This window comes from Trichomycterus rosablanca, chromosome 16 (genome assembly GCF_030014385.1).
Source record: "Trichomycterus rosablanca isolate fTriRos1 chromosome 16, fTriRos1.hap1, whole genome shotgun sequence".
NCBI classification, from domain to species: domain Eukaryota; kingdom Metazoa; phylum Chordata; class Actinopteri; order Siluriformes; family Trichomycteridae; genus Trichomycterus; species Trichomycterus rosablanca.
In genome coordinates this window covers 28,676,869-28,734,608 of record NC_086003.1, presented here as the reverse complement: position 1 = coordinate 28,734,608, position 57,740 = coordinate 28,676,869, and the positions used below count along the sequence as shown (strand labels likewise).

Below are 57,740 nucleotides of genomic sequence, written 5' to 3'. Positions count from 1 at the left end.
GCAGGACCCAAGCCCGGATAGAAATAGGAGGGTTGCGTTAGGAAGTCTGGTATAAGGACCAGATTCAGTGTGGCGATGCCTAAATAAAATATACATATTTTCTATACTATTTTAACTATTTTAAGTGCTGTATAATAACAAGTTTTAATTGGAGCCTAATAGAGATGCTGAGGGAACCTGAAGAGAACAGGTACAGTCCAAAAGTCTGCAGGGTGCTGGATTTAAAGCACCTCTGCAAAGATGAGTGAAGCTAAAAATCACATAGTGGGTAGAGCTGTGGGTTACCAACTGGAAGATTGTGGGTTCGAATCCCTGCTCATCCATGCAGCCACTGTTGGGCCCTTGATCAAAGGCCTTAACCCTTCAGGGGTGTTGTACAATGACTGACCCTGCGCTCTGACCCCAGCTTCCAAACAGTACACGTGCAAAATAACAGACTTCCTTGTATCCTAGATTATCCTTCATCATATTAAAAAACTGGAGGGACAGGAATGATATTTGTGTTGTATAACTTTGATATTATAAACGCTTAATAATATAAACGTTCAGCAGTAGGGTGCGATTATTTAAAAGCGAGTGTCGTCCATAAAGAACGGCGTATTGAGATGAATCGTACATACAGTACAGATGCTGTGGCACGTCTTCTTACAGAAGGCACTGGAACAGCTGAAAAGACCCCCCTGTGCGGTCAAGGTCCCTCCCCGAGGCTCCTGCACGCTCTTATATCAATCAGCACATCCATGACAGCAGGCCTCATCTCAGCCACATGTGTCTCCATCCTTTGGTCTCTAAACCACTAGAAGGACACCCAGTCCGCCCTACAGGGGGCCTTTGTGATGTTGCCGGATGATGACGGGGGATCTACGACGTCCCCCGAGGCCGCGGAGCTGAAAAGGAGCCGGCTTGTGCCGGGCACAGGGCCGTCCTTTTTTTTCCTTCCTCTTCCTCTCCTCCCCCGAAAGCTCCGGATTCATTATGCGCGGCAGCAGATGGAGCAGGGGTTCGAGGCCCAGTCGCCGGGCAGACTGGCGAGTCGAGGGTTCGTGGTTGGGCCTGTGTGTCGCTGCTTTGTTCCGCATGCGCTCGCCGGATCGCTTCGCTTTTGTAAGTCGGGAGCAGATCTGGATGAGAGCCAGAGGTCACCGGGATGGGCGTAGAGTTCAGCTGCTCCTAAAACGTGGCAGATGATTCAAATAATGAAATGTAAATTGCTAGAATTATAGAAACAGCACATTAAAAAGATTTAATATGGTAGATATGCTAATAAGGGGTGCAGTAGAAGTTTACTGATGGGGTAGAGCGTGCCCCAACTGTCCCCAAAATAACCACAGAATCACCTCAGCAAAATAAATTCTACTGTGAGCATCATGAAGCTGAAATTAATGACAGAACAGAAATACTAATGCTCAACAATGTATGTTCTAACCTGAGGTGTAAAGAACACAAAGTTTGGACCCCTGAGCAATGTAAAAATGACAGAATAAAAGTCAACATATTTAGTTATGATCTGGACTCAGAGTTTCCTGACCACTGGACCTTTTTTCTCTTCAGTATTATGTTGTTTTAAGGGTTAAGAGTCTTGCTCAGGGGTCCAACAGTGGCATTCTGTTTATTGGTCCAGTACTTTAACCACTGAGCTACCTCTGCTTGTGCATCAAGCTTTGTAGGTCACTCGGCACAACACTGACATTCTCTTATACTCTTATACACTTCACTGTCCCTGCTGGACTAAAAATAGTCCACCAACCAAAAATATCCAGCCAACAGCGCCCCATGGACAGCGTCCTGTGACCACTGAAGATGACCGACTCAAACAGCAGCAATAGATGAGCGATCGTCTCTGACTGTCTAATAGAGTGGACAGTGAGTGGACACGGTATTTAAAAACTCCAGCAGCGCTGCTGTGTCTGATCCACTCATACCAGCACAACACACACTAACACACCAGCACCATGTCAGTGTGCCTAAATGCCTAAATAATACCTGCTCTGTGGTGGTCCTGCGGGGGTCCTGACCATTGAAGGACAGCATGAAAGGGGGCTAACAAAGCATGTAGAGAAACAGATGGACTACAGTCAGTAATTGTAGAACTACAAAGTGCTTCTCTATGGTAAGTGGAGCTGATAAAATGGACAGTGAGTGTAGAAACAAGGAGGTGGTTTTAATGTCATGGCTGATCAGTTTAGGTTACTACTGTTCTAATTATTTATAATGCATCATTTTAAAGAACTCAGTATTTAAAAAATCCATATTTATTATTAATTACATCAACTAGAATTACAAGTAAAAAAGCACAGACGATCTGTTTTGCACTTTTTTTCTTCAGGAGCAGACATTCGGGGCCACGGGGGATTTGCTGCTCATCTAGCAGATGCTACTTTCCCAGCCAATCACGCGCTGTTTCTGTGTGAGCCTTCGGTCAAAGCCCTTCAGTCATGAATGGCTAATCAGGAACCGCGTTCTTATGCCCCAGATCTCATGAATTATAAGTGTAGTTAGCATTAGTTAGCAGAGCCATAGCTGCCGTGATTAGTTATTATCTTTCACAACAGTGTTTTTAAATGTCGGACAACGACGTGACGGACACTAGTTTGATCTTGCCTCATCTCACTGTATGTGAAGAGTTTGGTATGTTCTCACCATGTTTTGGATTCCTCCCATGTCCCGGAAAATGTCAGTAGGTAGTTTGGCTGTGTAAAATAAGTTCAGGCGCTCTTTAAATGAAAGCTAACACATCTAGTGAGCAGATACAGCGAGCAGTCTGCAGTTTGGAATCCATTCCTTTGTTTATTATGTAGCCTAGTTAACAAGCACACTAGCTAGAGCTGCTAATGAACAAGCTCACATCAGTTCCAGGTACAAACGAGTAAGATTTCAATATGATCGTTTCAACTTGCAACGGTAAATTCTTAATAATGTGTTTGATGAAAGCTAAACAGGCTAATAAATGTTCCAGAAGCATGATTTCATGTTGGCACACAGCTAGCAGGCTGACTACTTTAGCCTAAGCTTGGTTTTGTTGCTGTTGAAAGGCTCTAAAGTTTCTGGTAACTGTTATCACATGTATATAGTTTAACCATGTTTGCAGACATACTAGCTTGCTGCTAATAACCCAGCTTACACTTATAAACAACACTGAAAGTTTCATAAACATCACAGGTCGGCTAATTAGCCTGGGCTTGATTACACAAGGATAAAAAATGGATAGAAGTGTTATGTTCTAATAAATATTATGTTTTAATAAATATACATAATATTCATCATGCTCACTCATTGTCTCAAATTGGATTCAGTTGGATCTGCGGCATTTTCGTCATGTGATCGGCTTTTACGCTAAGACGGAGTAATTAGCCTTAGCGTGCTTTAGTCTGTGGCAGAAAGCTTCACATTTTCAGGATACTTTTCATGCTCTAATAATTTAAACCCACCTCCCAGCGTTAGTCAAGCCTACAAATGTAGAAAATGCTTCTTCCTCAGTGTGATGATTAATTAGCTCTGAAAAAATCCCATTTTACAATCACTGGTAACAAATATGAGCAAAAATACCAGTCTATAAACTGGATCAGACAAACTAAAAGAGTTAACTGTGTAAACGTCTCACTTACTGTCCCCAAACATTCGGAAACGGCACAAACTGAGTGATGTGAGTCTAAATGATCCGGGCTGTTGTCCTGTCCTGCTACTGTTGTTTCCAGGATGGGTTCTGAGCTCCTCCATGACCTCTGTTGCATTGTTCTACACCACAACCACTTCGAGTCTCACATTCACATTGTAACTACATCTTCTGTTTATTTTACCCAGAGGTGGTTCTGACGGAAACCTGTTCACCCACCCGAGGTTGAAGACCGCAAGTCAAGAGTGCCGTGCCAACAATGCCGCTCCTGCTAGATGTGACGGTTAATGGCCAGAAATTCATTCGAATTATTCTCCAGATCACACAAAGAGGATGGAGGTTCCTGCTGGGTCTGGTTCCTCTTAAGGTTTCTTCTTGTAATTTTAAGGGAGTTTTTCTTGCCACTGTCGCCCTCGGCTGCTCAACAGGAGGTTTTTTGGGTCTCTCGGCCCTGGATTCTGTAAAGTTGCTTTGAGACAATGTCTATTGTAAAAAGTGCTATACAAATACATTTGACTTGACTTTGTTCCTCTATAATACAAGCTAACTTGTACAGTTCGAGTTTCATATTATACTTGTCTTGGTCAAAATTAAACTTTTTAGGCTGATATATGTTAAATGGCTGGACTCTGAAGGTATACAGTGTATCACAAAAGTGAGTACACCCCTCACATTTCTGCAAATATTTCATTATATCTTTTCATGGGACAACACTATAGACATGAAACTTGGATATAACTTAGAGTAGTCAGTGTACAGCTTGTATAGCAGTGCAGATTTACTGTCTTCTGAAAATAACTCAACACACAGCCATTAATGTCTAAATAGCTGGCAACATAAGTGAGTACACCCCACAGTGAACATGTCCAAATTGTGCCCAAATGTGTCGTTGTCCCTCCCTGGTGTCATGTGTCAAGGTCCCAGGTGTAAATGGGGAGCAGGGCTGTTAAATTTGGTGTTTTGGGTACAATTCTCTCATACTGGCCACTGGATATTCAACATGGCACCTCATGGCAAAGAACTCTCTGAGGATGTGAGAAATAGAATTGTTGCTCTCCACAAAGATGGCCTGGGCTATAAGAAGATTGCTAACACCCTGAAACTGAGCTACAGCATGGTGGCCAAGGTCATACAGCGGTTTTCCAGGACAGGTTCCACTCGGAACAGGCTTCGCCAGGGTCGACCAAAGAAGTCGAGTCCACGTGTTCGGCGTCATATCCAGAGGTTGGCTTTAAAAAATAGACACATGAGTGCTGCCAGCATTGCTGCAGAGGTTGAAGACGTGGGAGGTCAGCCTGTCAGTGCTCAGACCATACGCCGCACACTGCATCAACTCGGTCTGCATGGTCGTCATCCCAGAAGGAAGCTGACGCACAAGAAAGCCCGCAAACAGTTTGCTGAAGACAAGCAGTCCAAGAACATGGATTACTGGAATGCCCTGTGGTCTGACGAGACCAAGATAAACTTGTTTGGCTCAGATGGTGTCCAGCATGTGTGGCGGCGCCCTGGTGAGAAGTACCAAGACAACTGTATCTTGCCTACAGTCAAGCATGGTGGTGGTAGCATCATGGTCTTGGGCTGCATGAGTGTTGCTGGCACTGGGGAGCTGCGGTTCATTGAGGGAAACATGAATTCCAACATGTACTGTGACATTCTGAAACAGAGCATGATCCCCTTCCTTCGAAAACTGGGCCTCATGGCAGTTTTCCAACAGGATAACGACCCCAAACACAACCTCCAAGATGACAACTGCCTTGCTGAGGAAGCTGAAGGTAAAGGTGATGGACTAAACCCAATTGAGCACCTGTGGCGCATCCTCAAGTGGAAGGTGGAGGAGTTCAAGGTGTCTAACATCCACCAGCTCCGTGATGTCATCATGGAGGAGTGGAAGAGGATTCCAGTAGCAACCTGTGCAGCTCTGGTGAATTCCATGCCCAGGAGGGTTAAGGCAGTGCTGGATAATAATGGTGGTCACACAAAATATTGACACTTTGGGCACAATTTGGACATGTTCACTGTGGGGTGTACTCACTTATGTTGCAGCTATTTAGACATTAATGGCTGTGTGTTGAGTTATTTTCAGAAGACAGTAAATCTACACTGCTATACAAGCTGTACACTGACTACTCTAAGTTATATCCAAGTTTCATTTCTATAGTGTTGTCCCATGAAAAGATAAAATAAAATATTTGCAGAAATGTGAGGGGTGTACTCACTTTTGTGATACACTGTATATATGTATATACTGTATATATACAGTATATATATACTGTATATACACACACACACCCAATACACTGATGTAAAAATTATAAACACAAACTACACTCATTAGCTTTGTGATTTTAGGGTCTGTCAGTGTTTCTATCAGTTGTTGATACAGCAGGAACCCCCTATACCCTCCCTCCCCCAATTCATGGCTACAGCCTTGAAGAATCAATACTTATTTTAAACTCAATATTTTGGTTGCATCCCAGACTGAATACACTGTATAGTATGTGGATTGGAACAGAGCCTCAAAACGGAGCCCTGGCGACCTGTCCAGAGTGTTTCCTGCCCTTGAAATTGATGAATCAGACCCACTGCAACCCTGACCAGAATAAAGTGGTGGTAAAAACAAACAATGAATGAATCTCCTATGCAAAAGGATTTAACTAGTTCTAGGTAGGCAGCCATGTATTATGGGATATGTCCAATCTTTTTACAACATATGTAGTATGTACATTCTTCTTGGTTTGCATTTGAATTAAATAATGAACAATTTAATAATAAACAAATAAAACCAAAGTAAAGTTTACTTCATTTTTATTGAGTTTAATTCTACAGCAAAAGGTTTACAATAAACAGAAAGATAAAAAAGTAAAGGAAAGTTTCATTTTTTTTTTTTGCTTTTTCAAAATGCTCAATATTTCTAAAGTGAAACCTTTAGAATTTGCCATGAAATCTTTCTAAAGTTAAACCTTTAGAGAATAAGACAACTCTGGAAAGTGGAAAGCACATTGCCGACGATAAGCTACGTTATGTCGTGCAGCAATCACGTTCTTTCTGAAAAACGTCCTAGATGTCAAGAGTCCGTTTTCCGTCTGAACGCCGCTCTGACGCACTGGTGAAGTCTGCGTTGTAGACAAACACAAACTCGCTTTTATCCTTCCTCTCCAAACCTCATCCGCACAAAGAATGAGGGCCGCTGGGTCGCTCTCGTGGCATGCCTGGCCTCGTTCACATAAAGAAGGAGGACCATCTTGGCATGGACGGGACGAGAAGCGACGAGACCGCGAGGGGCCGCTCGGGCCTGCCTCGCGCTGCCTGGACCGGTTAGCCTCCTCAGGAGCGTCCAGGGATGAAGCATCATCATCATCATCCTTGTTTAAAAGATGCATGGATTTGCTTTAAGGGTTACAGCCAGAAGTGAGACCCGGGGTCAGATCAACGAGCGGGCAGGATGATCTCCGGGAGCCAGTCGTTGGAGCGCCGGCTTTCTTCACAGAACATGTGCAGCTTCTCCAGAGACGGGTCCTCCCAAGAACCATCAGCAGGAGTCTGGAGGAGAAATAAAGAAACACATGAGCAACTTGATGTAGATGGTTTCTAATGCTGCCTAATGTTGGATAAGTCCAGCCTGAGGTTCCTGAGAGATCTTTTAGGGGATCTTGAGATTGTCTGGCTAGCACAAATAGCAAAACTAAAATGGTTCTAAAATATCCATGTTTTAACTACAATCTCCAAAGGTTCTTGGTGCAAATTTTGTCCTTCTTCAACTTTAAATGGTTGCAAAATTAATAACAGCTCCTAAAGGAAGTTCTGTTAAAGTTCTTTGGGTTCTCTCATTAGCAAATTAATCATTTCATAAAGAAACTCCGAAGGTTCAAGTGAAAGGACCTGAAAATGTTTAGGATTGTTTAGGACAGCAGAACCATCATGATCCTGTTGGAAATGCTCATCACCTTGCCCAAAACAAGCCATATTTTATTTTTATCATCCAAAAGAACATCCAAAAAGTTCCAGAAATGTCCTTTAGGAGATCTGTGGATTGTCTAGAACCTTTAAGTGTCACTATAAAGCTAAAAACAAAACGGTTCTTAATCAGTTTTTAATATCAAACGATTTTTGGAGAATTTTGTATCTCCAGTTCACCTCACTTGCACGACTGTGAGAGGAAACCGGAGCTCCTGGTGGAAACCCAGGCAGACACGGGGAGAACATGCAAACTCCACAGAAAGGACCCGGACAGCTCCACCTGGTCACTGTGAAGCGACAGTGCTACCCACCAAGCCATACATAAGTTACACAAATACATAAGTTTATGTTTTAGATAATACACACCGTGATCAGGAGGCAGTGACAGTCCTCATCTTCACTTTTGGCACCGACGATTTCAGCCAGGCGCTGCACATCGTTCACCCTCACGATACTGATATCGTTATCGAAGCAGAAAGCCTGGATCAGGGTGAAGTGGATCTGCAGGGCGATGTCGCACTCGAACTCCTCATCCATCGCCAGCACGCAGAACGACACACTATCCGGGTCCCTGCAAAGCAAAAAACATAACAAAAGTGCATGAGCTCAGTGCAGCAGTGCATGAAATGCATGAACCTACTGAAATCGGTGCACTAATTCAGATCAGATACTCACTCGTTCATTATTTTGGCGCACTCGTACACCCCAACAGTGACACGCCCTTCAACATCAGCACCCTGCACAGCCTCCACCAAAGCTTTGCTTTCATTCACCATGATGCACTGAGTAAAGATCCGAACGGAGCACAGAGAGAGAAACAGGAAAGAGATGTGAGTGCTGCTCGGCACGCGTCGGGCTTTTATAGTCGGAAGCAGGCACGCGTCCTCACCGAGCCTTCTGATTGGCTGCGGCGAGACAAGACGGACAGACGCGTGCCTTTAGATCTGCATGACAAACCTTATAAAAGAATAAATTATAAAAACTCTTTTTCATGCAATTATTTAAAAGAAATAAAGAAAAACATCTTGCAGAAGGGTGCAGGGCCTCCTGCATGGCACGTGTTGCATTTTTTTGCATTCAGTTTTGCGCATTAATGACTTTTAATTTCCGAATGTAGAAGCGTTTTGCAAGCTGTGCACGCATGCATTGGATGAACCCTAAAGAAGAAAAGGAAACGTTCACAGTTTGTTTTAAAGATCTACTTCAATTAAAAGTCAATTAAACATATTTATGTCACATGACAACAATGCAAATGTGTTTTTTCCTCAAATAAAACTTTTTTTCAAGTTGCGCACACATGTGCTTTAGATGATATGAGGACTAAAGAAGAAAAAACTAAAGTCCAACATTTGTTTTAAAATTAAAAGTCAGTTAAATACATTTATATCTCACGACAACAATGCAAAGGTGATTTTCTACGATTTTCTAAGCATGCAGTGGATGATATGAGGACTAAAGAAAAAAAAGAAACGTATAAGATTTGTTTTAAAAGGAAAATATCTAAAAGTCAGTCACATTTATGTCTCATAACAACAATGCAAACGACTAAAAAAGAAAAAGAAAAGTTCAAGATTTTTAAAGGGTCTAAAACTTTAATAGCAAAAAAGTCAGTTAGACATATTTATGTCACATGACAACAATGCAAAGGTGAATTTCCCCCAAATTAAAACATTTTGCTTGTGTTGTGCACACATGAGCTCTGGAGAATATGAAGACTAAAGAAGAAAAAAAGAAATTTGTTTTAAAATTAAAAAATCTAAAACTTGAAAAGAAAAGAAACGCATTTATGTCACATGAAAACAATGCAGAGGATTAAAAAAAGAAAAAGAAACGTTTAAGATTTGTTTTAAAGGGTCTAAAACTTCAAGACTAAACTAGACAACAAGTCAGTTAAACACATTTATGGCACATGACAACAATGCAAAGTGATTTTCTACCAATGATTTTTTTCGCAAGTTGTGCACGCATGTGCATTAAAAGATATGAACACTTAAGATCACTCAAGATTTTTGTAAAGAATAAAAAATTTAAAAGAGAAAGCCAATTAAACACATTTATGTCACATGACAACAATGCCAATGTGTTTTTTCACTAAATGTAAACTTTTTGTTAAAGAAGTCAATGTGCGTAAAGTTTGGAGTGCATCGAAGTAAAACTGATAGATACAGATTCATACACTACAGTATAAACCATCATTTCTCCTCATAAAATATATAAATGTTATATGAACATTGTGCACGCTGTAAGCTTTTAGTTCTTTTATTTATTATTAATAATTACTGTATTTATGTTTCTTGTTAAATAGGTTAACCTTCTTTGCAAAACTAAAATGCGCATTAAAAAATGTGCACATTGGAAATTACCTTTCACCTCCTAAACACAATGTATTATTTATTATTATTTATAATTGTGCACTCTGATAATTTCACTATCTCTTGTTAACTTTTTTTTTTACATAAAATGCTTATTGCATAAATGTGAGAGTTAATCACAGATAGAATTGCAGCTTCACAAAGTTAACTTTTAGTTTAAAAGTGTAACGTTTGAATTCTTTGTAATGATTTATAATTTGTGCAGCCAACACCTTAAAAGCAACACCAGGTCAAACCTCAGCATCCACTTCTGTGAAAGCAAAACAAAGCCAAATAAACGTGCAGCTGTAGCTTTGTGATTTGTGCCACCAGTTAAAGCTGACCAGTGGAAGCTAAGTTTACTGTCCTGACCTCTTGTCCCCCACCCCACCCCATCATGAGCAGATGTGTCCATGGGAGGTCTTCCACTTGTTCTCTAGAGGGATGAAGGGGGGGGGGGGGGGGTCTCCAAATGCCACGCTTACAAAGTGACACTACTTATGGGTATGCAAAACAGCCACGCGTGGTCCTGATATCCACAAAACCAAAACAAGACGAGTTACCGAGTCCTGCAGAGCTGAGGAAGAATCTGGAACTGAAGGTCACACATAATGATCGTCAGCATCTTCTACCTCAATATAAATAAAATTAAGAAACAAAAACTATGTTTCATTTATATTTTACTATAGTCCTTATGTCAATCTACCTTACACAGTAAAGTGAGGTGTACAAATAATCAAAAGCTCCTTCTTTAACATGCCATATTTAGTTTGTACAGCCCGTTCTGTTAATGATGTGCTGGTGCTGGTGCAGAGCAATCATTTCACCTATAGCATTAAATCTGCAAAACATAATAACAATATAATACAATACAGCACATACTGTACATACACATACATTTGCAAAAATATATTTCAAAAAGGAAATTAAAATGCATCACTGTGCAAAGATTATCCCCCCTGTGCAAATATGACCCCCTGCAGGGGTTTGTTTGTTTGTTTATTAGGAATTTAATGTCATGTTTTACACTTTGGTTACATTCATGACAGGAACGGTGGGTACTCATTACACAAGATTCATCAGTTCACAAGTTTAATATCAAACACAGTCAGTCATGGACAATTTTGTATCTCCAGTTCACCTCACTTGCATGTGTTTGGACTGTGGGAGGAAACCCGGAGGAAACCCACTCAGACACGGGGAGAACATGCAAACTCCACACAGAAAAGACCCAGACCGCCCCAACTGGGGATCGAACCCAGGACCTTCTTGCTGTAAGGCAACAGTGCCACCCCCCTGCAGGGGTAATGTGCAAAAATAGTCCCCCACATGTATAATTTACCCTTCTAAAGTGATATCAATTCATTACATGAAACTGTGGTTCCCTAGTGGGTAGAGCTGAGCTGTGGGTTACCAACTGGAATGTTGTGGACTCGCCACTGTTGGGCTCTTGAGCAAGGCCCTTATCCCTTTAGGCTACAGGGGCCTGTGCAATAACCCTGCACCATCCGAAGGACCTGGGATATGTAGAAAGCATTCTATAAAGCATTCTGGCCTGGATTATTATTCATTTGTAAATAAATAATTTTATGCATGAAAGTGACTGAATATTTTCCCCTCAAAATGGAAACAAAAGTCAAACTTTGCAGAAACGTGTAGTACAAAACAAATATGTGTACAGTCAGATATCCACCTTCTGCAAAAAGAGAAGCAAAGCAAGTTTAAAACCGAGTGTTTAAAAGTATTTGCATAATAAACTCACTCTTACATGTAAAACATAAGATGTACAACCTTGCTAATGTAGTGCTAATGTTTTAAAACACTTTTAAAACTTGCATCCTTTTCCAAATAAAAAAAAACTATTATTTTTAGACAACAGCTTGCATGATTGACAGTTGCACAATGATCTGTTTTGCATTGTAGGTTAATGTGCATGTGTACTGATGCAAGTTGCCTAAGTCAGTGAAATAAACCAAAATACTAACTCACCAAAAATCGCCAATGCAAAACCAACCAAGTCAAAGTCATACAAAACTCCTGAGTTTAGCATTAAAGCTATTGAACTGGAATCATGATAGTAGTTTAAGTCATTAATCATTGATCCTCACAGACTGACAGATGAAGCATATGGACGTTAGGACTATCACATGAATATGTATTGACTTGTTTCTTGCAGCCATTAGATTATAATGAAGAGTATTTAACACAGGCTGCTGTACAATCTTACGCTGCCATTGTTTTTAGGTTGTTAGGTTGTATATCTTACGTCTTACATGTAAAAAGTTTCATCTGCCATGCAGCCACTGTTGGACCCTTGAGCAATAACTCTGTGCCCCTGTGCTCCGATCCTAGTTCCAAACAAGCTGGGAAAGATGTATATATAATGTGTTGAGATGTATATATGACAAATGTATAGGCAGTTGTAGCCTAGTGGTTAAGGTACTGGTCCGGTAATTAGAAGGTTGCCGGTTCAAGCCTCACCATAAGTGTGTTCTGTTTTTTGAATCTATAATGCAGGATGGCACAGCAGCAAATTATTGATTCCAGAGAAACCTGACCCACCACAACCCTGACCAGGCGGGGGTGAAACATGAAAATGAAATGAAATGAAAGTGCAAGAGTGAAGAACTGGAGATCTGATGAATATGTGTGAACTAGGCCAGCTGTAGCCTAGTGCTTAAGGTACTGGACCAGTGATCAGAAGGTTGCTGGTTCAAGCCCCACCACTGCCAGGTTGCTGCTGTTGGGTCCTTGAGCAAGGCCCTTAACCCTCAATTGCTCAGACTGTATACTGTAACTGTAATGTAAGTCGCTTTGGATAAAGGCGTCTGCTAATTGCTGAAAATGTAAATGAAATCTACACTGCACAACAAGTGTTACAAACATTTCTGCTCGAGTTGATCAAAAGTTACACACTGCAGCTTAAACTCTTATGATTTTTTACTGTAATTAGGCTCAGTAACGATGATTTTACATTCCTAAATGCAGGCTGCATGCACAGTGGTGCACAGTGGTGCAGAGAGTTGTGATTTGGATCTGAAGTGCAGACTGAGGACAGCAGGCGGCTGCTGGTGCTGTCAGCACAATAGGATTCATGCAGGCATTAAAAGAGGTGGATTTATGAGGCCTAATCTACAGCTGCTGTGTGTGTGTGTGTGTGTGTGTGTGTGTGTGTGTGTGTGTGTGAGGGGAGGGGGTTCGAGGCATTGTTCAGGTTTCGCGGGAACACCTGTCACTCGCGAGCACGCACGCACCGCAAAGCCGGACGCACGAGCTGCAGATGCGACTCGCGAGCCGCTTGCAACACAATACAGCGATCCGGGGCTGCACGCGCCCGTGCTGCAGGGTTCAGTAGTTCAGCCCTGCAGGTTTATGCTCATGCAAATCAGGACGGGTCTGATGGTTCTTTGACTGGGTTTAACTCGAAAACACAACACGAGAAGAGCTCCAGCCGTGCAGCAAAATCAGAGCAATCCTAAAATATTTAGATTAAAACATTTTGATGTCACGTGTTGAGTTTAGTAGGTGGTAAAAGGTGCAATTTGTAGTAGTTTGGCTGTGCAGATAAATACACGTTTCTAAATACAGTACTACACCTGGTGTCACATCACATCAGCATGCAACATGTACAATGACATTAGCACACAGTTTATGGAACGATTCTATAACCAGGGTCTCATGTGCACCGGTGCAAAAAGATCCCCTGTGTACTGAATAAAAAAATAACAACATATTTTATGTTCCCTGCACATATACTGTAGGTTTTGAGCGTTTGATACTATAGATAAACATACAATGTTCACTACACATAGCAAAAATCATGAAGAAATGCATTTCCACAACAGACAAGAGGACAATGTGTGCATGTTGGGTGTTATCCAGCAGCTGTTATGCTCTCTGCTTCACAAGCTATGAGTACAAGTTCTGAACAGGCAACACACACACACATTTTTTATTTTATTTATGCATTGAAGAGCAGCCAGCCCACCTTCTGCAGGGGACTGCTGACATTAAGCAGAGGCAACGCTGACATTAAACCCAGGACTTTAGGACTTTTGTTGCAATGGGACATCTGGTCTATGAGTGACAAAGTGAAATATGATTAAATATCCAAACTGCTCCTGGGGAACATTAAAAGTGTTTTGTATCATGTTGTCATGTTATAAGGGCAGATTGGGGTTTTGTTGACAAATTTGTCTGCATTTGCAAGTAAAAAATTTATTGACGGTGCACTTAAACATATTATCTTTAACATATTATTATTATTTACTTATATTTACGGCTGGACACACAAATGTCCATTTATTACTAATAAAGTACACAATGTCAGGAGTATTAGTGCAGGTCATTAGTAAAAATTCAAGCCTTTTGGTGCATTTCTTTAGGATATATCGAACTGGACTAATATGCATTAACATAAACACACTTCTACATTATTTTTCATATATAATAATGATCCCGACTAGAACTATGTGTATACAGGTTTCGAACTTTAAACACTGTGCTGTATGTTTTATTTTGGGTTGTGTTGGTGTGCTGGATGAACAATGGTGGTGTTGGGTGCTGCAGGGTTGTAAGGGGTGAGTGGGTGTACCCTAGTGAGGCCCCTCCATCTGCTCCTCTTCTACATGGTAACAATAGGCCTGAATCTGTCAGCCTCAATCTGCTGTCTCTGTTCTCTCAAGTAACACGACGTTTCTATCAGCCTTGTTCCATTTTGCACTGGAAATGAGTCCGTGATTCCTCGTCTGATCTGATCTGTCATGCTGGCCTGCACAACTTCTGCAGCCTAATTACAGACGTAGTTCTCGCATTAAAGAAATGAGCAGAGCTTTTATCAGAATTTGCATGCATGGGTCGTGCATTATTACAAGCACTTTGCATGCATTCTGTCTGGGCTTATACTGAAGTTACTGCACAGCGTACAAAGACTTTTTGTATCAGTGACCCAAAGCCATGCAATCAAAAAACAACAACAATATTTTACATTTAGAAATATTTATCGCAAAAGTGCATATACATTATATAAATAAAATGATGTTTATTCTATTTGCATGCATTTTGCAAATTTTATGCCACCTGTGACATGTGAGACAGTAATGCAAGAACATTAAGTAATATGCATGTGCACTTTTTGTGTGCATGCATATAAACAAAATAATTTGCACATGCTCTCATATCCTGTTATTCCTATAGGTGCATATGCTGTTTTTAAGCCCTAAACACTTTACACATATAATCTAGACGTTTGTTGTTCACTTGTGTACATGCATGCATTGTTTGTTTATCTGCAAACTGATCAACACAAGTTGCACGTGATGCAAACGTATCGCGCCCGGATGAAACAGCATGCACATACAGTATAGTGCATAATGTATGCGCATTTATGGTATATGTATATAGACTAGATTTGCAAAACAATTTTGGAAATAGGGTGTGTTGGGGTGTGTTGGACAGTCACGTGATTCTATTGAATGGAGCAGATTGCATGGCAGGGCGTCATGGCACGCGCGGCTCATTTGCATGTGTATGGGTGGCCAATAATGGAAGTTTGTGAATAGACAATAGGGCAGTTTCAGAGTCTACAGATGGCCACACTCCACCTGTCCTTCTGCACGGAGAGGGGGGCAGTTCTATAGAGAGGGGGTCTGTGCAATAATACACACTTTCTTCTCTTTCACTCAGTCATAATACTGTATACATGGAAACTTTTACTGCAAAACTTTTGCACAAAATGTTTTAGAACTGGTGCAATGTCTGGTCTGCACGGAGCTGTGAATCCAAAGCAATACTAACACTGTTCTGACACACTGTGCAATGAAATTCTTACTTTGCTTGTCCTCCAGACGTCAACTATGAGTATATATCTATATATACATCCTTCAAAGCACGATTTAAACTAACAGAATAAAACTTAATAATAGTATCAAAGCTTTAAAATATAAAAACTATAAAACTTTTTATATACAAAGAAAATTGTAAATAAACTAAGGCAGCAAAAAGTAGCAGCAGTCATACTAAAGTGCAATTTTATATGCAGTGTATTAAGGAGGTTTAAGGTTCATGTTAATCCTACTAAAACTAATGTTAAAGTAATAATATCTCGAGTTTATATTTTAACCTTTATATTTTATCATCTGATGCTTAACTGGTGCAGAGTTCAAATTGCATCTTATTTTACAGCGACTTGTCGTTTATATAACCGAAATAGGTTCGTATTTGTTTGTTTATTTATGGGTAATATTCCATTCAAATAAAAAGTGGGCAGGAGAAACTTTTACAAACTATAACTAAGTATCCTGTAATAGTGAGGGAGATGTGTGTGCATAGGAACACATTACATAAGCAATTCAAGATTTCACAATTATATTTAGACACTGTTTGCATTTCAGTAACACAGTTTCTGTACATCTATAATTAAAAAGCTGCACATTTTAGGAAGAAGGTGCAGATTTATATGCATTCCTTGTTCATTTATAGGCTAAAACACACTCAGCTATAGACATCACCCTCATAAACTTTTTTTAGTTTTTGTATTATTGTATTCTTATATATAATATCAGATACTGTATTTTATATATTGTATGTATTTATAACTATAACGATATCTTTATTTATATATTCATACTTACATATCTGTATATCTTTACTGTTTATAAGAATAGATACACTACTGCTTCTATTATTATTAAAGTACCAGATGCACAATTTGCACATAGCCTTTTTGCATACCATATATTGTATACATGCACGTTGTACATTCGCTACACCTTACTTCCTTTATTTGTATTAGTTTCTCTTCTTTTGCTTGTTAAACTAAAAATAAAGTACCTATCTATCTATCTAATCCATGCACACATTTAGTTTAACATGCATTTTGTTATTTACATATATTGCACTGAATTTAATGTGTGCTAAGTTTGGAATCTTGGACATGGGGTTTTAAAGCAACGAAGCAAAACGCATGTGTGTGCAATGCACTTTAATACAACCCATGCAAATCGAGCAGTGCTAAAGCGCTCAAACTGAAACACACTTCATATTTCCATAGCTAAACATTGTGCATGCACCGTTGATGAAAAAAAAGCTCGACCAAAGCAAAGCAAAGCAAGCTGGGACATGAACAAAGAAAGGAAAGCAGAAAGGGGGAGGGGGGGGGCTATTATCGCTATCCATCTCCAAATCAATCTGCCACGAGCCGGGGTGACAATAGAATTAGCATAACAATGCAGCTCGAGCCAATCAGGAGGCGCGGCTGTCACGCGCACGCACGAGCCTGACTGCATAAAAGCCGGCGCGAGACACCAATTCAGCACCAGTCTTGTTCGGACTATCCTGATCTCTGCATCAACCCTCTTCTACCAGCTTTTTGTGGTACTATCACCTCCAGAATCATCATGACTTTTGAGGAAGTTGCCATCCAGATGCCCGCCGAGAGAGCCCCGTGTGCCGGGAGCGCCCTGGAGGAGGTCCTGGTCTCCGCCAAGGAGAACGACTGCCTCACCATGGGCGTCTACGAATCTGCAAAAGTGATGAATCTGTAAGTGTTGGCTGCATTTCTGACTCCTTGCGTGCTTTATTTTTTTTAGGGCTTTATGTTTGTGAAAAGTTTGCATTTGCATTTGATTTCTAAAGTACCTTTATTATTTATTTCCCTCCAGAGATCCAGACAGTGTTTCCTTCTGCGTCCTGGCGATGGATGAAGAGTTCGAGTGTGACATCGCTCTGCAGATCCACTTCACCCTCATCCAGGCTTTCTGCTTCGATAACGACATCAGCATTGTCAGAGTGAACGATATGCAACGCCTGAATGAGCTGGTTGGAGACAAATCCAGCCAGTCCGAAGACCCTCATTGCATTCTGATCACGGTATGTATTAAATAAATGATTCCTGCTCCACAGCCTCCTCCAGTATTCAAGTTCTGCTCATTTTCCTTGCAAAAGTTGCTCATGTATTTCTTTATATCTCCCCCAGACTTCTGCTGATGGTTCTTGGGAGGACCCGTCTCTGGAGAAGCTGCACATGTTCTGTGAAGAAAGCCGGCGCTCCAACGACTGGCTCCCAGAGATCATCCTGCCCGCTCGTTGATCTGACCCCGGGTCTCACTTCTGGCTGTAACCCTTAAAGCAAATCCATTCATCTTTTAAACAAGGATGATGATGATGATGCTTCATCCCTGGATGCTCCTGAGGAGGCTAACCGGTCCAGGCAGCGCGAGGCAGGCCCGAGCGGCCCCTCGCGGTCTCGTCGCTTCTCGTCCCGTCCATGCCAAGATGGTCCTCCTTCTTTATGTGAACGAGGCCAGGCATGCCACGAGAGCGACCCAGCGGCCCTCATTCTTTGTGCGGATGAGGTTTGGAGAGGAAGGATAAAAGCGAGTTTGTGTTTGTCTACAACGCAGACTTCGCCAGTGCGTCAGACACGCAGAGGACGCGGCGGTGCGTCAGAGCGGCGTTCGGACGGAAAACGGACTCTTGACATCTAGGACGTTTTTCAGAAAGAACGTGATTGCTGCACGACATAACGTAGCTTATCGTCGGCAATGTGCTTTCCACTTTCCAGAGTTGTCTTATTCTCTAAAGGTTTAACTTTAGAAAGATTTTATGGCAAATTCTAAAGGTTTCACTTTAGAAATATTAATATGATTAAAAAAACAAAACAAAAATATGACTAACTTTAATGTAACTTCTGTTTTAACTAATGTATTTAAAACTAATAAAAAACATTGAAATGTAAAACATGGTCTGTCTTTAATGCATTTCTCACTATTAGCAGGTAGAAGTTTATTCACAAGAGGGCGCTCTTGGCACTTTTTATGTGCTTGATTTAAATGATTACACAAACCATACACACTTACCACAACCATGCACTGCACATGTTTGGTTGCCAAAACCCTGCAAAACCCTCAAAAAGCAGAAGGTCTGGCTGGTCTAGAAGGCTAGCATGAGGGGTGGCGTGATCTGCGTCAGCTGCTTGTCCCCTGTGGCAGCTCATCTGCATGTGTATTACTCAAACACAATAGCAGCACGCCACTGGGTCAGACTGGGGCCCCTGCTCAAGCGAGCACAAGGGAGCCATTGTTTGGGACGGCAGATGTCAGGGCCGCCACACAACCTCCATCTGCCATGGTGAGCAGATGGGAGGTGAAAGGGAGGCACACAAAAAGGAGGAGGAGGAGGAATAGGGGGAGTGGTGCGCTCCGAACTTTAGTGCTGATGCGTTGTGTGCATCTTGCAGTCACTGCAAGTCAAATAAATAATACAAAGAATATAAAAATATATAATATAAATTGATGGATGGAGTTTGCACAGCAAACCACCAACACCTAAAGATGTTCAGGCATGTAGCAGCACTTGATAAATAATTTGTAGATATTTGGATACACTGTGGATTTACTGTGTTATTCACATGAGAAGAAAAGTGCACCAACTTCTCAAGGGCATAAAATTCATTCTAATATTTAAGGGGGGGGAAGTAAACAGTAAAATGTCTTAAAACTAAAAGCAATTCCTCAGGGGGGCGCCAGAGGTACTGCAGTTTTGAATAGGCAACAGGTTTCAACCAGTAATACCAAAAAATGGCCTGTAGATGACACACTATAGTCATAGTGTCACACCTACTATATGTTTATTAGGATTATAACGTCATGTTTTACACTTTGGTTACATTCATGACAGGAGCGGTAGTTACTCATTACACAAGGTTCATCAGTTCACAAAGTTAATGTCACACACAGTCATGGACAATTTTGTATCTCCAATTCACCTCACTTGCACGTCTTTGGACTGTGGGAGGAAACCGGAGCTCCCGTAGGAAACCCACGTGGACACGGGAAGAACATGCAAACTCCACACAGAAAGGACCCGGACCGCCCCACCTGGGGATCGAACCCAGGACCTTCTTGCTGTGAAGTGACAGTGCTACCCACTTAGCCACCGTGCCGCCCTGTCGTCTATAGTTAACGCGAGTTATTTTAACTCACCCTTATACTATAAAGTATTTAAAATTATATAGTTTTATTTACAATTATTACACTGGAGATGGAGATGGGGGGGAGGGAGCTGTTTTCCCAGGAAAGGGGGGCGTGTTTTTCCAGGATTTCTGTCCCTGCACCTTCTGGTTTATTAACCAGCTTATACACATTGTAGTTTACATTCACATTTTCGGCATATAGCAGACACTTTCATCAAAAGTTGGGCACATATAATTTTCTATATACACCGATCAGCCATAACATTAAAACCACCTCCATGTTCTACCCTCACTGTCCATTTTATCAGCTCCACTTACCATATAGAAGCACTTTGTAGTTCTACAGTTACTGACTGTAGTCCATCTGTTTCTCTGCATGCTTTGTTAGCCTGCTTTCTTGCTGTTCTTCAATGGTCAGGACCACCACAGAGCAGGTATTATTTAGGTGGTGGATGATTCTCAGCACTGCAGTGACACTGACATGGTGGTGGTGTGTTAGTGTGTGTTGTGCTGCTATGAGTGGATCAGACACAGCACCGCTGCTGGAGTTTTTAAACACCTTACTGTCCCTGCTGGCCTGAGAATAGTCCACCAACCAAATATATCCAGCCAACAGCGCCCCTTGGGCAGCGTCCTGTGACCACTGATGAAGGTCTAGAAGATGACCGACTCAAACAGCAGCAATAGATGAGCGATCGTCTCTGACTTTACATCTACAAGGTGGAACAATTAGGTAGGAGTGTCTAATAGAGTGGACAGTGAGTGGACACGGTATTTAAAAACTCTCCACTCATACCAGCACAACACACACTAACACACCACCACCATGTCAGTGTCACGGCAGTGCTGAGAATCATCCACCACCTAAATAATACCTGCTCTGTGGGGGTCCTGACCATTGAAGAACAGCATGAAAGGGGGTTAAAAAGCTTCTATATGGTAAGTGGAGCTGATAAAATGGACAGTGAGTGAAGAAACAAGGAGGTGGTTTTTATGTTATGTCTCAATGCTTTTGTTCATATAGTGTCTACATGTGCGCAGTAACCAGAAAACATTCAAAACTCTCAATGGCCAGAGGCGAGCAGAGCCGAGCTTCAAACCGAGCTCTTTAGGAACCCCGTTGTTGTGTGCCACCTACTCAACCAGGTGTCTCTTTCAGATTTGCATGACGTTCCCGGCGGCGATGATTTATTTAATCGCAGCGACGTTCTGCGTTTGTTTTGCTGAGCGACGCCCGGACCTGTAGGCACACGTAGGTGCAGATGTTCGTTCACCATCGCAGGTGGTTCGAACCGTCATCCATCATTTATAAGCCTGTATTGTGCACACGGACAGATTGTGTGTATTTTAATCCTGTTTATCCAGGCCCGTCACGAGGACCGGGGTGTCGCAGATAGTTCCAAGAAAGCTTGTTTGATCTGGAGGATTTGAGCAAACAGAACACGTGAAGCGACAGACATGATTTATTTGCTTCGTGGCTGTTAACCTGGCTGTGTACACCAGGGTTCCAGTTTATCAGGAACACCTCCGATATAAATCGCTTCGTTAGTATACATTTACTGACTGTAGCCCATCTGTTACTCTGAACAGTGGATGAAACAAAACCCGCCCCCCCTTCCCAATCCATACCCCGTTCATCAAGAACCACCAACATTAAGTTTAGATCTTTCAGCCCACCCAATCCTAACAGGTGTATAACATTTTCTCTTCCAGCATTACTGCAACCCTGTGCACAAATCAAATCCAGGTCCATAACAACCCAGTTTGACAAGTCTGGAATTTACGGAACACTGATTCACCCCCGTCAAACATCTTTGAGATGAATCGGATCGTCGACTGGGACTCAGGACTTCTCGGCCAACATCAGTGCCCGTATTCACAATTGGGCTTTAAACTAAATTGGCACAAATTTCCACAGACGCACTCCAAATCCCCGTGGAAAACCTTACAGAAGAAAAAGGGGCCACTCCATATTATTCATATGATTTGGAATAGGATATCCAAGCTAACTTTATGACAAGTTCTGCCCACTGTGGGTTACGGCTAACTTTATGACAAGTTCTGCCCACTGTGGGTTACGGCTAACTTTATGACAAGTTCTGCCCACTGTGGGTTACGGCTAACTTTATGACAAGTTCTGCCCACTGTGGGTTACGGCTAACTTTATGACAAGTTCTGCCCACTGTGCGTTAAGGCTAACTTTATGACAAGTTCTGCCCACTGTGAGTTAAGGCTAACTTTATGACAAGTTCTGCCCACTGTGAGTTAAGGCTAACTTTATGACAAGTTCCGCCCACTGTGAGTTAAGGCTAACTTTATGACAAGTTCCGCCCACTGTGAGTTACGTCTAACTTTATGACAAGTTCTGCCCACTGTGGGTTAAGGCTAACTTTATGACAAGTTCCGCCCACTGTGAGTTAAGGCTAACTTTATGACAAGTTCTGCCCACTGTGAGTTAAGGCTAACTTTATGACAAGTTCCGCCCACTGTGAGTTAAGGCTAACTTTATGACAAGTTCCGCCCACTGTGAGTTACGTCTAACTTTATGACAAGTTCTGCCCACTGTGGGTTACGTCTAACTTTATGACCAGTTCTCCCCACTGTGGGTTACGTCTAACTTTATGACAAATTCTGCCCACTGTGGGTTACGTCTAACTTTATGACAAATTCTGCCCACTGTGGGTTACGGCTAACTTTATCACAAGTTCTGCCCACTGTGGGTTACGGCTAACTTTATGACAAGTTCTGCCCACTGTGGGTTACGGCTAACTTTATGACAAGTTCCGCCCACTGTGAGTTACGTCTAACTTTATGACAAGTTCTGCCCACTGTGGGTTACGTCTAACTTTATGACCAGTTCTCCCCACTGTGGGTTACGTCTAACTTTATGACAAATTCTGCCCACTGTGGGTTACGTCTAACTTTATGACAAATTCTGCCCACTGTGGGTTACGGCTAACTTTATCACAAGTTCTGCCCACTGTGGGTTACGGCTAACTTTATGACAAGTTCTGCCCACTGTGGGTTACGGCTAACTTTATGACCAGTTCTGCCCACTGTGCGTTAAGGCTAACTTTATGACAAGTTCCGCCCACTGTGAGTTACGTCTAACTTTATGACAAGTTCCGCCCACTGTGGGTTACGTCTAACTTTATGACCAGTTCTCCCCACTGTGGGTTACGTCTAACTTTATGACCAGTTCTCCCCACTGTGGGTTACGTCTAACTTTATGACCAGTTCTGCCCACTGTGGGTTACGTCTAACTTTATGACAAATTCTGCCCACTGTGCGTTAAGGCTAACTTTATGACCAGTTCCGCCCACTGTGGGTTACGTCTAACTTTATGACCAGTTCTGCCCACTGTGGGTTACGTCTAACTTTATGACCAGTTCTGCCCACTGTGGGTTATGGCTCACATTATGACCAGTTCTGCCCACTGTGGGTTACGTCTAACTTTATGACAAGTTCCGCCCACTGTGAGTTACGACTAACTTTATGACAAGTTCCGCCCACTGTGAGTTACGACTAACTTTATGACAAATTCTGCCCACTGTGAGTTACGACTAACTTTATGACAAGTTCTGCCCACTGTGGGTTATACAAACATAAATTACCCACTTTATTAGGAACAGCTGTACGACTGAATGTTCATGTAATCGACCAAATAATTAAATTGACAAGGAAGCTAATAAATAAAGCCTATTTATTTATACAATTTAGAATTGTGCAATTTATTCTACAAATATCAGCTTCATACAAATAGATCCATGATTTAAATGATCATTATAGCAGTAATAACTCATAATATGGTTTATTTTAAGCTATTTTCATAATTTTAGTATGTTTACTATCAAATAATGAAGTATTAGGAGCGATGAACACGAGTTACACTGTTCACAGTTATGTATTTCCACATTCTACATCTTCTTCCAATTTGGTCATATTCAATTCCCTTTTACTCACACGCGCACCAAGAAAGGCCGCAGACTAGAACCTGCCCCCTCCAACCGACAGACCGACAGTTAAACCGACAGACCATAACAAAGAATCAGGGGCTTTTTTCCTGTCCGGCAGCAAAAGTATTTGGACACCTGACCATGAGCTTGTTGGACATCCCATTTCAAAAACGTGATTTTCAGAGAAGGCTTCTCACAAGAGCTTGAAGTATGCCTGTGGGAATTTGTGCCCATTCAGTCTGCATTTCTAGGACTGGGCACTGACGTTGATCGAGAATGACTGTTGACGTTCCGGTTCATTCCAAAGCTGTTCAGTAGGGCTGAGGTTTTCTTCGTGTCTTTACAGAGCTCGCTTTGTGCACAGGCCTTCCCTAAACTGTTCCTGCAACATTGTAAGCATGTAATCAGGGTGTCCCGATACTTTTGTCCATATAGTGTAGTTTGACAGTCTGTAGTAAGCAGTAATAACAATTTAGTTGCTGTATGTATATTTTTGACCCACAATAAACATAAAATTCATAAATTACATTTTCATTCAGTCACAGAAACTGAACAGTTGCAGAAATCCTTGATCTCTCATTAGGAAACGACACACAGTTTGGAGGTGTGGCGTAAGTTCCTGTAGGTGCGCAGACTGTCCCGTTTCGGGTCCTTCACCACCCCGGCGATCATGGGCACGCGTTCAGATCCCCTGTCCCTCTGGATCCGATGCAGCACGATGCGATACATACCAGTGATCGGACTGCGGATTTTCTTACCCTGGTTGTTAAGGATGTGCTCCTCGGTCACGCCCAGCTCCTGCAGGGCGGCTCGCACCTCGTCCCTCTCCGGTCCCGCGCCACCCGTCAGCAGGTTCACCGGGCTGAGCTGAGACAAGGGCAAACCGGGACGCAAAATCTCCACCGGTAGCAACCACTCGCACCCACACATCTGATCCACGGCGCAGCGCTCGGCGGGGTCCAGCCTCAGGATCCCCTGGATGAGGCGCCGGCATGGAGCCGACACCCACGTGGGAAGGACGTACGCCCCCTGTAGGACGCACCGCCGGAGCTTAGGTATGGTGTCGGCACGGAACGGCGCGGTGCCGGCCACCATGAAGAAGAGCAGCACGCCCATAGCCCAGACGTCCACCGGCGGCCCCATGTAGGACCGGTCCTGGAAGAGTTCGGGAGCCGCGTACTGAGGAGAGCCGCAGAACGTCTCCAGCATCTGAGCGTGACTGGCAATGCGGGTGCTGAAACCAAAATCGGCCACTTTGACGCACATGCTGCGGGTGTAGAGGACGTTTTCGGCTTTTAGATCTCGATGGATGATGTTGTTGTCGTGCTGAGAGAAGAGAGGACACAAGGCGTGAACAGATACCTCCCCGTTAATATGGTCTTCATCATTATTATAACCAAGACATGTTTGGTGAATAAAGTTTGCTTATTTGTACAACCTCAAATCAGAAAAAGTTGAGACAGTAAGGAAAATGCATTCTTACTTTTACTTTGACTTTTATCTGATGTCAGACAGGATGAACCTGAGATATTTCATCTTTTATCTGCTCAACTTCATTTCAATTATTAATAAACATCCATTCCTGGATTTCAGGCCTGCAAAACATTCCAAAAAAAGTTGGGACGGGGCCAATTTAGGGCTAGTAATGAGGTGAAAAAACTAAATAATGATGCGATTTTTAACAGGTGATTGTAATCATGGTTTGGTACAAAAGCAGCATCCAGGAAAGGCTGAGAGTCTCTGATGAGTAAAGATGATCAGAGGATCCAGTTTGTCCACAAATGTGTGAGAAAATGATTGAAATGTTTAAAAACAAAGAACCTCAAAGAAAGATTGGAAGGGATTTGCATGTTCTCCCTCTACAGTGCATAATATCATTAAACCGTTCAAGGAATCGGGAGGAATTTCAGTGCGTAAAGGCCGAGGGGGCGAGTTTAATCTGAACGCTCGTGATCTTCCATCCCTCAGACGGCGCCGCATCAAGAACCTCCACTCAACACTAGCTGATATAACCACATGGGTGAGGGATTAGTTTATCAAACATTTATCAAGCTCTACAATACAGAGTTACATGCACTAATGATACTTAAAACTTTACTGTGCAAAAAAGAAGCCTTATGTTAACCATGTCCAGAAGCGGCGTCGACTTCTCAGCATCTAGGATGGACCATCACACAGTGGAAACGTGTATTGTGGTCAGATGAATCAGCATTCCACGTCTTTTTTTTGGAAAATTTGGACGCTGTGTGCTCCGGACCAAAGATGAAAAGAACCATCCAGACTGTGGCTGTGTCAGTGCCCTTGGTACATTAACACGTCTGTGATGCAGCATTAATGCAGAAAAGTACATCGAGATCTTAGAGCAACATGTGCTGCCTTCAAGACGTCGTCTTTTCCAGGGACGTCCAGCATTTTTCAACAAGACGATGCAAAACCACCTGATTTGTGGTTTCTGATTTGAGGTTGTAGTTTTATGCTGGAACTTTAAGACTAACGTGGCTAACAAGTAACGAAAGCTTAATGTTACTCTTAACTATCAAATTACCAAGGGACAAAGCAACACGTAACTGCCAACTGACTATAGTCCAGTATCATGACCTCTGAGCATCGACTGCCCTTTGATCCAGAATAAATGACATTAACTGGACCCACTGGCACATTTTGGAGACCCAACACGACCCCCCTGATCTACTACATTTCTGTAAGCAGGAGTGGAACTAACCATATGCTTTACAGCAGACAGGATCTGTGCGAACACAAGTTTGCTCTCCAGATCCGAGAGTTTTCCCTGCAGGACGATTCGGGTGTGGAGGTCTCCTCCTCCGGCGTACTCCAGAACGAGGTACAAGCGACCGGGCGTCTCGATTACCTCGAAGAGACGCAGCACGTTCGGGTGGTACAAGCTCTCCATGGTGGAGACTTCTCTGGAGAGCATTCTCTGGGTCTGCAGGTCCAGACGCATTTTATCCAGCACTTTGATAGCGACCTTATCTGCAACGAAGATGAATATTTACACTAATCAGCCATAACATTAAAACCACCTCCACTTACCATATAGAAGCACTTTGTAGTTCTACAATTACTGACTGTAGTCCATCTGTTTCTCTGCATGCTTTGTTAGCCCCATTTCACTCTGTTCTTCAATGGTCAGGACCCCCACAGGACCACCACAGGGCAGGTATTATTTAGGTGGTGGATCATTCTCAGCACTGCAGTGACACTGACATGGTGGTGGTGTGTTAGTGTGTGTTGTGCTGGTATGAGTGGATGAGACACAGCAGCGCTGCTGGAGTTTTTAAACCCCTCACTGTCAATGCTGGACTGAGAATAGTCCACCAACTAAAAATATCCAGCCAACAGCGCTCCGTGGGCAGTGTCCTGTGACCACTGATGAAGGTCTAGAAGGTGATCGACTCAAACAGCAGCAATAGATGAGCGATTTTACATCTACAAGGTGGACCGACTAGGTAGGAGTGTCTAATAGAGTGGACAGTGAGTGGACACGGTATTTAAAAACTCCAGCAGCGCTGCTGTGTCTGATCCACTCATACCAGCACAACACACACTAACACACCACCACCATGATCCACCACCTAAATAATACCTGCTCTGTGGTGGTCCTGTGGGGGTCCTGACCATTGAAGGTCAGCATGCAAGGGGGTAACAAAGCATGTAGAGAAACATATGGAGTACAGTCAGTAATTGTAGAACTACAAAGTGATTCTATATGGTAAGTGGAGCTGATAAAATGAACCGTGAGTGTAGAAACAAGGAGATGGTTTTATTGTTATGGCTGATCAGTATATACCAAATTAAGTCCTACTACTAAGTGTTTGGTTATGACCGCAAATAAAAACATCCTTTCCCGCCGTCCGCATGCGTCTTACCTTTGGTGAGGGCATGAAATGCCAGCTTGACTTTGGAAAAGTTGCCACACCCGATCTCACCGCACACTTTGTAGAAGCCCACCCTCCTGCCCACTGTGAGCTCCTTGATGGTCTTCTCATCGTGGCACATTTTCAGAGTTAGTTTCTCCAGAGGCGTGAGGCGTCTCTGTGCATCCTCCTCCTCCTCCCCGCTGTCCGGACTGCAGTCGGAGCTGTCGGTCAGGCTGTACAGGCTGTGCCGCGGCGCCGCGGACACCCGAGCCGTATTTGGGGGCATCTTTTTGGAGGGTTAGGGCTGAAATCACAACACATCATAAATAAATTCATATTATTTTGTGGACACCTGACCTTTGTTAAACCTGTACTTTCACTCCTTTGGGACAGCTTTCCACAAGATTTTGGAGTGTGCCTGTGTGCATTTGTGCCCATTTAGTTAAAAGAGCATGTCACCGATGTTGGACAAGAAGGTTGGGTTTGCAATCAACGTTCCAATTCATCCCAAACATGAGGTGTGGCTTGGATGTGCCTTAAGCAACAAAGCTTATCTGAAGGGACAGTGTAGGTTTGAATCCCAGCACACTATGCATAGTGTTAAATATACACTATATGGACAAAAGTCCTAGGCTACAACTGCCCCAGACATGAAGAAAAGCTCGATTTAAAGTCCTGACCTTAGCCCCACTCAACAGCTCTGGTATGAACTGGAACATCGACTGAGGCTTTTTTTTTTACATGATATCAGCGCCCAGCCACACAAATGCTGTCATCTTTTAATTGAATGGGCACAAATTCCCACAGATATGACATAGGATTCACACAAAGACCACACAGAGGTCGCTCTGTCAGGTGTCCTAATACTTTTGGGCATACAGTGTAGATGTAATTTAGGTCTTACCCGTGTATCCCGCTGCTCAGAAGAAATGAAGACGTCTCTTGAGTTCCAGACTGTCATCACTACCAGCATCATGGTTCTCCACGTCCTTACTGATGTCGTTAGAACCCAGAAGTCCTGCTCATACCGCGGAGGTTCAAAAATGTTTGAACTTTTTGAAATATCTAGCAGAATGTCCTTATTTTGTTGTTTTTTCCTCGGCCCAGACTCTACCTCATTCCTTCACGCTGTACCCGGCTGGGTCAGGATGAACGTGGGATCAGGCTGCCGACATGAATCCTAATCCCTTGGTTTTATTTAGGTGTTTTTAATCCATCCCAGAGTCCAGACTGACATCTTCAGAGCATAAAGGAGAACCTACAGACTCAAACTTAAGCATCATCGAATCGTTTATGCTTCGTACCTGCGTGTTTCGGACGCCGAGACACCATAACTTTATTTATATTTAAATAATCGGAACGGAAAGACTCCAAGCTTCAGAAGCTCGATCTCAGATTTGTACCTGGAGTACGGCGTGGGATCAGATGTTACATAACTGCTAAACATGATTAGTGCAACGAGTTCATCAGATAATCAGATCAGCCTTCGCTTCGTAATCTCTCAGATGAGTCTCGCACAAAATACAAGCAAATGTGCAGATCTAAGAACACGTCTGCGTTCCCGTTTTAGATTTAGTTAGTTGGGAACGGCATGGTGCCACAGTGGGTAGTGTTGGCACCAGAAGGATTCCTTTAAAAAATAAAGGGTACTTGTGATCTGAAAATTGAGGATTCAAGACCACCAAAGTGACACTGAATTTAAAGCATCTATTATTTTCAGTAAATGCGTCAGTTGGTTCTGGAATGTGGTGGGTCATGAACATACACTATATGGCCAAAAGTATTTGAACACCTGACCATGAGCATGTTTTTTTCCTATTTTATTTCTGCATTTTCTCCCAATTTATCTTAGTCAATTTGTCTTCCACTGCTGGTGGATCCCTGATTGCAGTCGAGGTGGGTATATTGCTGCTCACGCCTCCTCCAACCCTTTTTTACCCATGCATTCTGCACAGACGCCTCTCTATCTGTCAATCAGGGTCCTTACACTGCATCTGAAGACCCCACCCACATAGTCCGGCCATCCCGCTCTAGCAGAAACGTGTCTGCTGCAGGCACTGCCGATTATGCCCGCTAGATGGCACCCAGCCGACCGGTGGCAATGCCGAGTTTCAAACCGAGGGGTTCAGAATCTCGGCGCTGGTGTGCTAGCGAAATATCCCACTGCGCCACCTGGGTGTCAACAAATGAGTGTGTTTTAAAAACAAACACTATTACACTCACTCACTTTCTTAAACGCTTATCAAATCTGGGTCGCGTGGAGGTGCTGGAGCCTATCACAGCTTTTCAATGGGCGCAAGGCACACAGTAACACCCTGGACGGGGCGCCAGTCCATCACAGGGCAGACACACACACACACACACACACATACACCTATAGGGCAATTCAGTGTCTCCAATTAACCTGACTGCATGTTTTTTGGACTGTGGGAGGAAACCGGAGCTCCTGGAGGAAACCCACGCAGACATGGGGAGAACATGCAAATTCCACACAGAAAAGACACGGACCGCTCCACCTGGGGATCGAACCCAGGACCCTTTTGCTGTGAGGCGACAGTGCTACCCACTGAGCCACTGTGACGCCTTAATTACAATAGAGGGACCTCTTATTGATCTTTCCAGCTTGAACAGCTGCCACTCTTATGAGAAGGCTTGTCACAAGACTTTTAATGATGTCTGTGGGGATTTGTGCCCATTTAGTCTACTCAGGACTCTGTGCAGTGTCTATAAACTGAGTTTTTGATGTGTCTACATAAAACATATATAATAATTCATTATACCTGGTAGCAATAATGCAGTGTGCAATAATTAGAAGGGGCGTCCCAATACTTTTGTCCACATGGTGTACATTGAAATTGCTGACGTTTGTCTAATCAGAGAACATCTCCATAACTTACATCATGATTAAATAATTCAGGTCAATCATGAAGTGCCTGGATTAAGTGCCCGCACCTTTAAACGTCACTCAGTGAACCAGGTGAAACCAGGACGGGTCTGTTATTAATGCCCGTCATGGATGGACATTTGTCATCATTTTTTACCCTTCAGATGTAAATTCATGCCAAACTATGTTATTATTTTACAGCATTATTAACCGATGCTTTTATCCACAGCACCTTTCAATCGAGGGTTAAGAGCCTCACTTACTGGTCCACCAGCAGGTGGTAAGAGGGCTTGAACCAGCAACCTGATCAGCCATTACATTAAAACCACCTCCTTGTTTCTACACTCACTGTCCATTTTATCAGCTCCACCTACCATATAGAAGCACTTTGTAGTTCTACAATTACTGACTGTAGTCCATCTGTTTCTCTGCATACTTTGTTACCCCCTTTCACCCTGTTCTTCAATGGTCAGGACCCCCACAGAACCACCACAGAGCAGGTATTATTTAGGTGGTGGATCATTCTCAGCACTGCAGTGACACTGACATGGTGGTGGTGTGTTAGTGTGTGTTGTGCTGGTATGAGTGGATCAGACACAGCAGCGCTGCTTGAGTTTTTAAATACCGTGTCCACTCACCGTCCACTCTATTAGACACTCCTACCTAGTCGGTCCACCTTGTAGATGTAAAGTCAGAGACGATCGCTCATCTATTGCTGCTGTTTGAGTCGATCATCTTCTAGACCTTCATCAGTGGTCACAGGACGCTGCCCACGGGGCGCTGTTGGCTGGGTATTTTTGGTTGGTGGACTATTCTCAGTCCAGCAGTGACCGTGAGGTGTTCAAAAACTCCAGCAGCGCTGCTGTGTCTGATCCACTCATACCAGCACAACACACACTGCAGTGCTGAGAATGATCCACCACCTAAATAATACCTGCTCTGTGGGGGTCCTGACCATTGAAGAACAGGGTGAAAGGGGGGTAACAAAGCATGCAGAGAAACAGATAGACTACAGTCAGTAATTGTAGAACTACAAAGTGCTTCTATATGGTAAGTGGAGCTGATAAAATGGACAGTGAGTGTAGAAACAAGGAGGTGGTTTTAATGCTGTGTGGGTGCTGCACAGCTCTGAGGTCCTAAGGGGCTGGGTTCAAATCTCACCTCCGGTCACTATATACGAGAAAATTTGCCAACATAAAGGGGCACCAAAGTGGTAAAAATGCATTTAATGAATCAAATTTAAAAGAAAATAATGCAAACTGACACAAACAGTGGACTTTTTGCCATTGACCTAGAGTGACCCACAGAACAATAACACTGAACACAAGATTTTTTCTGCTGAAATGTATTTTGCAATAACAAAAAATAAATAAAACTAATAAACACAACACTGAACATGTAAAAGAAACCAGTGCACACCATATGGCCAAAAGTATATGGACACCTGACTATGAATTTGATGGACACTGGACTTTGCACTGGAAAAGACGGAAGCATGTGACTTCCTTCATATAATCGATTCACTACACCGGTTAGCAATCGTTGTGGTTTTAACACACAAATTTAATCATTAGAAAGGCTGTCCCAATACTTTTGTCCACATAGTGTGTGATCCCAAATGAATAAACAGTACTTTACATCTTCTTCCTCTTCAGACGGGTCTCGGAGAACCCACGCAGGTTCTGCTGTTCCAGCTCTTTCACCCTCAGACGCAGAGACTCGATCTCTTTATTCTTCTCTTCCTGAAGGAACTGCAACTTCTGAACAGCAGCACACACACACACACACACTGGGTCACTGGGACCTATGACTGGCTCAATGACCACAAATTGTCCAGTTAAAAAATTATTTAAAAAATGAATATTATTTTTTTTCTCGTCTGCTCCTGTATTTAGGTGTCGCCACAGAAGATCTGGTCCTCATACCAGGCTTGGCACAGGTTTTCCTGACGTAACCCTCCTATTTCTATCCGGGCTTGTGACCAGCACTGAAAGCGCACAGACTCCCAGTGGCTAGGCTATGTCCACCATAACCCCTTTCCCAATTAGGTCCATGCAGACGCCCGACCGGACGCTAGCGTGGCTAAGATTTAAACCCTGTATCCCCAGATCTTAACAGTACTGGGGTAGCAAACTTTACCGCTGCGCCACCCGATCACCCAAAAAAGTGAAAATTATTATAAACTTAATAATTATTCCTAGCAGTATTATATTTTTTACTGACAGTTTTAATGAAATAATCATTTTTAACAGTATTTAATGTTTAATCTCCGATTTCCACAGAAACACTGGGTGCAATGCTGATCTGACACACAGTCGATCCTATCTGTATGTAGATGCCCGACCAGCCGATAGCCGAACACAGGGAGAACATGCAAACTCCGCTGGGGAATCAAACCCACGCCCCTCTTGCTACCCAGTATGAACATTATTACAAAAATCTGTGGGTGGAAATATTTAAGGGCTTTAAGTTAAAGAAGTTGTTTGCAAAGACGGGTTGTTTGAGTCCCTTGAATCTGCAACTTACTCTTTTATAGAGGTTCTGAGGAACGGTCCCCGGGCCCCGTGGCTGCTGCTGGGTCATGACTGACATGCTCTGAGCCCTCGCAAGCTTAGCGCTGAACTGCAAAACAACACAATAAACATTTTTATAAAAAACAGCTCAATATAAGGTCCCTCATCAAAAGCTACACTATATGTAGGAACTGCAGCGGCGTGTGTATTGACCGTCTTTGCATTCTGAACTTCTGATTTTAAAAATATCAAAAGCAAAAGCGGCCTCATCGCTTTAATAATTAAATATTTGCTCAGTCATAACTCTCTATCTACCTCCATCTGTAGCTTTATGATCTCACTTTGCTTTTCTTTCTGCTGCTCCTTTATTTTCCTCCTCATCTCCTCCAGCACGTCCTCCTTTCTGTCCAGTGACGCCTGCATTTCAGCATCTTTGCACTCCACTTTGATCCAAAACCCCAAAAATAAAACATCAATCACCATCAAATTGTGATTAATAATAATAATAATGACTTTAATAATTTATTGGTTTATTTATTGATTTATTGGCCAAGTATGTGGATACACACAAGGAATTTGGTTCCGGCTGATGGGTTCTCTCTAGTATAAATCCAGTACAAGAACATTAAACATTAAATGTACAAGAACATTAAACATTAAACACAAAAATATACTAAACTATAAGACTATATACAGGCAATATATAGAAAATGTATGGATGTGTGCAAAAACCACCTTTTTACTAAGCACTTATGCTGACATGTACTTACTTACTAATGCTCTTATAAAAAACACTTTGGTTTTAGCTTAACAGGTTTTAGCAGATTTGTGTTCTTGGACTGTTGTTTACTTAAACTAGAGTAATGAAATGTTGGGATAATGTCGAAAATGTAAATGTAAGTATGTACATATAAGCAGAGGTACACAATATCTGGTAACATACCGATGGCAATATACAGTAATATACAGATAATGTAAGCTAGCAGTGTGTGGAATATTTAAAAAATAACAGTAAAGTGCACAGCATGTAGGATAAGTACTACAATATTTAGTCAGTTGGCAGCAGGTGAATATTGTCATGCTCAAGTCTGTATTGTCAGTCATTTATTTATTTATTTAGGAGGGAGATGAGGCCTGTGGGAAGAAACTGCTCATGAATCTGGAAGTTTTAGTGTGGATGGACCTATAGCGCCTGTCGGAGGGGAGGGGTTGAATTAAGTTATGGCCAGGGTGTGAGGAGTCAGTAAGAAGTTTCTGGAGGGAGGGCAGAGGAGCACCAATGATTTGTGGCTGCTCCAAACCAGACTGTGATGGATGTGCACAGAACTGATTCGATGGCAGCAGTGTACAGTAGAACTGTCTTTGCAGCTCCTCCTGTTGCAGACCCAGCTTTCTCATTTACCGCAGGAATAATCTAGGGCAGACAGTACAATGACATTTTTTGCACATAACCTAACTTGTTTGGAAGCTGGAGTCAGAGTGCAGGGTGCAGGGACTTGCTCAAAGGCCTAACAGTTGCTGCATGCCAGAGCCAAGATTCAAACCCATACCCTTCCGTTTCGATAGCCTAACCACTTGATAATATCTGAGCGCAAAGTTACCAGCTGGTTCTAAAGAGCCAGTTTAGCAAACACAGAAATATCTAGAACTGCCAAACAGGATTGTGGATTTTATTTCTATTTCTTTTTACTGTGCATTGAAATACATAATTTATTTTCTATTATTATAGATAAACCATTTTAATATCAAAATATCAATGTGCCCAATAGACAAATAATGTGATTTGTTACCATAAGTTTTTATAATGAATTAATAAAATATAAAATAAATAACATATTGTTAATAATTAAAGATTTTATAATAATTTTGCCATTTAAAGGCGAAACTGGTTAATGCAGTACATTAAAACTGTAGTAACAGCTCCCTCTAGTGGTGGAACGGTCACATGCCACGCCTGATCCAGATGTACTGACGTGGAAAAAACTGTTTAATTTCTCTAAAATATAAATAATTGTTTTTAGAAAATAAATCTATTGGGGGGGTCGAAAAGCTTTAGAACCTCTGCTCTAAACAAGTGCATCAGAAAACAGAAGGAAGCTTATTAAGGAAGATGATGACCACTGAGCGAGTTTACAAAATGGCCAGGACCGAAAAGGAGCTGCTGAACCACATTAAGTCCTGCTTTAGACGTGTGATGAGGCGCCCACATGACAACATTGAAGGCGGTGTTATGATGGGACTTGTGGAAGGACTCAGAACTCTATGCTGGCCACTCAAGTTCCACCGCACCAAACTTGTCAAAGCCTTGTTGCCACAAGTCAGAAGCATAAAATATACATTAAGTGGGGCTGAAACACCCAAACTTCTCTCTCATCCACATACTTTTGGCCATATAGTGCATCCATGACAACATGTGACAAGCATGGATCAGTTTAATGAAGCTGTCTGGTTCTGCTCACACTCACATTTCCTCTGTGTCTCTTTAGCACAGTCTGCCAGGTCGTTCTTATGCTGTTCCTGCAAGCTTCTCATATCGTTCTGCAGCTTCTGAATGGAAACCTTGGTCTCCTACACACACACGAGGCAATAATCACACAAACAATAACAGATTTCAGACTTTATTATTATTATTACATTATGCATAAACAAGCATCTCACAAGTGAAACTTTTAAGACTTTTTAAATTATATATAATTCTGATTTTAATTCTATTATTTCATTTTCAAGTTGTGGACTTTAAGCTCCCACACAAAGGTGGACAAATCAGCTCTGAAAATACACTTTCTAATATTTTTGTGTCTTTACTATATAATATTCGTAAGTCTAAGACCTCCCAAAATGCTAATGTTTAGTGGCACTCTTGAATAAACCAAGTAATTTAGAATTTTACCAGCACTTTTCTTTAATAAATTCAGTCACAAACCATTTTTAATGTGCATATTTATTACATAGATTGGCTGAAATGGGTTATTGCTAATGTCATTTTAACTTTAAAATGCTAGAACATAAGGTGTTTTAAAGCATTACAGGCAGTCTATGTAACTCTTTACACAGGGCTATATAATTCTTATAGACCAAGACCGTATGATGGGTGTTCAAACCCGGATATACCCCTTAGAGTGTTTTCCAAGGGGGGCCAGAGTAAAGAAACATGGCATATTTTAGTGGGACAAATGAATGTCAACACTTAATATTAACTAGATATACAAAACACAATAAATGAAAGATTAAAAATTAAGATTAAAAATAGGGAAATTATAAAATTGACTTGTGGGCTGGATTTAAGTTAATTTGTAACACATCTAGTTTTTATGGTAGATTTTGTGTGTTAACCTTGTAACTCCTTTAAATTATAAAAGCAAATAATACTTTAGCAGTTCTAGGCAAAATATTGGGGTAAGTATTGCCAGCTTACATCACTAAGCTTTAAACTCACCTCCACTTGTGCTTCGTTTTGCTTCCTCAAGTCAAAAATACCATTTTTAAGTTTCTCATTCTCAACTACATAAAGAGAAAAAGAAATTAAACACATTCAGCAGTTCAAATAGAAAGTATTGCATTCTTTGCATTGCTGATATGAAATTTAAGAAAACAATTTAATTCAGATGAACTTTTTGGTTCCGGATAGTCAGATCACTTACCTCGGAGTTCACACTGTTGCTGTAAGTTTTGCTGAAGGTTTTTTAGTGTCGCCATCAATCCCTCCTTCTCTATAGACACAGGTTTTAAGTTGTTGAAGTTATAACAAGTAAACAATATCAGCATCAGAATCTTTACTTCGCCAGTACCAGATGTACAAGGAATTTCTTTTTGTGCAGGTGTCAACATATATACATCAAATTAAATAGTAGGGACACTCTATATAAACACAGAATAAACAATAGAACATCAACATAAACAGTACAGCATTAGACACTGACAAACTTCAAGTAAAAAATTGTGAGATTAAGATTATTAAATAAATAAGGTGCATATTTGCGTATGTGCATTTACTGATAAAACCATGTTCATTCTGTTAACAATATGATGATGGTTTAAGAGGCAGTTTGTAACTCTATAGTGAACACTGCAACACAGGACAAGCCACTCTTACATGTTACTTTTTCAGCTGTGATAAACAGATGAATGAGTGGAAAGCTGACATGAATGTCCAACAGAAGTGGAATGGTGTATTCCAGTCACACAGAGAGTCACACTATGCTGGAGAAAAAACCCTATCCGACCTTCCCTCCTCAGACACGGCCGAACGTGTCTGCTGGCTCTAACTCAAAGGCTTGAAATCTCTGCAGTGGTACACTGACATATTGGACTGCTGGATCACCTGAGGTCAAGGGACTCTAGTGCTTAAGGGGATCAGCAAGACTCAGTAACCCCCAATCTCTTGGTCTATGTCTGCATGATTGTGCTGCTTCCACATGACATGGTTGAATAAACACATGAATAAGCAGGTGTACCAGTGTTCCCAATATAAAGGCCAGTAAATGAGCCATGATCTGGCAACCATCATCTAGTCTTGCTGCCCACACAAATGATTCACTTCTCACCTTCAGTTAAATGCTTTTCTTTGTTCTGAGAGAATTTTAGAAGTCTGTTGGTCTCGTCCAGTTTTATTTCGAGCATATTGTTCTTCCCCTTTAACTCTGTTATTTTCTTTAAAACACACACACACACATTCGTTACTAGCTAACTCTGCTAACCACATAAGTCTGTATTTAAACGCTACTAGTTCACGGTTTCTTTTAGCTTTTACTTTGAAATAGTTTGGTTATGTACTTGCTCTAGTTGACTAAAACCCTGAATAAGTTTATCGAGGTTCACAGCTGCTGTTTTCTTCATCTTTAAGTGTAAATTCACGCTGTGTCCTGTGTGACTAGACATCAATTCAGTTGGGAATCGATTCTAATGAGTCGGTTCCCCGATTCCACGTGCTTGTGAAGAGAAGTCGACTCTACTGTAAAGTTAAGTACATTAAAATAAATGTATTATTAGAGTAGAGTAAATATAAAATAATAATCATAAAGACAAATAAACTGTCGTATTAAATTAAATTGTAGACAAATAAATTACCTAAAACACTTCCTAATTTGAGATTCTAATTAAAGCAGATTTAATTGCTAAGGCCTATTTGAATCTGACTCATAGAATCAACTTATTGATTTAACACTTGGAATCAGAATCGGATTTGGATTCGACTCCCAAATTCGGGGAATCGAATAAACCCTGGTAAATGAATATTTACATTTACATTCTCAGCATTTAGCAGACGCTTTTATCCAAAGCGACTTACACAATGAGCAGAACACGATGAGCAATTGAGGGTTAAGGGCCTTGCTCAGGGACCCAACAGTGGCGACTTGGTGGTGGCGGGGCTTGAACCAGCAACCTTCTGTTTACTAGTCCAGTACCTTAACCACTGAGCTATCACTGGCTCATAATTTCTTGAATTATTTATTATTGTTTTACACTGTTTAAACATATGACAGTGTCTGTGTGCCATCTAAAGAAGAATTCTTGGGTGGGTGGGTGGGTGTGAGAAAGAGACTTCATAATTCATGCCCACAGTTTAGGAGTAGGGTGTTCGACAAGCTCATGATCAGGTGTCCACATACTTTTGGAGTTGTTGCTTCACAGCACTAAGGGTCAGGGTTCTACTCGCTGGTCAGGCATCCAGGGTTCTTTCTGTGTGGAGTTTGCATGTTCTCCCTGTGTCCGTGTTTCCTTCCACAGTTCCACAGACATGGTTAATTTGAATGACTAAAATGCCTCAAGTGTGTCCCGTGATAGACTGGTGAACTGTCCAGGGTGTTTTCTCCTGTTTGCTCAATGAAACAGACAATAAATTAAAGGATTTTATTATTCCAAAATATGAAGTTTTATTTTATAAAAAATCATAATAGTAATTTATTAAGAAATATCATATTTTATACAAACTAGCTTTGCAATTTGTGTTATGCTAGATAATTGCTTACACAAAAAATACAAGTTAGAAATTGCATTTACATCTCAAATATATTCTGTAGTAACTGATAAACCTACCAGCAACAAAGCAGCAACATGAATATTTAAATTAGTTTACACTCTGTTTAATGACTATAGCTAAGCTGTACTGCTTCAAACGGTGGCGTTAAAGTAAAAAAAGTACATCATGTCAGCCTTGTTATTTCAAAATCTGCTCTTTTTCTGTGACTGATCATTTGAAAGACGCTTAGTGTCCCTGCAGTGGTGAGAATGATCCACCACCTAAATAATACCTGCTCTGTGGGGGTTGACCATTGAAGAACAGGGTGAAAGGGGGTAACAAAGCATGCAGAGAAACAGACGGACTACAGTCAGTAATTGTAGAACTACAAAGTGCTTCTATATAGTAAGTGGAGCTGATAAAATGGACAGTGAGTGTAGAAACAAGGAGGTGGTTTTAATGTTATGGCTGGTTGATGTATTCAAGAAACTCACAATAACTTTATAAAATAAAAGCTTTGTTCCAAATATTAAGTCACAGAAAAAGTTTATGACTTCACCTGAAGACAGTAAACAAAGTTCATTAACATTTTAAACATCTGAGGTCATGAATTTGGAAATTAAACATACAAAAATAAAACCTGAACAGATCTACTGACAATACTTTTCAAAAAATGTATTGTGCTGTCATTTATTGCCATATTGTTTCTTTTTTTTTAATATAATCCAGCTTTAGTGCTGATCAACAATGTCTATCTGTCATAACTAGTCCATTCCTGCTTTAAAATCCATCTCAGTCTGTCGCCAGCACTTATTTTGGCGCGATTTTACTTAATAGGTCAGGAGTAAGATACCCTTCAGGTGTGGATCCAGATTTTACAACAGACACTGGAAAGGTTGAAGGGTTCCTCAAAACGAGGCTGTTGTTCCAGTCCACTACATCCACCATGGTGTATTCTGGGGGAGACATGGGTATCGAGAGGACAGGAAATGCCGAAACACCGGATGGAACCTGTTCTGCAGAACTATCCGACTCTTGCTTTGTGTTGGGTTCATTTAGTGTTTCCATAAAAGAGGCACTGATTTTATTCACATCCAAATCTGAGGTGTAACCTCGTTCGTCAGGGATTACCACCAGCACAGGCTTCTTCATCTTTTCCTTATTTCTTATCGCTTGGCTTTTACTGTCTTCACTCACAGCTTGTTCCGGAGACAGCAGTGGCTGACCGCCTGGCATCACCTCGGCGACCTGCGAGTACAGGCCGGCCGGCCATGCCGGATCCTGAGCAGGAGAAACCACGATTCCCGAATGAGCGGGAGACAAAGTGTGGAAGCCGTCATGGCTGTTGGTGGAAGGGGAAGGAGCGTCATGGTGGTCGTGATCAGACAGGTCAGGGTCGCAGCAGCTGGCGCGGCCAGAGTCGTCATCCTGGAAACAGCTGGATGTCGGAGGAGAGTCGGAGACGCAGGAGTTGCTGAAGAGGAGTGGCGCGTCGAAGCCATCCAACGTCTCGATCGGTTCATCCATATCCACCTCTATGAACTCCACCCACGGGTCGTTAGTGTAGCACTCTGGGTGCAGGCCTGGGTGAGCGTCCAGCACGGACGTGAATTCCGTTATTTTGCCCTTCTGATGAAAACAAAGAAGCACAGATTAGGTCAGGAAATGGTTAGCATTAGCATAGTTAAGACACTGGCATACCATCTGTATCTGTGTACCAGCATGTACACAGTTAGCATCATGCTACACTGATGTCTAATTACTTAAGCCATTGGAACAGTCCTAATTTAAGGGTAAAGTTATTATGGGAACTGGGAGTTTTATCAGTCCATATTTACTTCAGTACAGCTTGCTTGTTGATGGCGGCTTTCGTTTGCATGAAAGACTTTTTAAGCCATGTGACTCATCACGCTAGGGCAGTTGTAGCCTAGCGGTTAAGATACTGGACTAATAATCAAAAGGTCGTTGGTTTAAGCCCCTTGAGCTAGGCCCTTAACCCTTGACTGCTTAGACAATAGGCCGTCACAGTACTGTGAAGCAGTACTTTGGATAAAAGCGTCTGCTAAATGCTGAAAACGTAAATGCTAGAAATTGTACTGCTAATCATGCTGAGTGGCTAATTGCACCATGTGCTAAAGACACATGAAATATTAAAATGCTATTTTTATTTCTTTTAAACATTCATCAGCGTGAATAAATAAATACAGAACAGGTTTAATACCTTTAGGAGAGCTGGATCGATCCCTTTGATTTTCGGTCCAGGAACAGGCGGCAGGAGAATCACCATAAGCCTGAAATAATAATCAGACAAAATCAAACCACTTGAAGTTGAAATCTACATAAATGTTCTTTCTTTTGGCTGCTCCTGTATTTAGGGGTCGCCACAGCAGATCAGTCTGATCCGCTTTTCTGATTTGGCACAGCTTTTACACCAGATGCCCTAACTGACGAAACCCTCCTTATTGTATCCGGACTTGGGACCAGCACTGACGAGTGCACCCCCCGTTGGCTAGGCTGCAGCTGTTTTATCTTTTATTATTAATCATTTTAAACTTCTATTTTTTGTAAATGTGCTATTAATATATTCAGAATTGTTTCATAAACTGTCAGGGCAGTCATGGGATTTTAATTACTTCTGCAAAGGAAACTAATAGCCATGCTTTTGCAAAAGGCTGTCCAACACACCCATGGTCAGATGTCTAAATACTTTTGGTCGTATCAGTATCAGTGAAGACCAAGTTTACTAATTACACCATCAATTATCAATTGGCTTTTTCCTGTAGCACTGGGGGCTCTGTGGTCATCTGTAAGTATTTTGTATAAGGAAATGACGAGCAAGTGAGGGTTCCCTTTAGGAAGGGTTTCCTCAGTATGGAACATTGCTCAGTAGGGTGAAAAAAATCATTTTATTTAGTAGTGTACTGTAGGATAATTCCTTACTTCTGTTGACGCGACACCACGATCAGCATCAGGATGATCCCAATAGCAGCAACAGTGAGGGTCAACACCGCAACCACAGTGTTTCTCGGCCCTAATAACAAAATAAAGTCAAGATTCATTAAGTGCATCCAGACCAGATGATACTTTCAAAACTACATTTAACCGAACATCGAACCTTGGCTGGAAACGAATATGACGATGGGGTCAATGAATTCTCCAAAGTTGTATCCTCTCATTCTGGAGCGGACCCTGACTTCATAATCAGTGTTGGTGTTGAGGCCATAGACGTACGCCTCAGTGACCTCACGGCTGTCCAACTGAAAGAAAATAAACAAAATTAAATTAAGAATTGCATTCTGGATTAAAGCTTCGACTATAGAAGTGAGGTTAAAAATAATCACAGAATTAAATATGCACCTCCATGACACAGTCTTGAAATTTACATACACCAATCAACCATAAAACCACCTCCTTGTTTGTACACTCCATTTTATCAGCCCCACTTACCATATAGAGGCACTTTTGTACAATTACTGACTGTAGTCCATCTGTTTCTCTGCATGCTTTGTTAGCCCCCTTTCATGCTGTTCTTCATTGGTCAGGACCCCCACAGATCAGGTATTATTTAGGTGGTGATTCATTCTCTGCACTGCAGTTTTTGAACACCTCACTGTCACTGCTGGACTGAGAATCGTCCACAAACCAAAAATATCCAGCCAACAGCGCCCCGTGGGCAGCGTCCTGTGACCACTGATGAAGGTCTAGAAGATGAGCGATCGTCTCTGACTTTACATCTACAAGGTGGACCAACTAGGTAGGAGTGTCTAATAGAGTGGGCAGTGAGTGGACACGGTATTTAAAAACTCCAGCAGCGCTGCTGTGTCCGATCCACTCATACCAGCACAACACACACTAACACACCACCACCATGTCAGTGTCACTGCAGTGCTGAGAATGATCCACCACCTAAATAATACCTGCTCTGTGGTGGTCCTGACCATTGAAGAACAGCATGAAAGGGGGCTAACAAAGCATGCAGAGAAACAGATGGACTACAGTCAGTAATTGTAGAACTACAAAGTGCTTCTATATGGTAAGTGGAGCTGATAAAATGGACAGTGAGTGTAGAAACAAGGAGGTGGTTTTAATGTTAAGGCTGATCAGTGTATATACACATGTACTTTTACATACTTTTAAAGCATGTCAAGCTATTTATTTTATTTTATTTTATTTTGACGATTTACAATTCGCCCCTTGTTTATCTGGAGCAAGTAAATAAACAACACGTTTCTGTCCACTAGGGGGCGACATGCTTATCCATATAGACAAGTCTAGTCAGAAATATTAGCGGTTTATGCACTACAGTGTAACTTTTACTGTATTTATTTACTTATATTCAGATTTTACACAAATTACAGTAAAATGTTGTTTGCTGAAGTAAACCAAAGAAAGTAACACCGCGAATTTCCATAATAATTAAACATCACGATGCATTCAGTCACAGACATGCTAATTTAAGTAGCAGCTTCTACTCACACAGGCTAGTAGAGCAGCAAACCGATTTAGAGCTTTTAAAATGTGAGGTAAAGTGTGTAAAAAGCCCAAAATCCACATCATAACTGTGTTTTTATCCAAAAACCTTCAACAGTGACAAATAAGCTTAATTTACAAGTTTAATTCATGTTTAGTTGTTTTAGTTATTGCACCCGATGGCTTTCACACAGCACTGTATTTATAACAGCTACATGTGATGGATTATTATGTTATGGATTCATAACATAATTCATAACAGCTAAATGTGATAGCTGTTCAAATTGAGTATTTACATGTAATGTATAATATTGTACATCATATATTAATATATTAATGTATATTGTTTTTTTCAGGGTTAATTATTGTCAATAGGGGCAGCACTATGGCTAAGTGGGTAGCACTGTCATCTCACAGCAAAAAGGTCATGGGTTCGATCCCCAGGTGGGGCGGTCCGGGTTCTTTCTGTGTGGAGTTTGCATGTTCTCCCTGTGTCCGTGTGGGTTTCCTCCGAGTCCAAAGACATGCAAGTGAGGTGAATTGGAGACACTAAATTGTCCAATATAACCTTGTGAACTGATGAATCTTGTGTAATGAGTAACTACTGTTCCTGTCATGAATGTAACCGAAGTATAAAACATGACGTTAAAATCCTAATAAACAAACATTACTATCAATAGCAAATGTGTCATTATATTTCTTTCTTTTTTCCATATCACCCAGCCCTACCTCTAATTACTTACATAGTGTTTATTCTTCTTTCCACCCCCTGTATGTATCTGCTGCTCAAAGCATTTAATATGTTTAAAATCATTTCCAAATAACCAAATTCCAGACATATCTGCATTTATGACTGAAATAATGCCTCAAAAATATTCTGTCTGAAGACTAGTGTACTTTGTGATCAGTGACAAGTACAAATCAGGCACTGCAATTATTTTGTGCTTGATTTATATCAACAAAATACAGTTTGTTTGTTTATTAGGATTTTAATGTCATGTTTTACACTTTGGTTACATTCATGATAGGAACGATAGCTACACAAGCAAACTTTTACCCATATTGCCCAGCCCTACCTAACTGCTCATATTGTTTTTATTCTTCTTTTCACATCCTGTATATGAACGCCTGTATATCAAAGCATTTAATATGTTCAGAAATTTTGTAGAAACCCTCCACAACCAACCAAATCCCAGATATATCTCTGTTTATGACTCAAATAATGCCTCGAAACTATTCTGTCCAAGGACTGGTGTACTTTGTGATCAGTGACAAGTATCAGGCATTGCATTTTTGTGATTGTTTTATATCAACAAAATACAGGAACTGTACAATAAAACTTCTAAAAATATTACCATGATAATAATAATCAGCCAGCAGTGCCAACACTGTAGAATTTTACAAATAATTTGATAACAAACTCAGTTATTATCTCGATATGTTACCATTTACAGCAATAATTATAAAATGTAAAGAGCACAAGGTCAAAATTTAAAAATATTTTTCAGTCCTATAACTAACAGCTGGCATGTGACGAGCCTTCTAACCATTTTGTGGACAGAAGTTTTTTGTTGACACTTAACTGTGCGTACATATTTTATCAGCAGGACAGGTTAAAGTTCAGACACCCACTTACACAACTTCATATCAGCAGGCCTGGGAACGTTATGAACTTTTGACCATGACGACAGTCCAGTTTAATAAATATAAAAAATAACGGTACTGAACTTACAGATTTCCACTGATCCGATCCTTTCTCTCTGTACTGAGTCTCGTACAGAAGTTTCATCCATCCCGTCTCCACACTCTCTGCTGCTGAAGTTGGGACCATCCAGCTCACCAACACGTCACACAGCAAACCAGTGGGACCCAAACTCACCAGGGTCCAGTTCAGAGCTTCAGGAGGGTCTGGAAATACTACAAACGACATAAAAAATGTCTTTCAAATGACTATACAAGCACAATGTACTATAACCAAGGTAACATAACAACTGACATGATTAAAAACTAACATGAATATTAACTAACATGACATTAACATATAAACTGACATGAATAATAACTAACATGACATTATATTATATTAACATGTTATAAACTGGCATAAATAATAACTAACATGACATTATATTATATTAATATGTTATAAACTGGCATAAATAATAACTAACATGACATTATATTATATTAACATGTTATAAACTGGCATAAATAATAACTAACATGACATTATATTATATTAACATGTTATAAACTGGCATAAATAATAACTAACATGACATTATATTATGTTAATATGTTATGAACTAACATGAATAATAACTGTGAGCAGTGGCAGCTCAGTGGTTAAGGTATTATCGTGTTCTGAATTCAAGGAAAGATTAGACACTAGGATTCAATTAAACATGACAAAGTTTATTCAAACATAAGTACAAGCAATCGGTAAAGGTATTCTGAGCCCAGGGGGTCCTTCTGTGCACAAAGCTCTGCAGAAGTCCATTGATCCATGGCATGTTCAGCCTTTCATTAAGAGGAGGAAGTGAGTGGTGTCTTCACCTTGACCACTCAGAGCCGTGTCTTGACCTCGTCGGTTTCACAGTTTATAAAGAGGAACAGGGAAGCATTCTATGGTTACTCCATCTTGGTGTTTCTCAACTGTCAACTGCTATCTGTAAAACAACACTTGCATGCAAAACCAATTTAAATCCACCTACACCTATACATTCAGTTGTTCCTCTAAGCTCAGAGGACAGGGTCTTACACACACAAATAGTTGTTAACGGTCATTAGATTATTGTGAGTTCATCTACACACACATACAGTCTCTTGTTGTAAGGCACAAATATCTTTACCATATAAGGAAACATTCTAGGGTATTACAAAAGCTAGGATACAAATGTGACATTACATGTCAGTAAGATGTTTTAAATTACCACCAGTCTCACAAATTCATGGCAATACCACCACAAACCTGTAGGAGTTGGGAAACTGATTCAGTATATTTTTGTAGGTATCATAGCATCTTATCCTGTCTTACATTTAATGAAATAGTTGTCTGTTTTCTTAATAAAATCCCAAAGCAAAACACTCAATCACATAAATAAATAAAATTAAAAGTAAATAATGAGTTGAGCTTCTAGTTCAGCTGAATCAATTGATTAGATTTTTACACTAAACACTAAACTATTTCAAACTACGCCATATGAATGACTGCACCTTAAAAAGTAGGTGGCAAAATAGGTGAAAGTGTTATTATATCATTAAAGCCAAACGGCATGTGATGATAAAAGTAGTGCAGCAGCCAAATTAGCGCCACTACCTGCTGGACTTGCTGTGCAAAGTGGTTTTGATAAGAGATTGAAGTTGGCGTGTATTTTAATGCGTATTATTTAAAAGTAGCCTTAGACCCTACAAATGTACACTATATTTTACTTGCCTATCTGAAAATAATTAAAATAATATGATATTAATCTCTCTGTTACCTAAATCAACCTACCAATTTCTTCCACGCTGAAAGTTTTTTGTCCGTAAACCTCGTCGGTCCGGGAGCGCAGCTGAATAACGTAACTGTACCACACGCAGGTATGACTCTTATTGAAGTAGCACTCGTTTTCCACTGCGCTGCTGTAAGTCGGGCACTCCTGCCACTCGCTGAATCTGTTTTTGGAGGAGCTGCAACTGCAACAGAAAGACGTGGAGAACCTTAGAATGAACATCCTGCTCCGAAATCATCAAACCATTTTTCCTGAGTGTACTGTACGGTGGGACAGATAAGACGATGTGTGTTAAATCATAAAATGTGTGCATGTTATATTATACATGTTATACTATACATGCAAAGAAATAGCACAAGCCTTACTCAGTCTTGTAGAACAGCCTCAGATCACCCGGCTCTGTAAGGTTGTGGAAAGACCCGACATCCCATCGACAGTGAAATGTCACCAGCTCCCGGGAAAAGCAGCCAGTCAGATGAGGCCCAGAGTTGTTCCAGTCTAGAAAAGGGGGCAATAATTACTAATAAATCTCTGCACAACTGGAGCCCCTTAGGAGCCCACCTATAGCACTGTGCCCACCCAGCAAGTGCCTGGCTAGATTCCTGTAAGGGCCCGGCTACTGAACTGTAAGTGCCAGACTACAGCTTTGTAAATGCCCGACTACAGCCTTGTAAGTGCCTAGCTAGTAAGGGACCGACTATAGCTCTGTAAGAGTCCGGCTACAGTCCTGTAAGAGAGCCCGGCTACAGTCCTGTAAGTGCCCAGCCACAGCCATGTAAGAGCCCGGCTACAGTCCTGTAAGTGCCCAGCCACAGCCATGTAAGAGCCCGGCTACAGTCCTGTAAGACTATGACTAGATCCCTGTAAGACTCCGGCTAGATCCCTGTAAGACCCCGGCTACAACCTGTAAGGGCCCGGCTACAACCCAGTAAGTGCCTGGCTAGAGCCCAGCTAGATCCCTGTAAGACTCCGGCTAGATCCCTGCAAGACTCCGGCTAGATCCCTGCAAGACTGCGGCTAGATCCCTGTAGGAACCCGGCGACATCCTCATCAGTCAGCTCTACTATGCTATTTTAATAAATGCAAACAAGAGGTCACAGAGCTTAAAGATAACTTCTTCTTGGTTAGAACATTCTGGCTGCTTGTTTACATTTTTTCACAATCAAAAGCAGCGGATCAAGGAGAAAAACCCAAAGGGAAACATCACCAAATATAAGCCGTTCTGTATGACTGCTTACAAATAAAAACATGACAGACTCCCTTGCTAAACAGCCAGCATCTTGATACTATGGTAGTGAGGAACAGCACAAGTTCACAAGTGCTGCAGCAGTTCCACCTCACACACCTTTAATTGGCAGCCAAGCTTTCATAATCACAACATATTTAACGGTTCACACTCAGAGCTTAAGAGGAATTTTTAATGAATCTATTTGTGGCCGTGTTGACACGGTCAGTAAAGCGTTCTCAGAAAGTCCTCCTGCTCGAGTGTCCGCACTAACAGGACTAACAGGATGCAGGACGAATCTTGGTGGGATCCCAGCCTGACAGACCAGAGCTCAGCCCTTCCTGGAAATGCTTGCTGCTGTTTTTCCTCGTGTGAGCGCAAGCGAGTGCCAGAATCTGGTTTCAGCTAGAACGCTCTCCCAGAATCCCTCCCCCTAACCTGCAACCAGCAAGATTTCCCAATAACATGTTTACTCCCACACCAACCGCTCAGTACAAATCCGACCGCCGTGATAAATTCTGAACCTCAGGGTTCGATTCTGGATCCTGCAGGTTCTTCAGAGTTCACTGTGGTCTGTTCTTACATGACAGGAAATCTCATTTTGGGACGGTTCCTCACCAAACGGGCTGATGATTCCACCCTGGCTGAAATATACACGTATTTTGGTATTTTTTTTAAGTAAAATAGCTGAACCACCACTGCAGCTATGCATTAATATCTTACTTATAAAAAGCTGAATAACATTGTGGTGTATTTAAATATAAAGGTGCACGTTTTTACGAACCCTGCTTTGTGCACAGGGGCCTTCCCCAAAGTGTTACCACAAAGTCTGAGACATATCGTTTATAATTTAGAGTTTGTTTGTTAGCACTGTCGCCTCACAGCAAGAAGGTCCTGGGTTCGATCCCCAGGTGGGGCGGTCCAGGTCCTTTCTGTGTGGAGTTTGCATGTTCTCCCCGTGTCTGTGTGGGTTTCCTTCGGGAGCTCCGGTTTTCTCCCACAGTCCAAAGACGTGCAGTCTGGTTCATTGAAGATTCAAAATTATCCATGACTGTGTTCGATATTAAACTTCTATATTACAAATCTATAAATTCTATAAATTGAACCAAGCAAGTCTCAAAAACAATAATTTGACTAATATCTTACGTATAAAAAGCTGAATAACATTGTGGTGTATTTATGTGGTGTATTGCACGTCTTTACGGATCCTGCTTTGTGCACAGGGGCCTTCCCCAAAGTGTTACCACATATAATTTATATTTTAGAACTAATTTTAGTGCTGAACCACCACTGCAGTTATGCATTATTTAAAAAAGAAAACGATTTCTATACAGCAATTGTTTATAAATTCTATAAATTTGCTATAAATTAAACCAAACCCAAGTAAGTCCCAAAAATAATTGTAATATATATATTTTTTTAAATACTACTAATAATTATTAAAATATTTGAAATATTATCATTAACCATTTATATTTTAGAATTGATTTTAGTGCTCGGGTGTTGTGAAACATATTCTGTATTTGGGTGGCTTTTTTAAGTGAAATAGCTGAACCACCACTGCAGCTATACAATATTTATAAGAACTGATTCTAGTGCTCAGGTGTTGTGAACCATACCATATTTTGGTGACTTTTTTCTATTTATTTCCTCCCTATTTAGCGTAGCCAAGTAGTCTTCTGTAGTCTTCTGCTGCTGGGGATCCCGACTGCGTTCGAGGAGGGTGTATCCGCCTGCTCCACGCACCTTCCGAGATGTGCGCAGTCCCTCAACCCCTTCTTTTTAGGCAGTGGATATTCCCACATGAGGCTCATCCCCTTCTGCTAACCAGGGTCCTTACACAGCGTTTGAAGACCCCACCCACTTAGTCTGGTCTTTTCCCACCCGGCAGACTGGGTGGCCATTTTTGTCTGCTGCAGGTACTGCCCAGCTGACCGGTAAGGAAGCCGAGATTCAAACCGGGGTGTTCAGCACTGGTGTGCTTGCGGAATATCCCGCTGTGCCACCTCAGCACCCTTTGGTGACTTTTTTAAAAGTGAAATGGCTAAACCATTTCCTATTGTATAAACTAACTTAGAACATACACCAATCAGTCATAACAATAACACCGCCTTCCTAATGTCCAAACATGCCAACACATGGACACAAGATATCTACAGGAATCCTGTGGTACATGATTCGGCCAAAAGTCTCTTTGCTGCTTAACTTTGTATTTATGAATATGACAAAAAATGTGTTTATAAGCATAAAAAAGGATGTTTACAAAATAAGTAGCACTTCTTCGCAAGGCCGCTAAAACCAGTTACACTTGTAGACATGTAAACCTTCTCTCTGCTGTCCCATGTGGGTCCTCAACATCCTTGTAAATAATTCCTTCCTTCCTGTATGCAGGTCTGTTTACAAAAACATGCACACTACCTCTGTGTCACATTTTTAAGCTAAACTCGACACTGGACGTCATTTTCAATTGCCACAAGAGAGCATCATGGGACCAGGCTTTGGAACTGAGTGGCTTTGGGGGGGTGAATTCCTGCATTGTGCTCTCAGAGGATCCGTAAAGGAAGGAACGACTCTCAGTTCGGTTCTCACAGCACCTCTGACTTCTGCTCTCATATCTGATGGAATTTCCTGATTAAAACATTCTGTGCTTTTTATAGCAAACTGAAGCAAAGTTTATGCTATAATTAGGGTCCTCCTAAATTCACAGGAAAATGTGCTTCATTTCACAGATCTCACAGATGTTTAAAGAAAAGAGCCACATTTCATGACAGTCATTAAAAAAGACATAAATTAAATGATAGAAGCTACAATACACAACACAGCTACCTTAACGGTTGAATGTAAACGTAGAACATCCAGCAAAGGTCTCAAATCCGAAAATTCTCGCCAATGTTTTGACAGAATTGATCGGTTACCCGAGTCGTGTTTTTAGCTGCTTTACACTTCCACATCTCTGATGTTTTGAGTAAGCGATTGCTAACTGAATTGCCGTAGGATAGATAGGACCGTCTCATGGTGCAAATTAATTAGTAAACGTGAGGCACTTGAATGCTACACAAATGAAAAAGGACTTTAGCTATAAACTGAGCCAAACCCAAGTCCCAAAAATAATTAAAATATTTGACTAATATCTTACTTATAAAAGGTTGAATAATACTGTGGTGTATTTAAATATAAAGGTGCATGTCTTCACGGACCATGCTTTGTGCGCAAGAGCCTTCCCCAAAGTGTTACCACAAAGTTGGAGGCATATCATTTATTTTTAGAATTGATTTTAGTGCTCGGGTGGTGCAGCGGTTTATTACACTAACCCACCATGTGGACGGACGTATACACAGACATGACACGACTATGTTCGGACGTCAGAAGCCGGGCGATGGATTGGCACCCTGTCTGGAATATTCTTCCTTGCATTTATAAACTTTTTAGATCTGGGTGTAGCTGAAAAGCTGAACTTAATTGATTGTATTCTGGCCAAAGAGTTTATTTCTAACTTCTCCAAATGTGTGTGTAAAGCCAAGTTCACACTACACGACTTTCCAAGTCATCAGATTTCTTGTAATCGGGAGTCTTTTAAATCGGTGTGTATTTCACACTACACGACTGATCGGCGATAGGGGGTTTCACATTACACCATCTATCACCAACTGGAATCGCAGACGAGCTTCTCTGGTCTCCCAAACTATGTTTTGTCACGAAAACACATGCGAGAAGTGACGAGAGGTTTAATGATACCACGTCCAAAAAAGCACGTCAACAAGTAGTGAGCGATCAAAGAGTGGATTTGGCTACGTGGCCAGCAGGGGATCGTCTGTTGTGTAGTGAGTTGGAGGTTTGTGAGAATTGTGTGTGTCCCTGTCCCACCTTTACAACTCCTCCCCTGCGTTTCCCCACACCCCGTATCTTGCATTCTCATTGGCTGTTCGACACCGCACTCATTGCCAGTCAGCCGACTCATATCCAGATATTTAACATGCTAAATAATTATCTTCGCTCAGCGAGTGTTCAGCGAGCCGCTCGGATCAAGTTGTTGAGCAGTTTACACATAGCGATCGAGAGCCGAGTTTCGTTCCGAGTGAACGCCGAGTTGCTCCCGAGCTGGCAAATCTAGCGCTGACCGGTCGGCGAGCGAAAATCAGGACAAAAATCATGTAGTGTGAACTACGCATTACTTTCTCAAGAGCTGGACAGTCCAGAGAGAAACGAAATCCCAGAGCAGTAGCTGTAAAATTTGGAATCACAGCTGCTCTACATATTATACTTATGGCTGAAGCAGACGCTGTTATCCAAACTGACCTCCAACTGTAACTGAAAACAATTTGAGCAAATGAGGGTTAAGAACCTTGCTTAGGGGACCAACACAGGCTACATGACTGTGGTTAAACTGGCAACTCATTACTATTGTAATTACTTGTCTAGTACTACCACAGCCCAGTGCCAAATAAAACAAAGCCTGAATATGGCTGCATTGTCACTGTGTTGCTCCTTCAAAACACTGCATTTCTATCATCTGAGAAACAAAACTGTAACTGTACCTTGTGTTGTGGGTTGAAGACCTTCAGCTGCAACAGCAGAGATAAGAAGGAAGAGACCCAGGACGAGAGAACGGTGGGGCTCCATGTGGACCCTGCACAGATCAGGTTACCAGATTATTAAGCGTTTTTGAGCAACATTTAATATGACACTATGCATTATCCCCTGTATAATTGTGCAGATGCCATCGTTCAGCCAGCAGGGGTCGTAATTGCAGCAGTTGAGGAATTCGTCTGGCCCTTCCCACCCCGGACAAGCCAATTATTGCCTGTTTAGGTACACTGATCAGCCATAACATTAAAACCACCTCCTGGTTTCTACACACACTGTCCATTTTATCAGCTCCACTTACCATATCAAAGCACTTTGGAGTTCTACAATTACTGACTGTAGTCCATCTGTTTCTCTACATGCTTTGTTACCCCCTTTCATGCTGTTCTTCAATGGTCAGGACCCCCACAGAGCAGGTATTATTTAGGTGGTGGATCATTCTCAGCACTGCAGTGACACTGACACTGGTATGAGTGGATCAGACACAGCAGCGCTGCTGGAGTTTTTAAATACTGTGTCCACTCACTGTCCACTCTATTAGACACTACTACCTAGTCGGTCCACCTTGTAAATGTAAAGTCAGAGACGATCGCTCATCTATTGCTGCTGTTTGAGTCGGTCATCTTCTAGACCTTCATCAGTGGTCACAGGACGCTGCCCACGGGGCGCTGTTGGCTGGATATTTTTGGTTGGTGGACGATTCTCAGTTCAGCAGTGACAGTGAGGTGTTTAAAAACTCCAGCAGTGCTGCTGTGTCTGATCCAGTCATACCAGCACAACACACACTAACACACCACCACCATGTCAGTGTCACTGCAGTGCTGAGAATCATCCACCACCTAAATAATACCTGCTCTGTGGGGGTCCTGACCATTGAAGAACAGGGTGAAAGGGGGCTAACAAAGCATGCAGAGAAACAGATGGACTAAGTGAAGCTGACAAAAATGGACAGTAAGTGTTGTTAATGTTATGCCTAATCGGTGTACATTGGAAAGAAAAAACCCTGAAATCACCAGAAATCACTGCAGACCACAACAGCCGCATGTCGCATAAACAGGATCATAAAACTGACGCCGGCGAGCGGGTCACAGTGAACCACGCTGCAGATATCAGGTTAAAGAAATGAGCAAGCTGTCAGCAGACCTGTGAAGAATGTGAACCACTCTGCATCACCCTGCTACTGGAAAGCGAATTCCCAGAAACTGAAGCAATTCACTTCGTGCTAGTTAAAACACAAGCCAGCTTCGCCACCACACCCCCAGTCAAACAAGCTCAAGGGCATTTCTGGAAACTTGAAGCATAATGCAAAAGTTGAAAACAAATGTGTGTTGTGGATTTTAATGAAGATGATGAGTTAACACAGTCAGAGTGGTTTTGCAAACTCCTGCACACATACATTGGAAGCTTGATAAAGCAATCAAATAAAGATTTGCATGTTCTATTTTTGTATCTTCTGATATAGGTTGAAGAAGGTTTTGAAGGTGAACAGTAAATTAGCCTTTTTGAATCAGCAGTTCATCAGATTAATTGCTCTTTAAGTTTAGAAACTTAAATCTACAGTGCAGTGGGTCGACATTAATGAAAACATGCCAACGTGCTTCCACGCTCGGGTATCCTGGCATTCTCACCACATGAAGGTTATGTCGCTGCTCCCTCCATTGGCTCCCAGTAAAATACCATATAGAATTTAAGGTTCTTTTGTTTGTATTTAAGGCTCTCCATGGTGAAGCCCCATCTTATATATCCAATCTCATCTGCCTCCATTCTACCTCCAGAATTTTAAGATCTTCTGACCAGTTGCTTTTAACTGTCCCACGCACTCGGACACTACGGAACAGCTTGCCACTCCTTATTAAGGCGTCCCCTACAATTCACCGTTTTAAATCCAACTTGAAGACCAAAATCCATTGATGTGCTTTATTATTGTTTTGATTTTACTGTACAGAACCCTGGATGACACTTGAGGACCTTGAAGGCGCTTTTTAAATAAACTTGACTTGACTTGCTGCTGTTGCTGAGATCAGTGGTCAGTGACTCTGATATGGTCTTGGTTTCTTCTTGGGATCTTGATTCATCTTTGGACGGTCTCTTCCAACCTGACAGACCTCCTAGAGGTTATTGGCAAACTGATTTCAACAACTGAACTGCTAATTTAATGCATGGGGTAGTAATAGCTTGATGGTTAAGATACTGGACTAGTTATCCATAGGTCACTGGCTCAAGTTCCACCATTACCAAGAAATTTACAATTTATTTTCCTCTATTTTACAAATCTGCTTATTTTAAACAAGCCTGCTGTCATTCACAGCCAATACATTAAGACCTGTGTATGACTTTCAAACTGGACTTCTTGCCCCCCATTACCAGCTCCAGTCTTGTAGCTCCAGTTCAGAACTTCTCTTCTGTTGGGAAGCATTTGTGTTTGGAAACAGGTTGAGTTTTGGTGAAATTGGTCCTTGAAGAGCTGAGGAACATCAGGGCTTTTCCACCAATCCCAGTGAGTGAAATCCTGGAATTTTGTTTCCAAAACACCAAACCCACATGCACCAACTTTCAAACTGGACTTCTAGACTCCCATCACTAACTCCAGCCTTAAATCCCCAGGTCAGAACTTAAGAACCACCAAACTTCTCTTCTGTTGGAAAGCATTTGTGTTTGGTAACAGGTTGAGTTTGGGAAAAATTGCTTCTGGAGGAGCAGAGGAACATCAGAGGTTTTTCCACCAATCCCAAAGCGTAAAATCCTGTAATTCTGTTTCCAAAACATCAAACCCACATGCATGAACTTTCAAACTGGACTTCTTAATCCCCATCAATTGCTCCAGCCATAAAACCCCAGTTCAGAACTTAAGAACCACTGAACTTCTCTTCTGTTGGAAAGCACATCCACCAACTTTCAAACTGGACTTCTAGACTGCCATCACTAGTTCCAGTCTTGTAGCTCCAGTTCAGAACTAAAGAAACACCAAACTTCTCCTCTATAGGAAAGCATTTGTGATTAGAAACAGGTTGAGTTTTGGAGAAACATCAGGAGTTTTCCACCAATCCCAAAGAGTAAAATCCTGGAATTCTGTTTCCAAAACATCAAACCCACATGCACCAACTTTCAAACTGGACTTCTAGACTCCCATCACTAGTTCCAGTCTTGTAGCTCCACTTCAGAACTTCTTGCTGTTGGAAAGCATTTGTGTTTGGAAACAGGGTGAGTTTTGTAGAAATTGCTTCTGGAAGAGCAGAGGAACATCAAGCGTTTTCCACCAATCCCAAAGAGTAAAATCCTGGAATTCTCCTTCCAAAACACCAAACCCACATGCACCAACTTTCAAACTGGACTTCTAGACTCCCATCACTAGTTCCAGTCTTGTAGCTCCATTTCAGAACTTCTTGCTGTTGGAAAGCATTTGTGTTTGGAAACAGGTTGAGTTTTGAAAAAACTCAAGAGTTTTCCACCAATCCCAGTGAGATAAATCCTGGAATTCTGTTTCCAAAACACCAAACCCACATGCACCAATTTTCAAACTGGACTTCTAGACTCCCATCACTAGTTCCAGCCTTGTAGCTGCAGGTCAGAAATTAGAACCATCAAACTTCTCTTCTATAGGAAAGCATTTGTGTTTGGAAACAGGTTGAGTTTTGGAGAAACTGCTCCTGGAAGAACAGAGGAACATCAGGAGTTTCCCACCAATCCCAGCGAGTTAAATCCTGGAATTCTGTTTCCAAAACACCAAACCCACATGCACCAACTTAACACTGTAACACTCACCTTCAACCAAAGTGTCTTCAACACACGGGAACTTGCAGAACCTGAACGTGTGCGTGTAATCAGACGTGTAATCAGATCCCGGTTTGACACTTAAGTTTCACGTAAACAGGACTGAACCGACGTGAAACTCCGGTTGCGGCACCATAGCGGGACTTCACTGCGGATCTGAGATTCGTTGCACCGATTCGATCCCGTTGATGTAAATCGGAATAAACGTGACTATGTGAGCTATGAGCTCCGCGCGTACTCGTGTTCTAAATCGGGAGCGAGGCTCCGCCCTGGGCGCGCGCTCCTCGCCTCGTGTTTGTCCCGTAGGCTTTCTAAGAATCGCAGTGCACGTTGCTCGCGTGGACGCGCACTCCTGTTGAAGCGGCGGTGTTAGCATGTTTTCACACAGAAAATCTAATATTTCCCCCTCATATCTGACATAAATTCGACTTTTTATTACAGTCTGAACAGTAAAAATCACAAAGATTCAGAGTTTATTTTGAATTTCAACCTGCTTTTGTGTATGATACTGAAATCCGATTCAGAACTGATGAACTATCGGGACCCCAAGGCTGTGAAACGACCTAACACCAAACCTCTCTCAATTATTACTGGAATTAGCATCTTCCATAGCAAACTACCACAAAGTTACCCAATTTATTAATTTATTAGGATTTTAACGTCATGTTTTACTTACTTTGGTTACATTCATGACAGAAACTGTTACTTGTAGTTACTTGTTACAAAAGATTCCTCAAGTTTAATATCAAACAGTTATGGACAATTTTGTATCTCCAATTCACCTCACTTGCATGTCTTTGGACTGTGGGAGGAACCCATGCAGACATGGGGAGAACCACAACTACCCAAATAAAGGATCACCACAGGAATGATGCATTGAGGTTCACCATTTGACATTTCTCAACAAGAATTGCAAGACATTTAGATATTTCACCATCTGCAGTCCAAAACATTATTAAAAGCTCTGCATTTAGCTAGGGGCCTTGCTTAAGGGCCCAACAGTGACAACCTGGCAGTGGTGGGGCTTGAACCAGCATTCTTTTGATTACTAGTACAGTACCTTAATCAATAGGCTACAGTCCAAAGCACTTAATGTAGGTTAATGTACTAAA

The 57,740-nt window shown here is 41.7% G+C and overlaps 5 protein-coding genes across 5 annotated transcripts; 1 reads left to right on the top strand and 4 right to left on the bottom strand.

The window, feature by feature from the left end:
• Positions 1-6,523: 6,523 nt before the first annotated feature.
• On the bottom strand, positions 6,524-8,346 carry LOC134330382 (growth arrest and DNA damage-inducible protein GADD45 gamma-like). Its single transcript, XM_063011487.1, has 3 exons — positions 8,246-8,346; positions 7,937-8,141; positions 6,524-7,153 (listed from the first exon to the last, which is right to left on the bottom strand). Exons 1-3 carry the CDS (start codon positions 8,344-8,346, stop codon positions 7,040-7,042), a joined length of 420 nt encoding a protein of 139 aa, XP_062867557.1. The 3' UTR covers positions 6,524-7,039.
• An 8,972-nt stretch (positions 8,347-17,318) lies between these two features.
• Positions 17,319-18,660, top strand: LOC134330233 (growth arrest and DNA damage-inducible protein GADD45 gamma-like). Its single transcript, XM_063011268.1, has 3 exons — positions 17,319-17,461; positions 17,583-17,790; positions 17,897-18,660. Exons 1-3 carry the CDS (start codon positions 17,319-17,321, stop codon positions 18,008-18,010), a joined length of 465 nt encoding a protein of 154 aa, XP_062867338.1. The 3' UTR covers positions 18,011-18,660.
• Positions 18,661-23,624: 4,964 nt separating this feature from the next.
• nim1kb (NIM1 serine/threonine protein kinase) lies at positions 23,625-28,014 on the bottom strand. Its single transcript, XM_063012187.1, has 3 exons — positions 27,738-28,014; positions 26,573-26,841; positions 23,625-25,176 (listed from the first exon to the last, which is right to left on the bottom strand). The coding sequence occupies exons 1-3, from the start codon at positions 28,012-28,014 to the stop codon at positions 24,430-24,432; spliced, it is 1,293 nt and encodes a 430-aa protein (XP_062868257.1). The 3' UTR covers positions 23,625-24,429.
• Positions 28,015-31,823: 3,809 nt separating this feature from the next.
• On the bottom strand, positions 31,824-38,010 carry LOC134330625 (coiled-coil domain-containing protein 152-like). The gene is made up of 8 exons (XM_063011827.1): positions 37,899-38,010; positions 37,670-37,775; positions 36,767-36,835; positions 36,562-36,626; positions 35,591-35,693; positions 33,441-33,568; positions 33,139-33,234; positions 31,824-32,372 (listed from the first exon to the last, which is right to left on the bottom strand). The coding sequence occupies exons 1-8, from the start codon at positions 38,001-38,003 to the stop codon at positions 32,247-32,249; spliced, it is 798 nt and encodes a 265-aa protein (XP_062867897.1). The 5' UTR covers positions 38,004-38,010; the 3' UTR covers positions 31,824-32,246.
• Positions 38,011-38,961: 951 nt separating this feature from the next.
• On the bottom strand, positions 38,962-56,829 carry ghrb (growth hormone receptor b). Its single transcript, XM_063012030.1, has 9 exons — positions 56,620-56,829; positions 52,809-52,900; positions 47,414-47,546; positions 47,051-47,232; positions 45,287-45,471; positions 42,200-42,341; positions 42,025-42,115; positions 41,306-41,375; positions 38,962-40,713 (listed from the first exon to the last, which is right to left on the bottom strand). The coding sequence occupies exons 2-9, from the start codon at positions 52,891-52,893 to the stop codon at positions 39,895-39,897; spliced, it is 1,707 nt and encodes a 568-aa protein (XP_062868100.1). The 5' UTR covers positions 52,894-52,900; positions 56,620-56,829; the 3' UTR covers positions 38,962-39,894.
• Between the last annotated feature and the right edge of the window lie 911 nt (positions 56,830-57,740).

Bases quoted from the DNA above. Each gene is read 5' to 3' on its own strand.
- LOC134330625 (XM_063011827.1), bottom strand. From the start codon at position 38,003: ATGTCTAGTCACACAGGACACAGCGTGAATTTACACTTAAAGATGAAG. The intron at 33,569-35,590 runs GTGAGTGTGAGC...TTTGGATCAAAG, and splicing joins TAAAGAGACACAGAGGAAAT to TGGAGTGCAAAGATGCTGAA. The intron at 33,235-33,440 runs GTAGATAGAGAG...GTTGTTTTGCAG, and splicing joins TCATAAAGCTACAGATGGAG to TTCAGCGCTAAGCTTGCGAG.
- LOC134330382 (XM_063011487.1), bottom strand. From the start codon at position 8,346: ATGGTGAATGAAAGCAAAGCTTTGGTGGAGGCTGTGCAGGGTGCTGAT. The intron at 8,142-8,245 runs GTGAGTATCTGA...TTTGCTTTGCAG, and splicing joins TGCGCCAAAATAATGAACGA to GGACCCGGATAGTGTGTCGT. The intron at 7,154-7,936 runs GTGTGTATTATC...TTTCTCCTCCAG, and splicing joins GTCACTGCCTCCTGATCACG to ACTCCTGCTGATGGTTCTTG.
- ghrb (XM_063012030.1), bottom strand. From the start codon at position 52,893: ATGGAGCCCCACCGTTCTCTCGTCCTGGGTCTCTTCCTTCTTATCTCT. The intron at 42,342-45,286 runs GTAAGTTCAGTA...ATTTTCTTTCAG, and splicing joins GATCGGATCAGTGGAAATCT to TTGGACAGCCGTGAGGTCAC. The intron at 40,714-41,305 runs GTATTAAACCTG...TGTTTTCATCAG, and splicing joins TCGATCCAGCTCTCCTAAAG to AAGGGCAAAATAACGGAATT.
- nim1kb (XM_063012187.1), bottom strand. From the start codon at position 28,014: ATGCCCCCAAATACGGCTCGGGTGTCCGCGGCGCCGCGGCACAGCCTG. The intron at 26,842-27,737 runs GTAAGACGCATG...TCTTCGTTGCAG, and splicing joins ATTTCATGCCCTCACCAAAG to ATAAGGTCGCTATCAAAGTG. The intron at 25,177-26,572 runs GTTAGTTCCACT...CTCTTCTCTCAG, and splicing joins TGTCTGCTGTAAAGCATATG to CACGACAACAACATCATCCA.
- LOC134330233 (XM_063011268.1), top strand. From the start codon at position 17,319: ATGACTTTTGAGGAAGTTGCCATCCAGATGCCCGCCGAGAGAGCCCCG. The intron at 17,462-17,582 runs GTAAGTGTTGGC...ATTTCCCTCCAG, and splicing joins TCTGCAAAAGTGATGAATCT to AGATCCAGACAGTGTTTCCT. The intron at 17,791-17,896 runs GTATGTATTAAA...TATCTCCCCCAG, and splicing joins CTCATTGCATTCTGATCACG to ACTTCTGCTGATGGTTCTTG.